Source organism: Rhamphochromis sp. 'chilingali' (assembly GCF_963969265.1).
Source record: "Rhamphochromis sp. 'chilingali' genome assembly, chromosome: 15".
Taxonomy (NCBI): domain Eukaryota; kingdom Metazoa; phylum Chordata; class Actinopteri; order Cichliformes; family Cichlidae; genus Rhamphochromis; species Rhamphochromis sp. 'chilingali'.
In genome coordinates this window covers 12,245,334-12,315,074 of record NC_137942.1, presented here as the reverse complement: position 1 = coordinate 12,315,074, position 69,741 = coordinate 12,245,334, and the positions used below count along the sequence as shown (strand labels likewise).

The window sequence follows — 69,741 nt, the reverse complement described above, 5'->3', positions numbered from 1 at the left end:
TCATTTCCCTGGATATGAAGGATGGGTCAAGTGCATCCTTCGTGGCCCAGCCTACCCCCTACGGCCCAGCCAATTCCAGTTTCCAAAAATGGCGGCAGCTACTTAGTTTTAATACTCTTACTCTTTCATGCTCACGAAATAAACTTTTAAGGTATTTTCAGGCGAGAACGTAGCTGTGTAAACTTCAAATATCTGCTTGATTTACCAAGAGATCACGCATTTGTAAAAGTGCGCCGACATTTCTGGAGACGTTTGTTACGCACCAGCTAGATAGCTGACTGGGAGGACAAGGCTCACTAAAGCCGGCGAGAAAACCGGACTCCCGGCACATCGTTTTTAGACCTCCCATGTTCTTTCGGTACTCAGGTTAAACATGATATATAAGTCACTTAGATAACTTAAAAATGTTATTGTTTGGCTTTTTTCAGTGTTTTCTGGCCTTCTCGGTCTTCGAAGGACCCAGCCCATGTAGACCGCGACGGCTGTGTCCTCCGAAGGTTGCGGCCCAGGAATTGGGACATACCTGTAGTGTATCAAAGATGATGATCATCTGTGCGCCCGTCGGAGCTCTCTGCACTACATCTCCCACGAGCCTTCGGAGCAATCCAAGATGGTGCCTGAGGGAGCCCAAGCGGAGCTCTGTGAGCAGGGGAAGGTCTTAAATCAGGAGGAGCCCATGCAGTTGGGCCACTCTCGCCTGTCGTCTGGTCTCCGTGTTTGGTTTGTGGCAAGAGAGGCACATTGTGTTGCAATGTGTCCGGCACAATCAAACAAAATTTCATTTACTTGGCTCTCGTCAAACATTTCAATTTAATTACCGAGCCATTGCCACTCTCACTCCAGATTTCCACTCTGTCAATAAAGCACCTGCCAGACATCACCCGCATTACAGAACCAGTCGCCCTCACTTTATCTAGAAACCATTCAGAAACCATCAGATTTTTTTTTGTATTTCAAGCTCCTCAAACACCGTTTGTTTTAGGTCACCCCTGGTTGCAACAATATAACCCTCATATTAATTGGAAGAAGACGTGCACATCTGGGTGGGGGGAGTGCCAAGTGGACTGTCTTAAATCTGCCACTCCCCCTGCTTCAGCATTCAAATTGCCACCAGTCTCAGAACCCCCAGATCTTTCTCTGGTGCCATCGGTCTATCATGACATGGCCAAAGTGTTTCGTGAAGACTGAGTGCGGGCATTATGCCCCCACAGGATGTATGATTGGGCAATCGAACTGCTCCTGGGGCTTACGGGCCTACGAGTCGTTAATTCGTATCACTTGTTTAGAATCCGCGTGGTTGACAAATGGAAGACAACCTTTAACACACATCTCGGTCACTTTGAGTACCTTGTGATGCCGTTCGGGCTAACGTCTTCCAGACGTTGGTTAATGATGTACTCTGGGACTTTTTCAACCGTTTCATCTTCGTGTATTTAGACATTATTCTAATCTTCTCTAAGACTGAAACTGAACACATAACCATGTAAGACAGGTCTTCCAGCAGCTGCTTTAGAACAGACTTTTTGTTAAAGGAGAAAAATGTGAATTTCATGTGCAAAATGTTATTTTTGGGCTACATAATCGAACTCAACTAAATGAACTCAAGCCAGACCCAGCTAAGGTTAGAGTGGTTGTGGAATGGCCAGAACCCACAGATTGCCTTATGCTCCTACAGTTCCTCGTCTTCACTAACTTTTATTGCAGATTCATCAGGAACTTCAGTAAAATCGCCTTACCTTTGACCCATTTGACCTCCCCCAAGATCCCTTTTCAGTGGGACCCAGCAGCTCAAAAGGCCTTCACTAAGTTAAAGGAGCATTTCACTACCGCACACATCCTGACATAAGCCGACTTGCACCTCCAGTTTATCGTGGAGGTGGATGCCTGGGATTCTGGAGTCGGCGCCACCCTCTCCCAGCAACGAGATGGTAAGCTATGGCCCTGTGCCTTTTTCTCTCGCCATCTCTCTCCTACAGTGCCCAACTATGATGTGGGAGACTGGAAGTTCTTTGCAATCAAACTGGCCTTGGAGGAGTGGAGGCACTGGTTGGAGGGCATGGCTCAGCCATTTATCGTTTAGACAGACCATAAGAACCTGGCTTACTTACATGGAGCAAAATGACTCAACGCACTGCAAGCCAGATGGGCTCTTTCCTTCATCCGCTTTAACTTCTCAATTACATACATGCCAGGGTCCCGGAATGTGAAGCTGGACGCTCTGTCCCGGCAGTTTTCGACGCACAAGGAGAAACAGGATCCTGAGCCCATCCTTCCTGCAACTTGCACTATTGGAGCAATCACATGGGAGATCGAGTTGGCCGTTCGGGAGATTAAGAGCCGAACCGGATCCCGGAGGAGGGCTCGCAGGGCAATCTTTGTTCCGTCCACCGTCCACTCCCGGGTGCCACACTGGGCTCATACCGCCTGCTTCACATGCCATTTAGAAGTAAACAGAATGATTACCTTCATCCAGCGCTATTTCTGGTGACTCACCTTGTCACCAGATGCTCAGGAATATGTCTCCACCTGCTCTACATGTGCCCGAGACAAATTGGGGAATCAACCACCGACTGGCTTGCTACAACCACCAGCTCAGCCGTGGTTTAATATCATGTGGACTTCGCCATCGGCCTACCCCCGTCAGCAGGTAACAACACAATAATGACTGTTGCTGATCAGTTTTCTAAATCTGCTCACTTTGTAGCACTTCCTAAAGTCACATCGGTCCTGGAGACAGCCCAGCAGCTCACTAACCACGTGTTCGCCCTCCATGGCATCCCGGAGGATATAGTATGGGATCATGGACCTCAATTAACCTCTCAGGTATGAAAGGAACTCTGCTCACCTCTAGAAGAAAAGGTTAGTCTCTCTTCTGGTTACCACAGAGCAACGGACAAACGGAGCACGCCAGTCAGGAGCTGAAGACCGTGCTTCGCTGCATCGTCGCCTCCAACCAAACCATCTGGAGCGAGCAATTGCCCGGGGTGGAGTATACCCACAACAGCTTGAAGTCTTCGGCTACAGGGCGTACTCCCTAGGGTATCAGCCCCCCCGTTCTTGGCCGTGGAAGGTGAGTACTTTGTTCCTTTGGTCCAGTTTCACCTCTGCATGTGTCGCCAGCTTTGGAGGGCCACTCAGGTGGCACTGTTACGCACCAAAGAATGCAACAAACATGCCGACTGGCATAAAACTCCCGCTCCAGAATACACCATCGGTCAGAAGGTACAGTTGTCCACACACTACGTACCTCTTCATACTGAATCTAAGAAACTCAAATCAACATTCATCAGGTTGTTTGAAATCGCAGCACTGGTTAACCCAGTTTCTGTTCACCTTAATCTCTCTCATAATATGAAAATACACAACGTCTTTCATGTGTTCCAAATAAAGTCATGTCTCTCTAGTCCATTGTGCTGAAGAGAAGGGTGTGAGTGGATTACCTTGCTTCCCCCCCCCCCCCCCCCCCAGAGCCCCAGACCAGTTCCCAAGTCACTGTAGGAATAGATCTATATAGCACTGTGATTTCCTCACAGCTTGTGTTTTTATAAGATGTGACTCAACTTTACTACAATTATATGACCCACTGAAGCAGCCAAGATTATGATTTGTATTACAGGCTTTTGACATGAATAGATTATTCTTTATTAAATCCTATTAAGTTGGTATAAATTTGTCCTGCATTGGATTTTATTGTGGATTTGTTTGGTTCTGCATAAACACATTCCCTACTGTATATGTAATTTTTTAAGCTTAAGCTCCATTTGTTACTCTTCTGTTTCTTTTGCACTTGTCCTTATGCTGGTGCACCAATGGTTTGGTTGGAGATGCACAGGCTTAGTGTTTTAATTTGAAAGATGCAGAGAAAGCAGGAAGAATGTGCAGGACACAGTGCAGAACCACAAGAATCCGGTTGTTCAGTGATGACGCGACGAATCCTACTTCCGGTTCTAAAGTAGTCTGCGTTTAATATGGCTTTTGTGTTGTTAACATGTTTAATGTTATGTATTTTCTTCTATTTGATCTCAAAAAGCTCCTAAAACAGTCAGTGATCCCTGTTGACCTCCCTCGGCTTTTATTACCACTAATCATTTATTTAAGCTCAGTTTTTAAAACCTTAGGATGTAACTACAGCCCAGCCCATGCAGCAGTATATGAATGACTAACCTCGTATTGTGGATGGATTATCTCAGTTGTTCTCCTGGCTGAAGTTTGGACCTTTTACAGCATCCTGCCATGCGATTACATTTGTTCCTGACCACCGAGAACACTCACGTTAACTTTTATCGAGTGGAAAAAAAGTTAGCTTGTTTATATTATGCTAACATAGCTGTGTCGCTAGCGGTCACGTAGCACATCATTATATACCAGCTAGCCCAACTTCAGTAACCCTACAAACGTCACTGCTGTTTAGTTTTCTGTCTTCATTTATGCTGGAAGTGATAGCAGAGCTGTACGTTTTAATTTGTTTCCAAAACCCTGCAGTCAGGACATGCTATATTGTATTTAGATAGAAGCTAGCGAGCTAACTTCCTGCTAACTTCTAACTCCGTTAAATGTCATAAATTCCGTTTTCATGGATGCCTGGATGTTAAACTCAATTGTTACACCTGGTAGAGCAGAACGCTGATCATTTTATTAAAGATGAAAGACAGTTTTTCAACTCTCAGTAATGCCATAGTGATCGTTTGATATATGGACATATATGGTATATGGATATATGGACGGCTAGTGACGTCAGACTTAACGACCGGATACAAATACAGGCCATTTACCATAAGCGTCAGGTTCTACTTGTGGGAACCTGCTGTGCTTGTCAAACAGGTACAATGATCCTCTGCTGCCCCCCTAGACAAAAAAGAAGTAATGCAAATAAATCCCACCCCCTTTTTTCTCTCTCTGTCTCCCTCACTTCTGGATCATTGTGGGTTTTCCTTCTTGTCTTCACATGGAAACAGAACATTGGGTTCTACTTAGCAGAGCCTCAAAATTAACCGCTCTGTGAAACAATCGATCCCAGTACGTCCTGATTCATAACTCTCACACACACAGGCTTTATGCACCTGCCACAGCTTCTTTTCAACTTCACTTGTAACTGATGAGCACTCCATTGGGAATCTAAACTAGCTGTTTTCTTCAGCTACATGAGTGAGACACTGATGCACTAAAACCCAGCAAACACAATTTAGATCTGCTCTCGACTGCTGATGTTTTCCTGCACTTGTGTTCAGTGATTGAGGACAGCATTCATCGCTCCCAGTGAACAGAGAGCATCATCAGACTGGTCCCGTGATGCTCCCTGTCAAAGAAAATTGACACTGGCAAGCTTATCTATAACCTCTGGCACAGTTCAGAGATTTCTTGCTTGTGTAAAAATATCAGCACAATACAGAAACTCTTCGTCACAACAGTCTCTCTACTGAAGAGTCAGCCCCTCATGATGTCAGACAGAACCTCCCCTGGTTGGCGTCAAATACACGACACTTCAGAGAACTTATAAATGAACACCTGTAACACGCTCAGCGTCACACTTACTGCTCAGCTTAGAGAAATCATTCAAACAGGTGAGTAGAACATTGAGATGCTTTAAAATGATTTTGTACTTGGGTTTTATTTCAAGAAGTTTGTTTCTAATCAAACTGTTTCACTCAGTATGTGTCCTTGATAAGAGCACAGATGCCAAACCATATATTAAAGTAACAGATTAATAATTCAGATTTGAGGGATTAGAGGTTAACTCTGTTCCAAGAAATTATCAAAGTGACAAATGGAAAGAGGTCTGTTTATTTTTTCCTCGCTTGACATTGCGCACATCTTCATCTTCATCTTCGTTATGCATGGAGTGACTTTATTTAATAAAAAATGGTAGCATCTCTGCGTGCTTTAGCTGTAAAAGGTGTTTTCTATTTAAAAACAAACATATGAACATATCTACAGTGACAAGAATGCTGCAAAGAACAAATCTGAAATTAAATTTAAAAAAACATGTGATTTTTGGTGGGTAATTACAATATGAGTTTTCATAAAACATGACAGAAGTGTTCCAAATTTCAAAATCAAATATTTAATAGCCTTTGCTTTCATGCATTATTGGATGCAGTGCAATACAATAATCAGCAAAAATCACCTCATCAGAATTTTAAAAATGCAAATCAACATCAGTACAGTGCTGTGATCCACACCTGATTAAACCCTCAGAAATGTGTTCTTTGTAAATTCTGTAATATAGACTTCATTTTCCAGTGATTGCCCAAAGAAATATACAATTGATTAGATGTGACATTTCCAGGGACGAGCATCTTTGCCAAAGATTACTCCTCCCGTGATTAGTCCCACCGGAGTGTTTGTGGCCTGCAGCAGAAGCACCTCAGAAACATCGCCCACTAAGGAACAGAGCTCAAGAAAGATCTGTATTATAGCAGAACAGTTCCCTTGATGGCAAGAAACAGTCACAGCCTCTGGCTTTAATAGTTCATTACTGGAGGTAGCTCAGGTGTACTCCATTTAAAAACTCTTGCACTTTCACATTGTTCAAATCAAGCTGACTACGAGCTGCTGCAAACATTCCCGAAGCCCAGAACAAAACCTGATATTTATCAATAAAAGCTGCAGAAGAAAAATCAAAAATCTTCTTTTAGGACCCAAAGACGGAGAACCTAAGCTTGTGGCTTATGAATGTTTTTATTCCATCAGTCCACCTTTGATAAAATTCATTTTCCAAGTTATCATCCTTCTTTTTTGAAATTAGCTTAAAGATGAGCTAAATGTCAGAAATGGGCTTTTAAAAGCTCCCAGAAATGACCAAATTCCCACTGACATTACTTACATTAATCTTGAACAGAATATGACCTTTTCCATTTTAATTTGGCAATCACTGCCCTTTTTATCCTTCTGTGAAAGGGTGGTGCTTTTAGAATGACTCTCTTAAGTGAGTTACATGTTCCTAGGGGGAGTCACGTTTCCCAGAGGAGAGTCCGCACAGACACAATAACATGATAACAGCCTGAGGAGAGGCTCTGACGGTGTTTGTGACATGTTTTTACTGTCTCTGGAGCTACTTTATCTCTACTTGTAAGATAAATCTCAGCAGGGATTCTAATTAACAGACAGGCTGTGGCTTCACTAATTTAAAAGAAATTGAAACACTTTAATTGCATGGCTTCAGTGGTATCAGCTGCTGTTTTCTACGACTGGTCAGAAGTAGCTCAATAATCCTTCTCGCTCCTCTCCCATCAGACTGCTGATTCTTGTGGTAGCACAAACATGGACACAAATGATTCATCACTCAGCTCAACATCCATCCTGACCCAGCTGCCTCTCAATACCACAGCATTCATAAACAGCACGGCAACATCCTTCAGTGTGTTTGATGGGTGCGAAAACCTGATAGAGGCCATTCTCTTTGACCTGGCCATGCAGTGCATCAATGTAATTGTGGGTATCCCGGCCAACTTACTCGTCATTGCTATTCTCATCCACAATCGCAAAGAGCCCTCCACTTCAGACATATTCTTGGGCTGCTTGGCCTTCATGGATGCCTACTTTGGTGCAATGACCCCCCTGAGCTTTCTTAATCTCTACCTCTGGCAGCTCAAAGAGGTGTGGTCTGCCCTTAAGTTCTCCTTTGGCGTGAAAGACACCAGCGGTCCGTTGTTCCTCTCCTGCATCTGCTTGGATCGCTTTGTAGCTGTACTCTTTCCAATCGCTTTTGGGCAACTTAAACACTTCAAGTACAGGTTAGGCCTCTCAGTGCTGGTGCTCTGCCTCACCTTTGCCTACTCAGCAGCCAAGATGGTGGGAGGACTCCCCAACTTTGAAAAGCTGTTCACCGGTGAGGTAGTGGCAACATTTACTTGGATGATGGTGTGTAACGCAAGCATCCTGTGGGCACTGAAGAAGTCCACCGGTGCAGGGAAAGATGCAATGCACCCCATGAAAAAGAAGGCCTTCAAGATGGTGCTCTCTATCCTGTGTATCATCGTGTTCAACTACCTGCCACTTGTTGCTCTGTTTCCATTTGAGGACTACTACTCCCCTCATGTGTTTCGCTGCTACGTGCAGCCCGCGGGTTTTGCCTTTCTGAACATCAGCAGCACAATCCAGCCCCTTGTCTACTTGTCTCGTCTAGAGAAGGTGCCTTTCCTCTCTGACGCCTGCATTAAAAAGATTACTTCCTGTTTCAACCCAGAGAAGAACCAGAATCCACAGGAGCAAAACCCACCTGCTTAGATTCACAAAATATAAAAATATAACACACATATTAAAATCTATGAAAAATAATTGTCTGCAACTGTGAGAGTCAAATCCTGAGTGTAAAGTCCTGCTTTGTTTGTTTGTTTTTTCACAGTTTACGTTTTACTTGAATGCATTTTTTTCATAATTAGTGAAAGAAATCTGTATCAAAGATTGAATCAATAATTAATCAACAAGTAGACAATGTTAAAATTATAAGCATTTTAATTTCATGTTTTCATAATGTGATGAATTTCTACGAGGAACATGTGAACTATTTGATTGTGTTTTGGCGCCACCGTGAGGACAAAGTACATCAATAAACTTTATCCTTCCAGTGAATGTGTGGACCAGTGACTGTGGTGAGGTTGTGAGGACATTTAGGCTCAGAATCCCAATCAGCATCATACTGATAGCAAAAGGAGCATCTATCTGTTTCATGTGTGATGTCTTTCTCAAGGTGCATGGTGCAGGACGGGGTGTATACATTCCCCACATACCTCTCCAACATAATAATGAATGAATAAGTCAAACAGTGAGTTTTTAACAAGGGTTAGTGTTTGCCACACACCAAAAACTCAGCTGCACCACTACAGGGAAAAAACACTACATATGATTTTATGAGTCTTTGCCTACCTGCCCCTGAGCCCTTCACTGGTGAGCTATCAAAGTGTGCTGGGTTTTAATGCAAATTTTGTTGAATTTTTGTCAACAAAGGAGTTTGTTTGAAGATGATGGCGCAAAACTTGCAGTTTTTGTTCACTTGTTGTGCGACTGCACACTGCAGTGGGCTCAGGTGGTTCTCCGAGCCGACCCCGAAATAACCTATCCTGCTTTTCTGTTAAAGTTTAAGAGTGTGTTTGACAAGGGGTCGAGCGCCAAAGCGGCGGCTCATTGCCTGCTGAACTTGAAGCAGGGGCGGCAGACCATTGCCAACTACTCCATTGACTTCCAGATCCAGGCCAAAGAAACTCACTGGGGAGAGAATGTGCTGCGAGGTACCTTGTTAAATAATCTTTGTGTTGAATTTAAGGACGATTTGACAATGCGGGTATTGCCCACCTCTTTGGGTGCATTGTTAACATTAGGTAAGTCCCAATTCCTAGGCCGCAGCCACCGAAGGCCGATTACATCACAGCCAGGCAACGACGGCTGGCCCAATTTAAAGGCTGCACCAAATGTGGCTAAAAAATGTCCCTGGTTTTGAAGGATGGGTCAATTGCATCCTTCCTGGCCCAGCCTACCCCCGAATTCATAGCACCGCCCAGCCAATTCCAGGTACGGTCATCCTCACTTTATTAGTTATGTTGCACTAGACATAGGCTGCCGGGGGATTCCCATGATGCATTGAGTTTTTCCTTTCCAGTCACCTTTCTCACTCACTATGTATTAACAGACCTCTCTGCATTGAATCATATCTGTTATTAACCTCTGTCTCTCTTCCACAGCATGTCTTTTATCCTGTCTTCCTTCTCTCACCCCAACCGGTCGCAGCAGATGGCCGCCCCTCCCTGAGCCTGGTTCTGCCGGAGGTTTCTTCCTGTTAAAAGGGAGTTTTTCCTTCCCACTGTTGCCAAAGTGCTTGCTCATAGGGGGTCATATGATTGTTGGGTTTTTCTCTGTATCTATGAAGCGCCTTGAGGCAACTTATGTTGTGATTTGGCGCTATATAAATAAAATTGAATTGAATTGAATCCGGAAACCATTCAGAAAACATCAGTTTTATTTGTATTTCAAGCTCCTCAAACACCGTTTGTTTTAGGTCACCACTGGTTGCAACAACATAACCCTCATATTAATTGGAAGAAGACGTGCACGTCTGGGTGGGGGGAGTGCCACATGAACTGTCTTAAATCTGCCACTCCCCCCGCTTCCGCATTCAAATTGCCACCAGTCTCCCAACCCCTAGATCTTTCTCTATTGCCATCGGTCTATCGCGACCTGGCCAAAGTGTTTCGTAAAGATCGAGTTCGGGCATTATGCACCCCACAGGCTGAATGACTGCGCAATGGAACTGCTCCTGCACCCATCCTGGCACAACCCGACTTGCACCTCCAGTTTATCGTGGAGGTGGATGCCTGGGATTCTGGAGTCGGCGCCACCCTCTCCCAGCAACGAGATGGTAAGCTATGGCCCTGTGCCTTTTTCTCTCGCCATCTCTCTCCTACAGTGCCCAACTATGATGTGGGAGACTGGAAGTTCTTTGCAATCAAACTGGCCTTGGAGGAGTGGAGGCACTGGTTGGAGGGCATGGCTCAGCCATTTATCGTTTAGACAGACCATAAGAACCTGGCTTACTTACATGGAGCAAAATGACTCAACGCACTGCAAGCCAGATGGGCTCTTTCCTTCATCCGCTTTAACTTCTCAATTACATACATGCCAGGGTCCCGGAATGTGAAGCTGGACGCTCTGTCCCGGCAGTTTTCGACGCACAAGGAGAAACAGGATCCTGAGCCCATCCTTCCTGCAACTTGCACTATTGGAGCAATCACATGGGAGATCGAGTTGGCCGTTCGGGAGATTAAGAGCCGAACCGGATCCCGGAGGAGGGCTCGCAGGGCAATCTTTGTTCCGTCCACCGTCCACTCCCGGGCGCCACACTGGGCTCATACCGCCTGCTTCACATGCCATTTAGAAGTAAACAGAATGATTACCTTCATCCAGCGCTATTTCTGGTGACTCACCTTGTCACCAGATGCTCAGGAATATGTCTCCACCTGCTCCACATGTGCCCGAGACAAATTGGGGAATCAACCACCGACTGGCTTGCTACAACCACCAGCTCAGCCGTGGTTTAATATCACGTGGACTTCGCCATCGGCCTACCCCCGTCAGCAGGTAACAGCACAATAATGACTGTTGCTGATCAGTTTTCTAAATCTGCTCACTTTGTAGGACTTCCTAAAGTCACATCGGTCCTGGAGACAGCCCAGCAGCTCACTAACCACGTGTTCGCCCTCCATGGCATCCCGGAGGATATAGTATGGGATCATGGACCTCAATTAACCTCTCAGGTATGGAAGGAACTCTGCTCACCTCTAGAAGAAAAGGTTAGTCTCTCTTCTGGTTACCACAGAGCAACGGACAAACGGAGCACGCCAGTCAGGAGCTGAAGACTATGCTTCACTGCATCGTCGCCTCCAACCAAACCATCAGGAGCGAGCAATTGCCCGGGGTGGAGTATACCCACAACAGCTTGAAGTCTTCGGCTACAGGGCGTACTCCCTAGGGTATCAGCCCCCCCGTTCTTGGCCGTGGAAGGTGAGTACTTTGTTCCTTTGGTCCAGTTTCACCTCTGCATGTGTCGCCAGCTTTGGAGGGCCACTCAGGTGGCACTGTTACGCACCAAAGAATGCAACAAACATGCCGACTGGCATAAAACTCCCGCTCCAGAATACACCATCGGTCAGAAGGTACAGTTGTCCACACACTACGTACCTCTTCATACTGAATCTAAGAAACTCAAATCAACATTCATCAGGTTGTTTGAAATCGCAGCGCTGGTTAACCCAGTTTCTGTTTGCCTTAATCTCTCTCATAATATGAAAATACACAACGTCTTTCATGTGTCCCAAATAAAGTCATGCCTCTCCAATCCATTGTGCTGAAAAGAAGGGTATGAGTGGATTACCTTGCTTTTCCCCCCCATAGCCCCAGACCAGTTCCCAAGTCACTGTAGGAATAGATCTATATTATATATTATATTATATTATATATATTTTTCCCTGACCAGAACTCTGTCTGCATGTGAATCCATCTGTTAGCCATGACAAGATGTCCCCACAAGGATATGAAAACACAACTCTGTGTGTGTGTGTGTGTGTGTGTGTGTGTGTGTGTGTGTGTGTGTGTGTGTGTGTGTGTGTGTGTGTGTGTGTGTGTGTGTGTGTGTGTGTGTGCAAGTAAGTGGGTGTATGTACTGGTGGGAATTTACCTGCATCTCTCTCATGCAGATGAGACTGGAGACAGCTGGATGTCTGTGGACAGTCTCTGCCTCCTCTGTACGCACACATGTTACATCACGGTTTAAATCCACAATAAGACAATAAAATGCTGATATCTCACATGCATAGCATCCAAAGCACATTTGCTATTTGATTTTAATTATGTTAATTATCACAGTGTGTTGCATGCTGTTGATGGTGCTGTGATTAGGTTTTCTGCACAATATCAGTAGCAACTTTTCTAATAATTTTGCTTTTGGCAGACATATGCTAAGGCCTGATTCTGACTAATACCAAAGACTGAAGCTCGCCATCATAGGATTGTGTTTACTTTGTAAATGTATAAATGTGAAACTGATGGTCACATCTGGAGGAAGAAAGATTTATGTAATAGATGAAGGTGGAAAGGATAGATTGTCAAACAGGTACAATGATCCTCTGCTGTCCCCCTAGTCAAAAAAGAAGTAATGCAAATAAATCCCACCCCTTTTTTTCTCTCTCTGTCTCCCTCACTTCTGGATCATTGTGGGTTTTCCTTCTTGTCTTCACATGGAAACAGAACACTGGGTTCTACTTTAACCGCTCTGTGAAACATTCGGTCCCAGTACGTCCTGATTCATAACTCTCACACACACAGGCTTTATGCACCTGCCACAGCTTCTTTTCACCTTCACTTGTAACTGATGAGCACTCCATTGGGAATCTAAACTAGCTGTTTTCTTCAGCTACATGAGTGAGACACTGATGCATTAAAACCCAGCAAACACAATTTAGATCTGCTCTCGACTGCTGATGTTTTCCTGCACTTGTGTTCAGTGATTGAGGACAGCATTCATCGCTCCCAGTGAACAGAGAGCATCATCAGACTGGTCCCGTGATGCTCCCTGTCAAAGAAATTGACACTGGCAAGCTTATCTATAACCTCTGGCACAGTTCAGAGATTTCTTGCTTGTGTAAAAATATCAGCACAATACAGAAACTCTTCATCACAACAGTCTCTCTACTGAAGAGTCAGCCCCTCATGATGTCAGACAGAACCTCCCCTGGTTGGCGTCAAATACACGACACTTCAGAGAACTTATAAATGAACACCTGTAACACGCTCAGCGTCACACTTACTGCTCAGCTTAGAGAAATCATTCAAACAGGTGAGTAGAACATTGAGATGCTTTAAAATGCTTCAAAGGCCAATGTGATTTTGTACATGGGTTTTATTTCAAGAAGTTTGTTTCTAATCAAACTGCTTCACTCAGTATTTGTCCTTGATAAGAGCACAGATGCCAAACCATATATTAAAGTAACAGATCAATAATTCAGATTTGAGGGATGAGGGGTTAACTCTGTTTTGCAAGAAATTATCAAAGTGAGAAATAGACAGAGGTCCGTTTACTTTCTCTTCGTTTGACATTGCGCACATCTTCATCTTCATCTTCATTATACATGGAGTGACTTTATTCAATAACAAACGGTAGCATTTCTGCGTGTTTTAGCTGTAAAGCAAAAAACATATGAAATTATCTACAGTGACTAGAATTCTGCAAAGGACAAATCTGAAATTTTTTTAAGAAAAAATAATTTTTGGTGGGTAATTACAATATGAGTTTTCATAAAACATGATAGAAGTAATCGAAATTTCAAAATCAAATATTTAATAGCCTTTGCTTTCATGCATTATTGGATGCAGTGCAATACAATAATCAGCAAAAATCACCTCATCAGAATTTTAAAAATGCAAATCAACATCAGTACAGTGCTGTGATCCACACCTGATTAAACCCTCAGAAATGTGTTCTTTGTAAATTCTGTAATATAGACTTCATTTTCCAGTGATTGCCCAAAGAAAAATACAATTGATTAGATGTGACATTTCCAGGGATGAGCATCTTTGCCAAAGATTACTCCTCCCGTGATTAGTCCCACCGGAGTGTTTGCAGCAGAAGCACGTCAGAAACATTGCCCACTAAGGAACAGAGCTCAAGAAAGGTCTGTATTATAGCAGAACAGTTCCCTTGATGGCAAGAAACAGTCACAGCCTCTGGCTTATTATAGTCCATTACTTGAGGTAGCTCAGGTGTACTCCATTTGAAACAAAACATTCACATTGTTCAAATCAAGCTGACTACGAGCTGCTGCAAACATTCCCGAAGCCCAGAACAAAACCTGATATTCATCAAAAAAAACTGCAGAAGAAACATCAAAAATCTTCTTGTAGGACCCAAAGACGGAGAACCTAAGCTTGTGGCTTATGAATGTTTTTATTCCATCAGTCCACCTTTGATAAAATTCATTTTCCAAGTTATCATCCTTCTTTTTTGAAATTAGCTTAAAGATGAGCTAAATGTCAGAAATGGGCTTTTAAAAGCTCCCAGAAATGACCAAATTCCCACTGACATTACTTACAATAATCTTGAACAGAATATGACCTTTTCCATTTTAATTTGGCAATCACTGCCCTTTTTATCCTTCTGTGAAAGGGTGGTGCTTTTAGAATGACTCTCTTAAGTGAGTTACATGTTCCTAGGGGGAGTCACGTTTCCCAGAGGAGAGTCCGCACAGACACAATAACATGATAACAGATAAGGAGAAGCCCTGACGGTGTTTATGACATGTTTTTACTGTCTCTGGAGCTACTTTATCTCTACTTGTAAGATGAATCTCAGCAGATCAGAAGCAGGGATTCTAATTAACAGACAGGCTGTGGCTTCACAGATGTAAAAGAAACCAAAACACTTTAATAATTGCATGGCTTCAGTGGTATCAGCTGCTGTTTTCTACGACTGGTCAGAAGTAGCTCAATAATCCTTCTCGCTCCTCTCCCATCAGACTGCTGATTCTTGTGGTAGCACAAACATGGACACAAATGATTCATCACTCAGCTCAACATCCATCCTGACCCAGCTGCCTCTCAATACCACAGCATTCATAAACAGCACGGCAACATCCTTCAGTGCAGTTGATGGGTGCGAAAACCTGATAGAGGCCATTCTCTTTGACCTGGCCATGCAGTGCATCAATGTAATTGTGGGTATCCCGGCCAACTTACTCGTCATTGCTATTCTCATCCACAATCGCAAAGAGCCCTCCACTTCAGACATATTCTTGGGCTGCTTGGCCTTCATGGATGCCTACTTTGGTGCAATGACGACTGTGAGCTTTCTTAATGTCTACCTCTGGCAGCTCAAAGAGGTGTGGTCAGCCATTAAGTTCTCCTTTGGCGTGAAAGACACCAGCGGTCCGTTGTTCCTCTCCTGCATCTGCTTGGATCGCTTTGTAGCTGTACTCTTTCCAATCGCTTTTGGGCAACTTAAACACTTCAAGTACAGGTTAGGCCTCTCAGTGCTGGTGCTCTGCCTCACCTTTGCCTACTCAGCAGCCAAGATGGTGGGAGGACTCCCCAACTTTGAAAAGTTGTTCACCGGTGAGGTACTGGCAACATTTACTTGGATGGTGGTGTGTAACGCAAGCATCCTGTGGGCACTGAAGAAGTCCACCGGTGCAGGGAAAGATGCAATGCACCCCATGAAAAAGAAGGCCTTCAAGATGGTGCTCTCTATCCTGTGTATCATCGTGTTCAACTACCTGCCACTTGTTGCTCTGTTTCCATTTGAGGACTACTACTCACCTGATGTGTTTCGCTGCTACGTGCAGCCCGCGGGTTTTGCCTTTCTGAACATCAGCAGCACAATCCAGCCCCTTGTCTACTTGTCTCGTCTAGAGAAGGTGCCTTTCCTCTCTGACGCCTGCATTAAAAAGATTACTTCCTGTTTCAACCCAGAGAAGAACCAGAATCCACAGGAGCAAAACCCACCTGCTTAGATTCACAAAATATAAAAATATAACACACATATTAAAATTTATGAAAAATAATTGTCTGCAACTGTGAGAGTCAAATCCTGAGTGTAAAGTCCTGCTTTGTTTGTTTGTTTTTTCACAGTTTACGTTTTACTTGAATGCATTTTTTTCATAATCAGTGAAAGAAATCTGTATCAAAGATTGAATCAATAATTAATCAACAAGTAGACAATGTTAAAATTATAAGCATTTTAATTTCATGTTTTCATAATGTGATGAATTTCTACGAGGAACATGTGAACTATTTGATTGTGTTTTGGCGCCACCGTGAGGACAAAATACATCAATAAACTTTATCCTTCCAGTGAATGTGTGGACCAGTGACTGTGGTGAGGTTGTGAGGACATTTAGGCTCAGAATCCCAATCAGCATCATACTGATAGCAAAAGGAGCATCTATCTGTTTCATGTGTGATGTCTTTCTCAAGGTGCATGGTGCAGGACGGGGTGTATACATTCCCCACATACCTCTCCAACATAATAATGAATGAATAAGTCAAACAGTGAGTTTTTAACAAGGGTTAGTGTTTGCCACACACCAAAAACTCAGCTGCACCACTACAGGGAAAAAACACTACATATGATTTTATTCAATGTAGTTAAATGTGTTTTATACAGATCTATATTTGCTTTCCTACTGAGTGAACATTCATGCCATGCTCAAATGTATAAAGCAGACATGGCATACAAACCAATTGAAAAAGCCATCTTAACAACTAAATCTGTCTTCCAACACCTCTATAACCTATAATTAAGACCTGCTATATCATCCTCTTTAAATCCCAACATAAAGCGTGATTGTAAAGTTTACAGTTCATCATTTTAAAAGGGTTTTTATAACAAGGAGCTAATGGGGTCTCTGGAAAGTTATTATTCCACACTACTTACCCCTGTAAAGTTATTAGTTACTCTCATACTTGTGGTTTTGAACTAAATCAATTAACCAAAATATATTATGTTTGTACATTAGATAAAGATAGGGTAGAAATTTCCATCTTTGTCCTAAGCTAACCAGCTTCTAGCTTTTGTTGCACATACAGTCAATGAACATTTTGTTAGGTACACCTGTTCAGCTGCTTGCTAAAGTAAATATATAATCAGCCAATCAAATGGCAGCAGTTCAATACATTTGGGTAGGTAGGCATGGTTAAGACATCCTACTGAAGTTCAACTTGAGCATCAGAATTAGAAAGGATTTAAGTGACTTTGAACGTGGGATTGCTGTTGGTGCCAGATGGGATATTGTGAGTATTTTAGAAACTGCTGATCTAATGGGAATTTTCCACACAACCATCTCTGGAGTTTAAAGAGAATGGTCCAAAAGAAAAGGGATTATATTGCATCAGTAAGCCTTTCCTCTCAGTTCAAAGCAGCAACTCAAAGAATCACACATTAGATGGGCTACAGCAGCAGAAGACTGCATTAGGTCCTGTCAGCTAAAAACAGGAAACTGAGGCTAAAGTTCATACAGGCTGAACAAAACTGGACAATAGAAAATTGGAAAAATGATCCCTGGTCTGATGAGTTTTGACTTTTAATGCAACATCCACATGGTTGGATCTGAATTTAATATAAGATGAAAGCATGGGTCCATCCTGCATTGTCTCAACGGTTCAGTGGGGAATATTCTTGGCACACTTTATACTGTTAAAATGCCACAGCCCACTTGAGTATTGTTGCTGACCATGTCCATCCCTTTATGGTAAATGGACTGGTTCTCATATAATGCACTTCTACTCTACTGGAGCGCTCAAAGGGCTTTATGACCAAAGTGTACCCATCTGCTGATGGCCAATTCCAACAGGATATTACAGCATATTACAAAGTTCAAATACTCTTAAATTGGGTTTTATGACAGTGAGGTCACTGTATTCAGATTAGCTCCACAGTCACCAGATCTCAATCCAACAGAGCACCTTTTGGATGAGGTTGGAACAGGAGATTTGAATCACGGATGACAAACCTGCAACAACTGTGACTCTATTGTGTCACCATAGACCAAAATCTCTGAGAAATATTTCCAGCACTTTGTCGAATCTGTGTCACAAAGAATTAGGGCAGTTCTGAAGTCCAAAGGAGGTCCGACATTGTACTAGCAAGGTGTACCTGATATAGTGTCCAGTGAGTATACATCAAGCCTGAAGAAGGAGCAATATTCCCATTACAGTAAAATGACTGCTTCAGTGGTAACATTACAGCAGGTCACTCCTCCCCACTTTGATAGTTTGACATTCATTTCATCCCGGGATTACATTTTCTCGCTTGATAAAGAATAAATGAGTCGTCCACTTATTGCCGCAACATTGTGACAAGTACCCTCTCTGGCAGTATTCGCAATGGATGACTGCTCTGTGTATAAAAATATGGAAATAAAGGTTCAGTGAAGGAGTGTGTAAATGCATATAAGAGTGTGTTGTCAGTGGCGTCAAAAAATGACACCGTTCCCTTGTTGTAATCGAGCTGAACTTTGACCTGCTTAGGTGTTCTAGAAACTGTCAGCAGGCTGGGTGGGGAGGTCATTGCTCTCAGGTCTCCATCCCGGAAACATAAAGTCCAGAAGCCATTCTTGGGCCGGGCAGAGATCTCTGTGTTTCTCGGTACAGACATGGAGGCAACACCCAGGAGCCAGTCATGATTACTTCCTGTTTCCACAACCCAGTGGTGACTTCCTGAGCCTAGTGCGGTCATGCCTACCACTTCAGCGCTCATATGGAAGCGCTCTGGGTTGTCAGGACATACACTGGGCTGCTTTGAGTAGTGCAGGGAAGTGAGATCGTCAGACAGGATGAGGCAAGGGTGTGCTGTGTTTGGATCTAAGGTTATGGGAGCTAAAAGACAGGAAATGTGCCAAAAACAATGATCTATTAATATTTTGTTGTGCAATTCTTAGGTAAAAGCGAATAATAATATTTAGGTATACTTACTATAATCAACATGGTCCAGGGTTTTTTCCCAGACTCTGTACTTGAGGTTGTAGAGGTGTTTAGTCACATCAATCAGCAGCCCAGACATGTTCTCTGAACCAAGCACTATGCTTTTACATCTGTGATAACAACAGATGTCTTACACTGAGGATATGTGACACTGAAATTATTCTTCATCTCAGTAAACATGAAACAATAACTTGGGGGTAAAATGCAACTGACATATATCAAATCAAAGGTTTATTTATTCAAGTATTAATGATTAAGATAAATGTGCTTAGCAAAAACTGAATGTATACCAATCAAGTCTGAACAGATCCCATTAAACTTAACATTTTACACTCTACTCATGTAAAAAAAAGAAAAAGAAAAAAATGACACAGACCATTAATAGGTAATTACATATTTTGCACACATTTTTGTTTGCCTTTTAATAAACCTACCGGTCTTGTGTGTCTTTAAAATTCTGGGGGAGAGAAAAAAAAACATGTTAAGGCAGAGGCTTTTTGCAAACAATAAGGAGATAAGCTTCAAATTGGACAACACAAACCTTCAACAAAACCATATCGTCTTCTTTCAGCTGTTCCTGTATGATGGCGATGGTCTCCGTAAGACACGTCACCTCAGCTGAAAGCTCTTTCATTTTCTCCTTCATCCCTGCTATCTTTTCTTCTTCCTCTTTTTTCACAGCAGCTAATCTAGCCGACTCTTCGTGGTAGAGGACTTGATGCAGCTGCTCAAAATGGTTCTTGATCATTTTCTGTGTCTCCAGCGCCTGACTCTGTGGGGGGGGGATTATCACAAGCTCTTTTATTAGGTCAGGCATATTTTCCTGACAAATATGAAACATCTGTCAGCTCATCACAGGTTACCTTGATGCACATTAGTGTGTTATTGGACGGCATGTTAATTCTTTTGAGGTTGTCCAGCTTTTCTTGCAGGCTCTTGAGGGATAAAGCAAGTTCGTCCTGGAAGTAAAGCAGGCCTCAGTCAACAGACACCAAATTTAATGTGTAAAGTACTTTAGGTACTGCAGATCTGAGTTAATCCCTGAAAGGGTGCATTACATTCAGGCCTGACTTGTGGAGCAGCATTCTACCATAAGGTGTTACCTTAAAAGCAAACTGCAGAATTTGTTAAGATAACCAATAGCTATGTTTGTCTCCCTCACCTTGCAGTCCAGCAGTGCCTCATCTATAGGCGAGCAGTCGTGGGTCTTGTGCAGTTTGGACGACTGACACACCATGCAGATGGGCTGTTTGTCATTCAGGCAGAAGAGTTTCAGCTTCTCTCCATGAAGATTGCAGTTCACCTTGTCTTCCCCTTCCACTGAGCTCAGCCTCCTGACCTGAAGAACAGCCTCGCAAACATTTTTTAGCGCCAAGTTGCATGGAGGGTTGCACTTTGAAGCTTTTTTCCTACAAACTGGACACTCTCGTATCCCTGTGTCCCAGCAATGTTTTAGACAGCCCCTGCAAAAGCTGTGACTGCATGACAACAGAACAGGGTCTGTGAAAATGTCACAGCACACTGGGCACGTAAGATCCTCCTCTGGGAGTGACATGGCCAAGAGCTCGTCACGTATATAGAATAAATCCACAACTCCAACCAACAAGTCCTCGAGTTTAAGTCCTTAATGACTCCACGGTAAACAGCAACAACATAGTAGTATTATCACACCTAATTAAACTTGTCCCCAGAAAGCCTTAAAGCGTATGGACAGCTTAACTATTGTTCTTGACATGAAGTTCCAAATGCTGTTTTTCCTGTGCATGTCTACTGTGGGAGTAACATGAATCATGCAGCAGCTGGAAAAAAAGAAAGAGCCTGCATGCAGCATAGCTGGAAAGCAGGAAATAAAGCCCCATTGGCTAGTTGTTGAAGAATGGTGGAGGGTAGCTGGTAACTCAGAGCAGGTCTGGAATGTAATCATTCAGGATGTGACTGTTTTAGCGTTGACAGCCCATCCCACCAGCAAACCTTTGTTTTTACCTGGCCTTAATCTGCATACTTAAAAACTCACCATTCAATTACAGACTGGGAAGTTTAAAAAAAAATCAAACTGTAAAAAAAGGGGAAAAAACAACATCCAAACTCATACATCGGTGAACTGAGTGGCTCCTCATTCCCCATGTTTCCATTCATAGTAAGGCTTAGCTCTTGTAGCTGTTGAGTTTCGACACAAACAAGCTAAACCTGCCGTCAGCAACGACAGCAGGCCACATTTTAAGACTTGTGAAAATTAACGTGCTGGGTACAAAATGATAAAAGAGACACCTTTTACGATCTTCAAAAAGAAAAAAGAAAAAGGTGCGCAGCTCAAGATGGGCAGAATATAAAATAGGTGGCAGCCAAAAATAGATTAAATGCAGACAGCATTTCATCTGAAATCGTACTTTTAGTACGATTTAAGTCTGAGGAGAAGGCAGCAATTATTCTGTAAGAAGCTTTAGATGTATCCAATGTATAACAAAATGAAAGGATCTTTATATATAAACAGGTAGCCATGATATCCTGTGCAAAATGTAACTGCAACTTTAAAAAACTGGCTTTCTTTTTTTCAATAATGCCTGCACTGTGTTGGTGCATTTTCATAAGGCCACAGGCTTACATATTTACTAATATTAAAACGTCAGACATGTAAGGCCTCAGACTGATGTGAATGTTTCTGCTTTTCCTCTTTACTTCTTGTGTGCAAACCATGAATTGTGTTCCAGAAACATATTCAGCCACACGAGATGAAGATAAAAATAAGCACGGCAAAAGCCATCCTGGGTCAGACAGAAATGGGTCAAGCACTGATATTATGGAGGGAATCATGATGTGGCTTTTTTTTACCTTTTTTTTTGGGAAGGGGGGGGGATAACATCAAGTTAATGCGTTCAAAAGTACCAAATAGTCTCTACATATCACTTTAAGGCAGCTGGATGACTGGTGTTGTTTCATGTGAATATTTTTTTTTTGGGGTGTGGGGTCACTGAGTCCGTGAGAATAACGAGACGACCTATTGACACCTGATGCAGCTTCCTCGCATCCTATCCGCCATTTCCACCGCTTTTGGTTCCTCCCTCTCTCCTCCAGTCTTTGGTTGCCATGGCGATGACGTCAAGTTGCACCACCGTTTCAGCCCAGTAGACGGTCTTAGAGGCGGTGCAACAAAATCCCGGACGATCGACTGCAGGAGCCATCATCCTGTGAATCTCCTCTGCTCAGATTCCCGTCTCCTACTCGACCGTCCTCTTACCCACCTGTCCAAAATGCGCGAAATTGTGCACTTGCAGGCCGGCCAGTGCGGAAACCAGATTGGAGCCAAGGTATTTCTTTCTGATTTCTTTTGCTCTATTTCGGTTTTTTTCAATCCGGTGAGCCGTGTGCCGGCTGTCATGCAGGCACTCAGAGGAGCTCCCCTAATCCATCTTCCAGAAATTCTCTAGAACAAACTCTGTGCGGCGTATTTTCTTCTTAAAGCTCATTACATTCCAGAGAGAGGGAGAATCAATCCACAGACGATTTGCTCATTGGCATTCCGTGCAGGGTTTCACACCGAGGACAAGACTGATTCATGCACTGGTATATGCAGGAGAAATTAAGAAATTAAGATTTATGCGACTTTATGCTTTAATAATTCCATGCATAACTCGCATTTAATATCGCCACATTTTTGTCGAATTTCCCATGCGAGTATATCAGCGATTGACTGGAATAGTAATGAAACCTTATTGTAGATGTAGGAGCAGCCGCCCCTCCCCCTCCATATTTATGACCTATTTTTGCCTGATTCTTTTCCAGCCACTTGCTTCTGAAAAAAAATGTCTAAATTTAAACTGAATCAAACTGCAGTATTATCATTTTAACACTGGCATGGATTATATCTTTAGTATAATTAATCTTGTTGGCTATATGGCACCAAAGACGTTTTTACTTTTCAGATTATTGCCATCTGCCAGATCAGACTAATAGACTGCTCTTTTGACTCTACATGCACCAGAAATACACACTAAGCTTTCTAGAAATGTAATTAAAAGTATATCAGCAAATACGTAACTGGAATGAACTTGCATCCCACCTTCCTCTCCTACCACGCTTGTTTTGTTTCAGTTCTGGGAGGTGATTAGCGATGAGCACGGCATTGATCCCACCGGTACCTACCATGGAGACAGCGACCTGCAGCTAGACAGGATCAGCGTCTACTACAATGAGGCCACAGGTTGGTTGCAGATTCACCTCTGCTGCCGTACAGACTGATTCGCATACATATCTCTGTTTTACATCACATCCAGCGTGCCTCTTAAAATTACAAGGAATTATATTGTTCATTCACTTTTGACTGGTTTAGGTGGAAAATACGTTCCACGAGCCATCCTGGTGGATCTGGAGCCTGGAACGATGGATTCGGTGAGGTCTGGTCCCTTTGGACAGATCTTCAGACCAGACAACTTTGTCTTTGGTAAGCTGGGTGAATTTTGTTAATCGAGCATACTATGCTATGTCTTTCCTGTGCATCTTACATTATAAATTGGAATATTTTTGACTACAGGCCAGAGTGGAGCTGGAAATAACTGGGCCAAGGGCCACTACACTGAGGGAGCAGAGCTGGTGGACTCTGTTCTGGATGTAGTGAGGAAAGAGGCTGAGAGCTGCGATTGCCTCCAGGGCTTCCAGCTCACTCACTCTCTGGGCGGAGGCACTGGCTCCGGCATGGGCACCCTGCTGATTAGCAAGATTCGCGAGGAGTACCCCGATCGCATCATGAACACCTTTAGCGTGGTGCCTTCCCCCAAAGTGTCTGACACCGTGGTGGAGCCTTACAACGCCACCCTCTCTGTCCACCAGCTGGTAGAGAACACAGATGAAACCTACTGTATTGACAATGAAGCCCTCTATGACATCTGCTTCCGCACGCTCAAACTCACCACTCCAACCTACGGAGATCTCAACCATTTGGTGTCCGCCACCATGAGCGGGGTGACCACCTGTCTGCGTTTCCCTGGCCAGCTCAACGCCGATCTCCGCAAACTAGCCGTCAACATGGTGCCCTTCCCCCGTCTGCACTTCTTCATGCCAGGGTTCGCCCCGCTCACCAGCAGGGGCAGCCAGCAGTATCGCTCACTGTCTGTGCCTGAGCTCACTCAGCAGATGTTCGATGCCAAGAACATGATGGCTGCCTGCGACCCACGCCACGGCCGCTACCTGACCGTGGCCGCAGTCTTTAGAGGTCGCATGTCCATGAAGGAGGTGGATGAGCAGATGCTGAATGTGCAGAACAAGAACAGCAGCTACTTTGTCGAATGGATCCCGAACAATGTGAAGACCGCCGTCTGTGACATCCCACCCCGTGGCCTCAAAATGGCCGCCACTTTCATTGGCAACAGCACCGCCATCCAGGAGCTGTTCAAGCGCATCTCCGAGCAGTTCACCGCCATGTTCCGTCGTAAGGCCTTCCTCCACTGGTACACGGGCGAAGGTATGGATGAGATGGAGTTCACCGAAGCCGAGAGCAACATGAACGACTTGGTGTCCGAGTATCAGCAGTACCAGGATGCCACCGCTGAGGAAGGAGAGTTCGAGGAAGAGGGAGAGGAGGAAGTTGCATAAAACCTCCGCGCAACTGGCTCCCTGAGCTCCTTTCACCTCGCCCATTACCCCCCCTTTTCACTCCCCCCCCCCCCCCATCATGAATTGAATGGTTCGCCACACTTGAACAGATCACTGTTGCTCTAGTGTTAGACATTGGTGTTAACTGGTGCTAGTGAAGTTTTTGGTTCAAATATTTTTGTATGTCGTGAATGCACTGAACTACTGACATCCTCACATCTGTCCTGTCATTGCCTTGCCGAAGTCAAAAGCAAGTGATTTTAACTGTGAAGCCTTGAAACTGGCGAAAGAATAAAATCTAATTTAAATGCCAAATTAATGCCTCTTTGGGGGTTTTTGTTTGTTTTCTTTTACTGATTAATTTGACGTGCGATCCAAGATTTCTCTTCACCTTACAGCATTAAAACTCCTAGTTAGCAAGTCTATTCTACAACATATAGCTACAAGGACTTGTGCTACACAATGTTTACTAATACACTGCCGGATGTATACTTCTTTAAGAGAATTATCCTAAATATACATAATGGTTTGGTGAATCTCTCAAGCTTCTCCAGATTTAATGTTCTTCACTTCATAGATTTTCAATGAGATTCAAGTGTAGGACAGTCAGTAACATTCACTTTGGTGATCAGGAGTGTTGGAAGATATATCTTGCATCCAGACTCTGTTTATTTCTGACTGCTTGAGGTTTTCTTTCATAATCTTCCCATATCATTTTTTCTTCATGAGTCCTTCCACCTTGACAAGATTCTCAGTCCTAGACACATCGAAGCATCCACACAGCATAATACTCCCACCACCGTGTTTCATTGTTGGGATGCTGTTTCTTTGGTCTCTAAATTCTACCTTTCTTTCTCCAAATGTAAGCAGTGGCTCTGTGGCCAAAAGGGTTTAATCTCATCTGACCAAAGGATGTGCTTCCAGTATGCATAATCTTTCTCCAGGTTGTCCTTACTGTAGCATACTTCAGTCTGGCTTGAAGGTGTCTCTTTTACACAAATGGAGTTTTTCTTGGTCTACAACATCTGAGTCCATTCCTGTGCAAGGTTCTAATGATCATCTTCTTTCAGACTGCAATTTCTGACTCAACTAAGTCATTCAGTTGTTCTGGGGTCTTTCGACACGTGTCTCACTAGCTTTTTTTCCAGTCTTTGAAATCTAACCAACTTGATCTGCCTGTATGTGAGGAACCTTCTTTCCTCGCAGTGATAATGCTGACGTCACATGACTGCGTGTTTCCGTGAGTCATTTACATGCAGAAGCCACTGAAAACCAGGATACGCATTTGTGTGGGGAATAAGACATAAAGACCTGCTCATTTAAAAAAAATTATGAAAAAAGTGACCCTGTGAATTTTCCTTGCATCATACAGTTAACAACTTTTTTACTACAGGCTAACGAGTCGAGCATTTCAGTGCTTTTCTCATGTACACCGAGAGCCTGAACTTTACACTCTGTGGTTACTGAAAATGCTTATCTGCATAGCTATTTTATCATCAGCCTCTGTACACTAATACATACAATAGCTGTGGACTTGTTTGCATTTTTTCCATCGCTGCTCAACCTTTTCAGGCATGTGCTATTTCCTTATTGTTATTTTTAGCCTTTTGCGTAACAGGACAGTGGACAGAAGAAGGAAAGACCTACAACATATAGATCGCCTGCTCTACCTACCCAGCTAAACCAGCACCCTATATCCTATTTTTACTGGGATTTTATACATAAACACCGCTGCTGATCCACCTGGGGAGGACTCGTGAGACTTTAAATGCTTTGTAAAGTTTAATTACACAAATATTAAACAAATATTCAGTTATTTGACAAATGCATAAATAAACACGTGGTGACATTGTAAAACATCTCTACTTGATTACAGTCAATTATGTGCTATACATATGATCTGGTGAATTATTGATGGCCTGTCTTTAAATTAGTGTTGTTATTCAAAGAGATGTCAAGTGTAAACAGTTGCTTCTGATTTCTAGTTATAACCTGACTTCTTTTTTTAGCTCAGAGCAGCTTTGTAAAAAACTAGTTTTCACGAGGATAAGATCTTTTGATTAAACTCATAAATAGAAACTCTTTCCTTTTCAAATGCGATTGACTAAAAACGCAAAAAGTTTGAGGTTAAAGGTCAGCAGATTTTGCATTGAAATTTTAGACAGAATCAAATCCAGCAAGTAATTAGGACTTAAGGCAGCTGGCAAAAAGAAGTGTCGCTAAACTAAAATCATTAGTGGCGATAAAATACTGTAGCTTTTTGTTTTTTTAACTTGTGCAGAATAAACATTTAGACCTCTTTGAAATGTTCAGTTGTTCTTAAAAGTCAGAGAAAAATCCCTTTGGGCGCTTCTCTTCGGCTTACCAAGCAAGAACAATTCAGTGCTTGTTGAAATGGAGCGGCAAGAAAATGCATCATGTTGTACGGTTTCAAAGATCTCTCTTTGTCCTCTCTTAAACCTGGAGACAGTTTTCTCTCAGTGGTCAAGCCCCAATCTGAGAGCCTCGTCACACAGGAAGGCTGCCGTGCAAGTGTTTGCAGCCTGTGTCCTTACAAGGTGTTCCACAAAACCTCAAATGAGTCTTTCCTCCTTTGGTAATTTTAGTGCATCCGGTGCGGCAATGCTGCGTGCACCAGACTGCTCCTCAGCGCTGGGTCTGTACGTCCCTTCGGTCTGCCTCTTCTTTTTGACCACGCAGAACAACCAGACGAGAAAAGCCGAGACTATAGCCAGCACTCCCAAGGTGACTGTAGGGGCCACAATGGCTGCGATGTTGGGTCCCTGCAAACAGGATAATATAACACTTAAAGTCTAATTACATACCAAAGTTATTTACTGTTCTTGAAAATATTTGTCACTTACTGTAGTGTTATTAGATTGGGTGTCACTTGCACTTAAGGTCATATTCCCTGTGAAAGGAGCAGAAACATAATGAATGTTATATCAGTGGAACAGTATTTGTTCCCTTTCCAAAAAATGTTTTAACATATTTATTATGCTTCAAATCCTCAAACAATTTTCAATATTAGACACAAATAACCCAAGTAAATACAAAATGCAGTTTTTAAATTGTGATTTTATTGATTATAAAAGTTATCCAAACCTATCTAGCCCTGTGTACAGTAATGGCCCCCAAAACCTAATAACTGGCTGTGCCAGCCTTGGCAGCAATAACTGCAATCAAGTGTTTGCAGTAACTGGCACTGAGTCTTTCACATTGCCGTGGAGGAATTTTGGCTCACTCTTCTTTGCATTTTTTTTTTTTTGATTCAGCCACATTGTAGGGTTTCTCAGCAGGAACATCACTGTTCAAGGTCACGCTGAAGCATCTTAATCAGATTTAAGGCTGGACTTTGGCTAGGCTGCTCCAAAACCTTTATTTTGTTTTTGTTTTCTGGTTTTATTGAGTCATACAGATGTGAACCTGCTGCTGTGTTTTGGATCATTGTCCTGCTACATAATCCAAGTTGAGCTTCAAACAAACTGACGGTCGGATAGACTCCTTTGAGGTTTTTCCAGTAAAGAGTAAAATCAATGGATCCATCAATTAGATGCTGTTGAGGTCCTGAAGCAGCAAAGCAGGCCCAGACCATCACACTACCCTCACCATGTTTGACCGTTGGTGATTTTTCCCCTCAGCCCACAGAATATTTTTTCCAAAAGTCTTGGGGATCAACAAAATGTTTTATTGACAAATGTGAGACTTTGTGTTCTTTTCGGTCAGCAGTGGATTATCATCTTGGAACTCTCCCATGGATCCCATTTTTGTCTTTCTTATTGTTGAATCATGAACTCTGACCTTAACAGAGGCAAGAGAGGCCTGCAGTTCTTTAGATGTTGTTCTGGGTTAATCTGCGAGCTCGCGGGTCAATTGTCAATGTGGTCTTAGAGTAATTTTTGTAGGCCAACCACTCCTCTTCCAAGTTTTCACCATTTTTGAGTAATGGCTCTAAACTCAGTCCCCCCCCACCCACAAGAAAAAAAGTGCTTAATCACAGTTAATTCATGAGTTAAAAATATTTCTTAACATAGAGCCATGTAGGTTTGTACAGCTTTTTTCTCTTAATAAATGAAATCATCATTTAAAAACTCCATTTTGTATGTAAACTGATGTATATAATTAAAATGTGTTTAAATATTATGGGGCTCTCTGTATTTAGATAAGATCTTTTATTTTAATTGGCAAATGCATTTAAACTTTCAGAGTAACCACTTACAAGCACGTGTGAATGTGCACTCATAACATTTAAAGTAATGAGTCTGTTTCCTGGCAACTGGGGGAGACTTTTGAAAGTTCCAGTCTTTGCAAAGAAGTATAATACCGTACTTTTTTTTTTTTTTTTTTAAAGCTACTCATGTAACTCTCAGTGAGAATGAAGAATAATTTTCACATGTAACCAAAGTGTTTGACACATTCATATGCAGATGAATGCAGGAATGTGAAAGGATCTTGAAAAGCTGGCTTCTTAGTAAAGTGCAAAACTGTTTTTGAACCACGACAGAGACATGAGTGTCAAAAATAATGTCTAAAAGAGGAAAAGTGTATCGCTTCTACATGTTATCATGATTGTATCTACCCTTATACATACATGCGTAATGAAAAGCACATAAGAGGAAGTACCACAGTAAAGCAGAAGTTCATTTCAACCTCGTCCACTTTCTAAGCACCTGACACTTGTAAGCATTCCAGTATCGCTACCAGCCATTTCATCTGTGAGCAGCCATGTGATTACTCAGTTACATCATAAAGCCCCACTGGAGCTTCTTGACCAGAGCGAATAGGGAGGAGGAGAAGCTCAGGAATGCACGGTATACCGCAGTCACAATTAGCTGAGTCAAACAGCACACTATGAAATGTGAGAAAAAAACCCAACTCAAATCTATTTGTTTCTTTGTGTTTCTTTGTGTGTGTGTGTTCATCATTCAAAAAATCGTGTTAATGAGAAAGTTTTGTTTTGGAAACTTAAGCCCTCCCCATAGTTTCTGAGTCAATCATTTGCTTGGGTAAATAGTAAACTTGCCAAGGACAAAGGTACGACTTGATAACAAAGGTTACAGACGGGGGCAGCCATGTTCACAACTTAAAGTAGGATTCAAACTGACAAATGCAACAGTTTCTCACAGCAGTGGGACAGGGGTCTGTGTCTTACTGTGTAGCATCACCTTCATTTACCAGTTAAAATGTCTGGGAACTGAGGAGAACAATTGCTGCAGTTTTGAAATCACATTTCCTCTCATTCTTGTTTGATAGGAGATTTCAGTTGCTCAACAGTCCCCCACCCCAATGTAACTATACCCATCAGATATACTGTGTTTTGTACTGCACTTATAGTACAAAACACCTCTCCTTTTTAGCTGTAATGACTCTGCGAGATGTTCAGTATCGTGTGAAAATCTAGTTCAAATGATTTTTAAATCATGACATTAGTTTACACGGCACCGCAACATCTTTAAAATTGCTTTTTTGTATATTACTCCCACTCAATGGGGAGCTTGTTCCTATAAATTCTTATCTTAGTCTTATGTTATTAGGCAGTGCTGACATGTTTCACAGTTTCTTAGCAAAGCTTCCTAAGTTTTTTTATGTGTCATCACAGGATGCAATAGGTTTTTTATGTGTGCGTGTGCACAGGTGTGGTCAAAAGGCTGGCTTATTTGTATGGGAGTGCTGAGGAAGGCTTCCAACTCACCCCACACAGGATTACTGCTCAGCACCAGCAGTAAAACACTCCCAACCACAGCTCCAGGTATGGTCAGCACATCCAGGCACGCTGCCATCTCTACCCGTGACCAGCAGGGCCAAATGGGGGCAGACTGGTACAGTCGGGGCATCAGCTTGGGTCCATTTCATTCACAGACAGCCGCCGTGAGGATTTACTGCCTCCATTTGAACAGCTAAAGACACACAACTATCAGCAGTGCAAACGCAAATATCCTCTCCAGTTCACTCAGACACTGATAGACTGTTTTAATCTCAAGCTGAGTCAGGCAGAGAAAACCACAACTACTGAGTCACATTCAGCCTGATGTTGAATCACCTCTAAACCTGCGCAATAATATTTTTACTGGCCTAACAGAAGAACACAGCTCTAACACCTCCTAAAAAACATCATTACACTATCAAATGACAATATGCTGTAACGTGATTCTTTTCAAAGACTTACACACACCCTTCATCCGACTGCTTCCAGATGGTCGAGGCAAAACGAGGAACATCGAACAGGTTGATTCTTTACGCGTCAACTGCTTCCGCCTCACCTTGTCAAAAATGAAACCGCAACACATATGAGTCGGGTGAAAAGTACAGGTAACATCCTCAGCCGACTTCTATCAGAACAAGCCTACCTGAAGTACCCGAGACTACATCCTCGGCTGTCCTATGAGTTGGTCTTTCATCTAAAGCTCTTTTTTTCCCCTCGTCTACTCCTCACTTCGCCATTGGTCACGTGGTTGAGTTTCGTGTTACAATACCTGAGCACAGTTATCTACCTGCAGCGGGGCGAACAGAACCTCCTTTGTGCGTACAAAGTAGAATAAAATGCGCACTTTGCTAAAGCAGAGCAGCGCCGATCTATCCTGTTTCCATCAGGAAAAAAAAAAATCAGACCTTAAAGCTTTTAATCACCTTTATGCAATAATATTTATATTCAGAAATTCCTTCCAAAGTTCATTCAGTTTCTAAAAAATTAACGATAATGATAATAATAACAAGATGCCAGGTTTGCCTTATTTGCTCCAATCTGCACAACTTTAGCCGTAGTTTTTACTCCCTGTGAAGCTCTTACCTACAGCAGCAACCTGCTGATGGCGTTGCATGAAACAGCGCCTCCGTCAGGTTTTACGGTTCCCGTCAGGAGAAAGGATATCGACATTCCTGAGATATTTTAAGGATGAATTTGGAGGCCAGCTGGTCCAGTGGGCTCTAATCCTCTCCTAATCTCTCCTTTCAGACTAAGAGGGGCACAGAAAATGTAGTCTGCTTCGGGCCTAATCTGTGCTAGTCAGAGTTTCGTGTGGACACTGTAAGAGCACTGAAGCGTTTTCTGAAAAGCACAGACCTGCTGTGGAAAATTACTCTTATAGTACAGCAGTGACTCACATTGAGGAGGTGCCCCTTGCTATTTTGTATGTAGCCTAATATCTGCAACAGTGTTTCAGTAATATAACGTTCAGTAACCACAGTTTGACATGTGATTCAGAGTGTTTTATCTATTAAAGAAAGGACAGATAAGGCATGAGAAAGTTAACTACTGGCATAACCCTGTCTTTTCATGCACATACACTCACTGGGCACTTTATTAGGTACACTTTGCTAGTACAGGATTGGGCCTTCTTAATTCTTTGTGGCACTGAGTCACAAACCCACCTCATCCCAGTGGTCTATTGAGATATTGAGACGGCATTCCTGTACAGTGAACTCATTATCATGTTCCAGCAACCAGTTTGAGATGATCTGCACTTGGGAACATGGCATGTTTTCCTGCTGGCATGTTACGTCCCCACGAAGGAATTCTTCGAGTTGCGAGTGTGGTGGCCGGTAACAAATGGGTCCAGAACAGAATGAAAAGGAAAGCAGACAGAGGTGTTTAGCATATAATATGGTTTTATTGCAAATAATCTTAACACAAAGAGTCAGCAACGTCGCTGTATCAATAAGGCCAAAAAGAAAAGAAGAGATCAAAAACAACAAAGGAAACAACTAAAAAAAAAAAAAAAACTCCACAACACAAAGAGGCACTTCCCACTTCTCACTCAACTGAACTCCTCACCACGGTGAGACATTTCCAAGGCCTATATGCCCATCTACTCACTCAACTTAAAACCACGGGTAGGACAAACACGCATTGGGACTTTTCCAACATCTAAAAAGACAATGTAGAGCCATAGGGAAAAACCACTTGCATCACACAGTTCTTCCCCAGCCTATATAATCTATATAATAAAGAGGTGATTGCTGACTGGGTCCAGGTGCCAAACGGGGTAATGAACAGCAGGTGCGTCGTGGCAAGAGGGCGGAGTGAAAAAGAGACAGAAGGGTGGGAGGAACAAAAGAGGAGGAGGCGGAGAGAGAAGACCACACCCACACAAGGGAAATTTCAAGAAGAGGCCCTGCTAGGGCCGTAACAAGGGTCATAAAGGGATGGACATGGTCAGTAATAAAACTGAGGTAGGCTGTGGTAGTTAAACGATGCTGCAGTTGGCACAAAGGGGCCTAAACTGTGCCAAGAAAATATCAGAATCAGAATCAGAAAGGGTTTTATTGCCAAATGTTGAGCAGGTTTACAACATTAGGAAATTGCTGCGGTGCTTCAGTGCAAACATACTGTCATAAATTGCGCTTAAATAGACATGAAAAAATAAAAGTAAGAAGAAGAATTAAAAGTGCTACGTAGAAAGATATATGCATGAGTGCAGGTGGTGATCAGTGCCAAACATGGAATGATGCAGTGAACACAGCGTAGGGTCATGTGTTAGGGGTGGGAACAGTCGTACGTTTATTGTTCATGTGTCCAACAGCAGAGGGGAAGAAACTGTTCTTATGGCGAGAGGTTCTGGTGCGAATGGACCGGAGCCTCCTGCCAGAGGGGAGCAGGTCAAACAGACTGTATCCAGGGTGAGAAGGGTCAGCTGAGATCCGAGCTGCACTCCGCAGTGTCCTGGAGGTGTACAGGTCCTGCAAAGATGGGAGTCTGCAGCCAATCACCTTCTCAGCAGAGCGCACAACACGCTGCAGTCTCTGTTTGTCCCTGATAGTGGCTCCAGCGTACCACACGGTGATGGAGGAGGTGAGGATGGACTCGATGATTGCAGTGTAGAATTGCATCATCGTCCGTGTTGGCAGGTTGAATTTCTTCAGCTGCCTCAGGAAGTACATCCTCTGCTGGGCTTTCTTGATGATGGAGGTGATGGTGGGCTCCCACTTCAGGTCCTGGGTGATGGTGGTACCCAGGAAGCGGAATGAGTCCACAGAGGTGATGGGGGTGTCAGTCAGGATGATGGGGGGGAATGGAGCTGTGTGCTTCCTGAAGTCCACAATAATCTCCACTGTCTTCTGGGCATTCAGCACCAGGTTGTTGTGGCTGCACCAGGACACCAGACGTTCAACAACCCCACAACCATGACATCCTGAACTGCTAATATGGTTCTTTCATGTTTTTCACATCACATTGTGACCCATCTGAATGTCTCACCAGAAATCAAGACTCATCGAATCCAATTTAGGTGAGCCTGAGTGAATCACAGTCTCAGCAAGTAACAGGTGGCTATTTGAGTGACTGTTCCCATCAGCTAGAAACAGACTGGCTGTTCTCCTCTGACCTCTGGTAACAACTAGGCATTTTATCCCTGAGACTCAGCTTGAGATTAAAGAAGTCTCTCATCATTCAATACTTTCTGTTTTGGAGACCATTCTCTGTAAACTCTAGAGGTGGTTGGGCAGAAAAATCCCAGCATATCAACAGTTTTTGAAACTCTCAGAAGCTGGCAGCAAGGCTTGCCATGTTCAAAGTCAAATGCACTGAGCTAACTGACTGATTAGATTATTTGCGTTAACAATTTGGTTGGACATTAGGCTGATTGCAGATCAGATATGGCGGTAGAAGAAACATTAAGAACAAATAGCTCTTCTGGTGTCTTGTTTTCTACTTATTTAGTAGTGACCACTAAAGGGTGCAACAAGCACCTTTTTGTGTGTGTGTGTTTGTTGTCAAATAAATGAGCATTACGTGTAAAACAGTATCTTTTTTATTGGAGTCACTGTTATATATTTCACTGTTAGTTTTATCAGGAAGTTTATTTTACTAAAGAAAGCTTCTGTAAGCAAGTTCATTAGCCTAATAGTTTATGTAAGCTGATATAAATACCTACAGTGACAGCCCAGTAATTAATAACATACATAATAAAACTGCAAGAGAGAAGCAATTCAATGATGATTTTAAAAGGTACACTGTTTTTAGAGCAACGTATTTGATTTAACATCTGTCTAAATGTTGCACTTGGCCATGTTTTCTGGGCTGGAATCAGTGTTGGTGAAACTGCTGCGAAGACATGAAACTGCCATGTACTGGAAGTTAATACGCTATAGCAGAATGTAAAAATGTCAAGGAGATTTATATATTTATCTGACTTGTTATCAGCGCTCAGTTCAAAAACCTGCATGTCTGATAGTGTGGAGGTTCATTCATGCCACTGGAATTGGAAGCTTACACATGCAGAAAGGTATACAGAGGTTTTAGAGCAACATATACTCCCATGCAGGCAATGTCTTTATTATTTCAATCTATATTAATGTGTACCCTTATGTCTATATATATCGCTACCATATTTCAAGAAGATAAATCTTGAAATATTAAAATAAAACCCTAGTTTTGAAAAAGTCAGGACGTTGTGTAAAATGTAAAGAAAAAAAAGCATGCAATGATGTGTATTTTATTCACAGCAGAACATAAAACATATCACGTGCAATGTACCATTTTAAGAAAAATGTTAACTTATTTTGACTTTAATGGCAACAACACCTCTCACACAAGTTGGAAAGGGGACAACAAAAAAGTTATGTTAACTGTCAACAGGTCAGGAACATGTCTGGGTATAAAAAGTTTCACGGAAGTAAAGATGGGCAGATGGTTTAACCATCTGCAAAAAATCAAAAAACAATAATTGAACAATGTCAGAATAATGTTCCTCAATGTCAAATCCTAAAGGCTTGGAATCTCTCACCACCTACGGTACATAACATCATCAGAAGAGTCTGAGAATCTAGAGAAATCTCTGAAAAAAACAGAAAAACTCTAATGTTTGTGCCCTCGGGTGTCACTATATTAAAATGTTTCTATCAGGCATGTTGCTATCATGGAAGTCACTGAATGGCCTCAGGAACACTTCAACATGGTATGGCCATGACCACAGTTTACCATCCAGAAATGAAGGTTAAAGCTCTATCATGGAAAAAAGATGCCACATGTGAACAAGATCCAGAAATATTTCTCTGGGTCAAAGGTCATGGAAATGGACAGACGCAAAACAAAACAAAACAAAAACAATCCAAACACAAAAACCCAAATTGAACTACAAAGAGTACAAAGAAGACTCAGGACTGCTGAACATTCGCCTCCCCAAATTCTAGCAGCTGGTCTTCTCAGTTTCCAGATGTTTATGGACTGTTGTTAAAATAAGGGGTTTGCTGCATGTGGGTAAACATGGCCCTGTACCACTTCTTTTGAGAAATATTGCTGCTATCAAACTCAAAATGAGCCAATATCTTTCTTAAAATGCTACATTTTCTCAATTTAAGTATTTGCAATTGCATTCTGTTTTTATCCTTTTCAGTATTGGGGTTGCAAGCTGGAAAAAAAGTTGCATGCCAGCAAAAATGTCAGTGAATTTTGTTTTATTAAAAAAATTTAATATTTTGTATGGGCCAAGTGGGAGGATTAGAGTATTGCTTTGTGGCATTCTAAAATTCTGCATGCAACAGCTTATTTAAAATGTGTGAATATATAGTATATAGTTCTGATTTCTGACTACACCTCACATATTCAAGTTTTACGAGTTCAGATTCAAAGCTTAAAAATTAGAGCTAGATTTCATGTTTTTCACCAGTGAACTGAAGACCCTGCTTCTCTGTAGCTATAAACCTGTCCTTAAAAGAATCTACCTGGGGATAGAGATTGCAATGAATGCCATGTCTTTTTGTAAACAAATTTAGATTTTCTCTGCATTCAAAGGGGTTTCAAATGTAACACTTTAATCACTATGCTGGTACCTGGTATAGGTGCAGATGAAACCCTGCAAAATGTACTTAATCTGTTAGTTTAATGGCACGAACTCACTACTCCTCAATCCTGGGTGTGACTCCATAAAGTTTAGATACTTTAGATAATTTCATCACCTCCCTGCCCAAGCATTTATGATGAACTGCAGTCATTAACAGCACCAATAAAATGCCTCAGGCACTGAGTTGGTACATCAGAGCTTGAGGCCACGTTACAGAAATACTTCCAGCCTGATTTACTTTGTTTGTGGTTGAAATAATTACAACAATAATCAATCTGTAGCTTGTTTATTGTGGGTTCGGGCTTTGGTAGTTGTGCAACTAGGGGTCAGTAGAGGCACTTTTCCTTCCTTTTGATCGAGGCCACACTTTTCCTCTGTTTCCATCATACGCGTGTACAGCTTGCCGTAGACGCGCTGAAACCTGGGTAATACAGTCAAAGCGGCGGGAGAGCGGCAATTTATTCCCAGATTTATGAGCAATTGAATGATAGAAATATTGTTTTGGTGAGTAGTGTGAGCCTAGTCCTATAAGTAAGGCCTGCGTTTCGTGAAAGCACAGGTGTGTGATCCATAATAATTGTGGTAACCGCTTGTGTTGCGAGAGTGTTGCTTTTTAAGGTTCCCCGGGAAACTGCCCCTTCTTACCGCTCCAGAAAATATGGCGAAGGTACAGGTGTTGAATGTGGCTGTCCTAGACAACCCGAGTCCTTTCGGAAACCCCTTTCAGTTTGAAATAACCTTTGAGTGTATGGAGGACCTTGCTGAAGGTTGGTACCATTGCATAACAGCTGTCATTATCGCTTGTGTGAAGCTACAACATAAGTCTGCTAACAGCTACACAGTATTAGCTGTAGTAGCTAACTACTTTTTGTTGAAGTGTAAAGGGTAACGTTGCTTAAAGATAACATTAAAGTTGCATAACAGCATGGCTTAAAGCTATAACAAGGAGAGTGGACGCTTCTCGCACGTCCTGTGGTACTTATGAATATGGTAAAGCAATCTTATTGTTTCCATTAAGGGATAAAAAACAAGTTCAGTGCTAATTAGCCAACGTTTTAATGTTTGTGCGTAAAAATGTAAACAAAATATAGCTCTATTCAAGGATGGAAATCTAAAATTTTGTTTTGTTTTTTTTGCATTTCTTTGTGTAACTTTATGTGGACAGATTCTTTGTACGAGCACACAACCAAACTGAATTTATAAAGCTTTTGAAATATTAAAAACCATTGTGCACATTAACCTACATGTTTACATCTGTTCATCAGCTGATCAGTTCTTTGCTTAACAGGCTCATTTTTTAACAAAAAAATAATGTTTTTGTCACATCATATTTTTCTAATGAAGCACTCTATTGTAATATTTCCTGTTTATAGACCTGGAGTGGAAGATCATCTATGTCGGCTCAGCAGAGAGTGAAGAGTACGACCAAATCCTCGACTCGGTGCTGGTTGGCCCAGTACCTGCTGGGAGACACATGTTTGTGTTTCAGGTATAATTAATTGACACTCAGAAAAAGTAGTCACTATTTGTGACTAATCTGACCAAATCACAACAGCAGTGGAGCTCCACATATATTAATAGCTTTTTGTTGTTGTTTGTTTGCTTGCTTGTTTATCAGGCGGATGCCCCAAACACTGGATTGATTCCTGAAAGCGATGCAGTTGGTGTTACAGTAGTGCTCATTACCTGCACGTACCGCAGCCAAGAGTTCATTCGCATTGGTTACTATGTGAACAACGAATACACAGACCCAGAGCTGCGTGAAAATCCTCCAATCAAGCCAGACTACACACAGGTTAGGATCATGACTGATTTCTGAGATGCAATGCTACCACGACTGTCTATTTTGAATGTTATTGGTGTAAATTACACGGTAAAGGCCTATTTCCACTGAACATTTATAATTGCAGTCAAATTAAAAACCACCACAGGTCATTTGGCTATTTGAAGTAGACCTAAGTACCCTGAGAATCTAAAATTAGTCCCTTTTGGAAATAAATCTGAATTTCACTGGCCTGTTAGGTTGACAGTTGAAAATTTTGATGAGAAATGCATCACTCATTGTGACGCATGCACTGGAGGCAGACCATCGCTCAGTTATATTGAAGTCTTTTGGTACCACTCAGAGATTACAACATTTTTTGTTGTAATTGAAAGAAGAAATAAACAAAAATGACTAGTTCTTCAGATGTTATTAAATGAAAATTTACTATTAATTATTGAATTTCCAAAAATGGAAACTATTTCATAATTATTGCAGAGGTAATGTGCCAATGTTTACAAGAAGCATACTACGGCAGTACTGATTTCATTTTGCGTTTTCACCTGCTCTTGTGTCAATCACAGATGTTTATTTTATACACAGAAAATGTTTAACATCTACATAGATATTTTGGATAATGCTCAAGTCAGTGGAGAGTGACTTTTTACACAAACTGGACTTTCATTACTTCAAATAGGTAGGCTTTGGTATACTTTGTAAAGGCTGGCCTCATTTAACCTTTATTTTCTAAACCTGAATTGCATTTTGAATAAGATTTTGCTGATTCTTTGTTACGATTATTTCCTCCATTTCCTGAAATATTTACTGTGCTGCAAAAACGATCCTAAAGGAGATTTTTTTTTCCACACCCATTTTTAATAGTGTTTTGTTCATTACAAAATACTGCTACAGACATATCTTTGCTACCATAAAGCTCAATATGAATATGTCCACAGCAGTTGTTTCCAAAACAAGTGTGGCGTTTCTTTGCATAAGTCAACTACTGACTTGTATGACAAGTTTGCAGGTAAGGTTTCTTTTGATGAGTCTTCCATGTAGGACCAGTCTGGACTACATTTCCAGCTCATTTGCGCTCATTTAATGGTTATCTTTTCCCTTCCTGCCCAAGAGATGTCTAGTTTTTGGAGATCCTTACAGGACTAACTACTAGAGATGGACCGATCCGATATTACGTATCGGTATCGGTCCGATACTGACCTAAATGACTGGATCGGATATCGGAGAAAAATAAAAAATGTAATCCGATCCATTAAATATCACGAAAGCACCTCACAAAACTTGCAACACGCCGTAACTCACCTCAGAACGTTAGCACGTCGGAGCAGTATGCATCACGTGATAGAGCGGCTGTGGCATGCGGGACCTGTGGTCTGGATAGCATTTGGAGTAGAGCTGGGCGATATAACATTTTTTCATGTCACGATATGTTTTTTTCATTTCAGGCGATATCACGATATAAGCCAAATAACTATATTTGTAAGATTTAAATGTGCCGTTGCTCACAAGTAAAATGTGAAATAATCAGCAGCTTGTTTTTATTTAAATATTTATTTCCCATAATAAGTTCATCCATTAAGCGGACGCGAATGGATGGATGAAGTTCAACAGGGTAGATGTACTTAAGGAACATGAGACTTTTTCAGATAAATAAAGGCAAATATTGCAAACTACACAAAAGACAGCCGCTAAAGCGTTTAAGTTTCAAAATAGAACAAATGAAACAGACTAAATTGTCAATTCCACTTAGAAACAAAGTATTAATTCTAAAAATAAATCTTAGTTTGTTTTACAGAAGAACAGACAAAACTGACTAACTTTTGTCAATATCAAATAAACTGAGAACTAAAAGGAAATTCTCAATCTCTCCTTGTTGTATAGCTGAGCTTTTCAAACAGTTTTAACAGTTACTTTAGTCTGACAAAAGCCGAATGACGAATTAGCACTTCCAGTCAGAGACTGAGGCTACGTCCACACGTACACGGGTATTTTTGAAAACGGAGATTTTCCGTTTTCGTTTTAAAAAATAATCCCGTCCACACATAAAGGCAGAAATGAAGGAAAACGCTGCTATGAACATGCCAAAGCAGCAGGTGGCGCTAGATTCCTAACCGTGCCTAAATGTTGGCCAATCAGAAGTCTAGAAGCCTCGGTGGGAAAAAGTAAACAAAGCTGGGGCATAGAAGCAGAACCGAGTCGTATGTGTGGAGGGACAGTAACTGTGTGTATATGTAAGCATTTAAACACTGCAGAGAGTAGAATTAACAGTAACAGTATTGTAGAAATTCATTTCACCGAAACAATAACGTGGCGCACAGTGTGACGCATGCACCAGTTTATTGTATTTCCAGACTTGCTTTCGGCACAATTTACAGTGCACGCTACTCTGTTTTTTGTCAGACTTGAAATAGCCGAAATACCTTCACACTACGAAACTTCTATGGCTCTTCCGTTCGACAATCTCTCCGGCATTGGAACCATCATCTGTTTTCTCTTCGGTAACCTTCGGTCACGCTCGGTTGATTTTTCTAGTCGGCACACTCATTTCCTCCATTACCCGGGCGGTACGATGGCTGGCTGCTTCCCAAACAAATACACATGTGCGGCTTGGCACTTGTGCTGTACATAACAAGTCACGCGACGTGACGCTGCGGCTGTGATTGATTCGGCTCTGCGCTACTTAATTTGGATTGGCTGACCTTTTTCTTTTTTTTTTTCTTTTTTTTTTGTGTCCCGTTTGGATCTTTAGCCATCAGAATTGTTGTCTTAAGGCCAAGAAAGATGCCAGGCGGATTTATTTTACCAAGTGGATCATCATGGCCTTGCCATATTGGTCCATTTGATTGACCTTTATTATAATTATGAATTTATTTTATTTTCAGTTGCTACAAACGGGACAGACATGATTGGGGGATAGGACAGGGAGAAAGAATGAAAGAAAGAGAGGGAGAGAAAGAAAACCAAAGGGGAGAAAAGACTGTGAGAAGGGGGGGAAGAAAGAAAGGGGAAGAAAGAAAAAAACAAAAAAACACCTGGGTCACCTGAGAAAGCAAACAACAAAGAGCAACATAATAAAAAACACGGCACCATCACAATAAACTAGCTAGCAGTGGATATCAGTACATACTAAATAATAAACGATATTGTGCAGCACGCAAGATAGACAGCGCACAATGTGCTTTGAGGCAGCAGCCAAGAAAGCTGTAGTCCGCGTCTGTGAATACCCGTGTGTACACCTGTGTGCATACCTGTGTGGATCAGCATGCTTGTATTCCAAAGGTTTCTCCATGTAACGATCTGCTAGGGAGTGTGGGGAGCCACAGCCCCGTCCTCCAGGGTATGAAGCAGGTATGGAGGAGATCAAAACTCCAGACATCCAGAGGCCCCCAGAACACAAGAGACCAAGGAAGACCAACAGAGGGGCAGCCGCGCCACTGTCCCAGTAAGAGCTGAGGAGAGTCCCAGATGAGGGCTCACTCAGCAGCCGCGGAGCAGAAGCCAGGGGGAGTTGCAGTGACGCGCCCGTGAGCTCCGCCGGCAGCCAGCTGTGCCTGAGTGACCGAGCCCCAGGCCGAGAGGCCGGGGGCACCCCACCTCCGAAGTGGCCCGAGCGAGCCCCAGGCTTCAGGCCCCGATAAGCGGCCGCCAAGGAGTGAGCCGGTGTGTACCCGGACGCCCATCCCCAGACACAAAGAACCACCAATGCACCGACACCTGAGGGAGTCCGCCACTGGCAGGGGAAGTGGTGGGTGGAGATAGGCCTCCAAACCTTGGAGGGCCTGAGATGTCCCCAGAGAGGTGGCGTCTGATACCCAACCTGACATATAGACACAGACATACAGGCACACACAGATACAAACATCCATTCCCACCCTCATGCTCTCATATGCACTTACTCCACACTCAACCAACGTGGAGACAGACATAAAGAGACGCTGTACACACGATCACACTCCCCAAGCGTACTCTACGAACCGGGTCTAGGTACCCTTGCCCCTGGAGGGGGGAACTGCACCCAGACCCAGGTGGTGTTATCCTTTTCCCTGCGGTGGGGAGAGGCAGACCGCCCCGACTCCGCAGCAGCAGGGAGGCCCCACACTCCAGACCGCAGTTGGACGGCCAACTCCTCCTAGCCCCCCCGCTCCAGCAGGCCGCAGAGAACGGGGGTGAGAGAAGACTCCAAACCTCCCTCCACCCGCTCATTGTAGTGTTGATGCATGTGTGTTCTAAGGTGCAATTAAAACCCAGGAGGGCATGGAGCTACCTGCCAAGGAGCAGCAGGTAAGCGCATAGTCCCTCCTGCTAGCCCTCAATGTCTACGTGTATTCAAAATTGAGAGGTGGGCAACGACGCCAGGGGTGAGGTGTACACCCTGATGGTAAATTGGACTCCGTGTATCGTGCCCACCCCCAAGATCCTATATGTATGTGTAATGAGAGTGTGAGTAATGTGAATGTCTAAGTTGTGGGATAAAATTGAGGCAGAGGCAGCTAGAAGGGGACAGAGGGGGGGGGGTAGCCTCCTCTGCACCCTGGTGACATACCCCTACTCAAAGGCCCTGCATGTGTGGGTGGTTGTGGTGGAGCGGCGAGGTCTATCGCGATAGTTTAATTTCTCTATCGAGTAAAAGTTATATCGCGATACATATCGTTATCGTTCTATCGCCCAGCTCTAATTTGGAGCTTCGCTAGCAACCTGGCATTTCATCTCCGACAAAGTTATCCCCGAGAGAAGTAAAGCAAGTGTGTAAGTCCATCTCTGAATGTTTGTAAAGCATTCCCATGTTAAGCTTAACGAGCGACTGCCTCTCGCTCTCCGGCTGCTACTTCAATCGTGAAACTGCTAATGATCAGCTGATCGGCTTTTCTGTCGCGAGTCCGTCTTTGTTTTTGGCCCACTTTGCACCAGAAAGAGGAAACCAGCGGCTGAACAACAGCAGCACGTTTAAGCTTGATAAGCTGTTGTTAGAATTTATTTAATATTACTTTCTACACCAGGATCTTTTTCTACGTAGCTGACGCTGGTAACTGTGCAGGGGCGGATCTAGCAAAGTTTAGCCAGGGGGGCCGATAGGGCATTAACTGGGAAAAGGGGGCACAAAGACATACTTTTCTTTCTTATTCTCATTTAAAATGTCTAGCTTTTAATAAATAACTATCTGACACACAAAGTTTTAATTTGATGTAAAATGAATAGAAGTCAATTACTGTATATAGTAACTATTAAGTCTAATATATATACCCTAGTAAGCTATAGTACTTTTTCCTTTGGGAAGGTACCATCTGTGCAGTCTGCAATTTTGTTGAAGAAAGATGTTGAATCTATTTAATATTTCTTGAAAAATAATTGATTTCTGTGCATTTTTTTTCACACTGCATCAAATTAAGGTTGATTACGTCGATTAAGCATCATGAGGTGGAGTGTGAGGGGTGGTTCCCTATTTTTTATTTATTTATTTTTGTTGTTGCTGGGAGTTGGAACCCTATTAGTTAGGTTGCTTAATATTTACGCTAAGTACTCTTTAAAATACCAGAATAGGGAGGATGGTGTAGGTCTAAGTTTATTAGATTGATCAGTATTGCTGAACTATGAAATATTTTTTTTGTATACAGGTATAACAGAATAGCTTTAGTGTAGTTGTTGTTTTAAACTTGAGTATGAACTTGCAGACTTGCAAAATGCAGCAAGATATTTTAAAAAACAGTTTTGTTGATTAAAAAACACTATATCGGATTCATATCGGTATCGGCAGATATCCAAATCTATGATATCGGTATCGGACATAAAAAAGTGGTATCGTGCCATCTCTACTAACTACACTTCCTGTGAAGCAAGTGACAGTGTTTTAACATTTTAAAAGAACACTATCTACTTTGAGTGACTCGAAATTGAACCATCTCATTTGCCAAAGAAGACTTGTTGTTGTTCTACATTAGCTTAGTGCAAGAGTTACATTGTATTTGCAGATAACTTCAATGGGATTTTATTGTAAAAATCAACCCTACTTTTTTTTATGCAGAAATTAATCAAATATCTAATTGAAAATGAAATATATGATACGCTTTGCAACTATTACCATACATATGGAGCAGCATGGTGCACTACTGGAGCCCTGAAGTTGAAGCCTTTAATTCAGCAAAGCTTGCACTTTGGAACAAAAAGCGTTGTGAAAGTTCGATTATGACATTCCTTCAGTGGCTTATTCTGTGCCACTGTGAGATTTGTGGTCATAGCAAAGGGTTTTGATTGAAGGTGTCAAATTTTTAAGGTGGCTGACATCTGTGATTAAAACCTTTCACTTACAAATGCAAAAAAAATATCTAAACAGCTTACTCCGATTAGAGTTGCAAAGTTCTTGTTTCCTGTGTGAGTTTATGTGATTAGCTATTGTGAAGAAAGAAAAAAAATACCACACTGTGCCTTTGTACTACTGGGTTCACTCTTTCCTGCCCTGAGTCTAGAGAGCACATGGAGTCAGATGCATTTACACCAGCAGCGTGCCTGTTTTGATGTTGGAGCTAACAGAAAATCAATTAGTAGTCAGGGTAAATGGTAAAGACTTTCAAATGCTGCCAGATACAGTTGTTTGTTTTTTTTGGTTTTTTTTAATGTTCATGTACACTTCTAATATCACACTTGGTCTTAAATGTTACACTAGCGTACACTAGTATAATGAACATTAATTAATGTCATATTAATGTTATTTACACTGACATGCAGAAATAACACAAATACACGATGAAGATGAAATAAAACTGCCTTAAATTGTGGTCCAAATGATTCTATTAAAGATGCTGTGTTAGGTATTCCTAAAGAACTTGTGCAAAGAATTTATTTTTATGTTTTTCCTTTTTCAGCTGCAGAGAAATATTCTAGCTTCAAACCCACGTGTCACCAGATTCCATATAAACTGGGAAGGCTGCACAGAGCGAATGGAAGACTGTGAAAATGTGGATCCTTCTTCAAACTCCATGCTCCCGCCATCCTGTCTCCCTGGCAAGGCCCCACCTTTGGGTGTACTCCCAGATAACTCTATGGACTGCTTATAAAGATGGCCCCTGCCCTAAAAAGGTGACGATTCACAGCCCGAAACCTTACTTTTGAACAATGCCTATGGACATTCAAGTGGGGAATAAAGGATGTGTACACATCCCTGCCTTATAGCTGCCCTTTATTTTCCCGAGACTTCTCAAACATGAGTTCTCACCCTGGGTTTCAAACAAGCACTTGTTCCAAGGAAGATTATGAGTGTCTGACTGGAATGAGTGTTATTTATAGTTGGATAGTTCTTTCCAGTGTTGAAAGCAATATTGCAGGAAACCTCAAATATGAAGCGATAAAACGGAACTGAAACGTAACAAAGCTGTTGAATGATCCACCTTACTTCCTTTCTTGGTGCACAATGGACTTGTACCTGTTTATGAAGATTTCAGCACTGAAGCAATAGGCAATTAAATTGCAGTTTGATAATCTGCCATTGTATTTGTGTTCACAGTGCACTTACACTTACTTTTCCCATTTGACTGTGGAGTTTTGTATGGCTTATATCGCTTCATGGTTTTTTTCCTCCTTTTATTTTGTAATTTTGTGTTCCAAATAAAAGAACGGTGAATTTGTTATATCTGTATGAGTGGGTTTCTAATAATTACTTGGATTCGATCTCCACTTGTTAGATATAGGTAACAAGTGCTAGGTTTATAAGTATATTCCACACTTTTATCATATTGCAAGCGCAGTATCACAAATACAAGTGTGAGTATCCCCTCATATTTTCACATTTTACTAAAAATAGTATGTATTAACGTCACAACCAATCACAGATTGCTATGGTAAAGGGGGTGGCTAGGCCACAGAAACGAAAAACATTGCACTGCAAATATGAGGATTATTGCAAAAGCATCTGATTTGCTTTCGCTACAATAATCTCTCAGATAAATAAAGAAAAGCTGTTAATTTGCAGTCAAAATCGAAAGACGCGGTAACTGTTATTGGCATTTTAGCTACTGGCAAGTCCGGGAGGCGGGACGAAGTCGCTTGACAGTCGAATCGCATGAATGCAATGATTCAATGTGTAGATGCTGATCCAATGAGCGCTCGAATAGCTACGCCTCGCACGTAATTGTCTGTGCGCGGGGCCACTCAGAGGCAGGCGAAGGCGGGCCTGGGTGGATGGATGACTGGAGTTTCCCTTGCGGTCTGAAGATTAATGGAAGGGGTCTGTTGATCTGAGGAATCGACTATCAGGTGGTCGGTCCCAGGAAACCATTGCACTTGACGGCTTCTTTGGAAACGAATGAGGAGAAATCAAGTGGGATAAGCGCCATTGTTAAAAAAACCCCGACTATACTGGACATTTTTTTTAAAAGGTCTCAAGTGAGAAGGCCTGCATACACTGAGAGAGTACCTGGTTAGTTAAGGCCAGACTGCGAGGAACGCTCAGAAGCTAACTTTAGCTTGCTAGTTAGACAGACGGAAGTGGCTTTCGACGATCTGTGCCCGGACTTGAGGTTTTTTTTTTTTTTTTTTTGGTACAAAACCAAGCCGTCTGTGGAAATAAATAACAACTAATTGACAAGTTGATTTGTCCGTGCTTGCTGGAGAAATCGACGAGCTAACGCTACCAAGCTGACATCCGCTGGCTATCTCTGCGAGCTAACGCGCTAGGCTGAGCTAACTTAAAGCGGCTAACGCTTGGGGCAGTCTTCTGAGTTTCCCTGAAGTCACAACGGAAGAGTACTGCTTTGATCTACATTTACATTTAGTCAATAATGATAGCTGTCAGCTAGTAGCTAGCTGTCAGCTTCATTGAGTCCAGTGACTTGCGTTAACGGTGTAACAATACTCAGTGACTCGCAAAGGAAAACTGATTCCGAGCCAAGGGACTCCACCATCAGCCTGCCATCATGGGCAACACGCCCACAGCAAAGAAGGGCAATGAGATGGAGAGCGGTGAGTTGTACCCTTTACCTCTAAGTTGAAGCAGCTAGCCCGATCATGCCGTCTGCCCCTTAGATCGTTTTGCTATAGTCATTTCCTGTTTCCCATAATGACAGGTACATATGGAGTATACAACCTAGCATCTGTACTGTGCATCCATAATGAGACCACATTAAAATGCTGCAACGGATTTTCTCTAATATGAAGAAGTGTTTGTCAACCTAGACCCACGAAGGACACCCACCCGTGGTCATTCACCTCATACACTGTCATACACTTTCAGCCAAAGTTGTTTTACTGTGAGGCCACGGTCAACTCATCGGAACAGCAGGGGATGTTATTCATTTTCTCTGCTCATCCTGTGGGAAAGCTCGTGACTGCGAGCCCGAGGTTATATTCAGAGTTACCAGTGAGGATGACAACAATTGGCCTCATACAACAGTCATAGGTTTCCTTGCGGTTTGTGTTTTTTAGGTGTTCACATCAGGTCATGAAAGCCGACGATAACACCGCAAACACAAAGCCCACTGTGCAGCTGCTTTCTTGTGCACTTCTTAGAATCGCTTCAGAAAAATAAAACTTTCTTCTCTGTTTTTGAAGCCAGAGGAGAGATGCACATACTACTTTGGATGTTTACATTAACCTCCTAGGACCTGTCGTTCACATATGTGGACATAATATTTTTGGTTATTTAGACCAAAATACTCAATTTTGCTCTACATGGGCCTGATATCCACTTACAAGTACATTATACTGCTACTGTTGTATCAAATTTTTAAATGAATATCCTCATATATGGCTCTTATTTTTCTTAAAAACAAAAATAAGGTTAAAAAAATGCCCAAATATCAAAGAGAAATTAAAAATGCATGTCGTGGAAGAGTTCGGGTCTTAGGAGGTTATGTTTACATTAGGATGTTTACATTAAGTGATGAGTGAGATCTTAATGCAGTGACTCTCATAGAGCAAAAATAACTGTTATCAGTGGAGGGAGGAAAATAATGCCACCAGGACAGGGTCATATGATGCATGAGGGCAATTTGTCTGCAGGCACAAAGTTGGGAGTTGAGGAGTCTCTTGAACAACATGTGATGAGCGGCATTTAGAACAAGGGCACTTGTATGCGTCACGGAGTCTGTGTAATGTGGAGAAAGAGGTGATCTTGGACCATCTTATTTGTTTGTTTTTGTCTAGTATATATTTGTTGTTGTTGTTGTTGTTGTTGTTTTTATAAAAAAGTTCTTCAACAAAAGTAGAATTAAAAACCCCCAAAGAAATGTTAATCATATACAATAATAAGTATTTTTAAAAACGACTTAATTTCTTATGAAAATAACTCAGTCAAAACATTTGAAGTTCCTTTTTAATAGTCTGGATCACAGGGTTGCAGAAAAGTTTTGAGAGGACACTGTTTTATGTTTCCATAACACCATAAATGACGCTCAAGTGTGCAAAGTCTGAACGGGTACCTGTTAAATGAATGTCAGCTCCTTGCTGCTGGTAGAGAGTAAGTGTGAAGAATGGCCTCTAGGCTCTCTACTGTACTGTTACCCATGTAACAAGGCCAAGGCTTTCAAGAGCCCTGGCTCAAAGATTTTTAATTTTTTTTCCTCAGGGTTGTAGACGTAAAGGAAACTGACGGATTAGTAGGTTAAAAACATTGACAGAGGAGGCAGTGCTGCCGGAAGGTCTTTTCATACTTTGTCATACTTCACATCTTTATCAGTCTGATCTACAGAGACAGGTGCAGGCAAGGGGTTGAAAGGCCACACCCAGAAGCATCATTTTCCACAGAGCAGCTAGAGATTAAGGGCAACATGGCAGCCGCCTTTGTTTCCTACGTAAAATGGAAGGACAGTGTTGAGAGCTGGTCCAGGTGTTTAACACGTGTCGCGCCCGAACTTTCCAGGCTGGGCAGGCAAGTGAGACACTGAACTGCTGTGCAGAGCTGACCCACAGGAAGAAGCAGGGCGGACAGACAAGTGAACAGCAGTAGGAAGTGAAGGAGCAAGGAAGTTCCAGCCCAGGCTCTGCACAGTTGGTCATCGCCTCTTCTGCTCTATAGACTAAACAGCCATACAAGGATAGCTTAAAGTTTGGGCCTTTAAGACGACGTTAGTTGAGCATTTTTGTGGAATTCCTCCTTGGTAAAATATCGGGACGTACAGCAGTTTTTAAAAGTCTACACGGGACATCAGCTGGCTTCCCTCCAGCATTGTGTGATGTCTGTAATTCACAAGCTGGCAGGAAGGCTGTTTCATCGAGCTGGACCCTGTCTAGGGGACATAGGCAGTGGAGAAGGCAGACATGACCGACCACAGGAGGAGCTAGAGGCTTGCAACTGGAGTGAGTTTTTATTCTGGAGCTGGGCAGTAGCGTGGGTTAGGGGTGGAGCTGTAGCTCATGCTATGTCCCTTTAGCTTAGTCCTTCACAGGCAGAGGGGAAACGTCTGACAGATAACCAAGCTGTGTTTTCTCGATAATGTTGCACTAAATTAATCTCTTGAACTGGGCGATTGAGTGTCTAACGTTCATGTATAAAAATACATCCGCAGAGCAGAGCACCCTGATATTTGTGTCTGCTCAGTTACCACTTGTTTTTTTTATAGTTACAGTGAAAAGGGGGGCAGTTCTCTGTGCACTGTGCTGCACAGCAAAACACTCAGGCTAAAACTACACAACATAAACTTTTTTTTTTTTTATTCTTTGACTTTCTTATGCTTTTGTCACTGTCCTCCTGACTCTAGTTTAAGACATTTTTCTGTACCTTCACACTTAAAGTGCTCTCATTGGGCTTTGCAAAACGTTCGCTTTGCGTTAGTGTGGTTTAAAGGTTGTTGTTGTTTTTTGTGCATGAACAAAAAAAAACTCAGCCAAGTCTACTTATAAGGCAGTTACACACATCCACACATGTGCAATAACACTAAGTGCAATAATCTTTTCTGGCATCGTTGTATTTTTACTCAGTTGTATATAGCATTCGTATTCTATTTTTATCTTATTGTATATTTTTATTCTATTTTATTCTACTGTATATAGTATATTATTTTATTCTATTCTGTACAGCTGTGTACTGTATTTATTCTTATTTTATTCTAATTTTTGCGTCATAACTTTTGCACTGTCCACTTCCTGCTGTGACAAAACAAATTTCCCACGTGTGGGACTAATAAAGCTTATCTTATCTTATTCCCTCTCACTAGGAAAAACATGCTGCTTCTGAACTGGCAAAAAGCCTTATTGGCCAGTTCAGTCTTTTTTTTTTTTCTTCTTTTTTGTAACTTAATAACATCACCCTGCAACATATTTACATAACGGCTTTGTGAAAGTTACTTTACATGACATCCAGAGTGTCATAAGTGCATCAGCTTTGGAAGTTTTTTTTCTTTTAAACCTATGTTGCCTAGATGGGTTTTAAGTGATTTCATGCCCATTTTTAAAGCACAATCACTTTCAGCATCCATCTAAAAAACAAAACAAAAAACCCCCCCAAATATTCTTGATCTTAAATCTTATCCCAAGTGATTGTGTTCAAATTGTGTACACTTTGCTGTATAAAATCAAATGGATTTTGATTTGTACTATCGCTATTTTATTGAGTACTTTACTCAACACAGATCGCCAAGAGTAAAATCATAATTGTTGCATTGTCTAAGAAACTGATTTATGATTTAACTTTATGCTTTGTAATTCACTTACGATGGCAGTGTCCCGATAACAATAGGAAAAAACTCTCTTAACGTCAGCCATGCAAAATGCTATCTTTGATGTGTCCACAAGCCAGGGCTGTGTCAAAATGATAATACTGAGAACAAATCAGAAATTATGAAAATCTTTAACACAGATTGGAGACTTATGAATAAGGACCGGGTTTAATTGTTGTTTTCTTTGTACCTTTTATGCTACAGAGCAACCTAAACTAAGCTGGCATCCCCAGATAATACACGTGCGGAGAACTTAAAAGTGTCTTAGGGCGTGTCCTCGACACTCAAGGCCAATGCCAACGCCCTATTTCGCAGTTTTAAAAATGTTCATCCTGTCTCTTTTCCTCTTGCCCATGTTTTACGTCTTTGCCAAGTGTCATGATTCGTGCTTGCAAGCAAACGTAGCTCGGTGTTATCTCATTTTTGCTGGACCTGCTCACTAGTGAGAGGAGACTGGATTTTTAGTGGAGGGGGGAGGGGAAGGCGTTAAAGGAACACGAGCAGAATTAGAGGCAGGGTGAAAAGTTGAGTAGCGAGTAGTTTACTAGTCTCGTGAACAGGAGAAAAAAGCAGACTAGTCAACCATGGACGCATGAAAACGCAAGATAAATCGAGCACAGTCAAACGGTTGAGGTTAAACGTCGGTTAAACCTTTGCATATGTATTTCAAATCAACATTCGACAATCAAATCACGTTGTAAATGTTGCTGAAATGTGTGACACATTGTGTCATTGAGACACACACACGCACACACAGTCAGATTAGTTAGCAGTCCTTGCACTACCAGCCTTTTTTCCTTGCTGGCGTCAGCCGATACACGACCATTAAGATCCAACATCAAAGTGTGCACTGCACTGGTTCAGCAGCTGTCATCTGCTTACTTAACATCTCGCTTGTTTAAAACTTCCCATCACAGAGAGGGAGAGAGAAAGGGGCCACAGCCGTCTGTCTGAGCTGCAGACCATGTTAGGGGTGGGTGGCATGATGGGAGCATCTTTTAACCATTAATGCTTTTCATTAATCAGATGATGTTTGACTGAGTAGTATTTCTGGTGGCGACTTGCAAGGGCTGCAACATTTAAACATGCAGATGACTGGTCATGCATAGTCCTTTTGAAGAGAGGTATTGCTGCAACTTATAGTATAAGGGTCAAAAACTGCATGTATTTTTAAAGTATGTGAGCATTTTGTTGTAAGAAAAAAAATTGCTAATGGGTGATCAGTGGGTCCTGTAAATATGAGCAAAACCTTGGTCAGTTAAGCAGTTATGACACAGGATGTTTGTGTGCTTGTGTGTGTTTTGACTATGACAATATAATGAGGTAGCACTCAATACAAGTACAACTCCGTCTATAAATATCTGTGGGGTTCATGACCTGCCCCTGCTCTGCATGCAGCTGATTTGTGTAATGCTTAAAGTTGTTTGGGGGGTTTTGTGTGTGTCGTAAGCCTGCACTGCTTATCAGTTGACCTCAGTGTTGAAAGCCAATCAGACATCTCAGGCAAGCTTAGAGCACTAAACTGATAACACGGCAAACTGACACTCGCTGCTAAATAACCCTGAGATCCAGCAGCATGCATGCATCACAAAATCTCCTATACCTGTTCTCAAAATGTGGGGTATTTTCACTTGCTTAATTTTGTCTGCCATGGATGATTGAAATATGCAGCAGTTCTCAAGCTGAAATTACACAATGAAGCTGATGGTTATAGACATTTTACCTGCATGTGACATTCATTGGAGTGCAAAGGTACTTGAAAATACCTGGGTGGCATAACTATATAGACTCAATGGCCAGTTTATTGGGCATACTTGTTAAAGTGCTTTTTGAGGCAAATATGTAATCAACCGATCAGATGGTAATTAATTAATACATTTATTAGGCGTTTAAACATGGCCATTACCACCTCCTGCAAATTCATTAACAGAGCCTTAGACTGAGGTCAGGAGGATCTGCTAGAGCTGAAAGGTGATTTTAAGTGACTTTCACATTGGCGAGGTGGTTGATGTTGGTGTATTTCAGAAATTGCTGATATACTGGGATTTCCTTCACAGGCATCTTTGGAGTTTACAGACAGTGGTATGAAAAATTGAGAAAATATTGAGTGAGTGGCAGTTCTCTGCGTGAAAATGCCTTACTGAGAGGCTAGAGGTCAGAGGAGACCAGCATTTTGAGCTGATGGGAAGATGACACTTACTCAAATAGCCAATTTGTTGCAACCAATGTAAGCAGAAGAGCTTCTCTAAACACGCTTAACCTTGAAGCAGAAGACCACAGTCAGGTGACAGTTCAGAACGCAAAGGACTCCAGTCCTTTTAGTCCTTTACACTAACTACTTCCTATAAGGACTGTAAAAATATATGAAACGCGTATATAAATAACATCACATGTTAAACAAAGAATTTCCTCTTGTACTGACTTTATTAGTCTTAAATTCTTCCTTTTATGCTTTTAATGCTACTCTCTTTTGCTTTTTTGTTTTGTTTTTAACAAAGTAAGCAGCTACATGAGCTAGCTTTAAAACCAACTCCTCTCTGACTGACTTTTCCAGATTTTGTGGCACACATTCTGTAACCAGGAAAAAGAAAGTACTTATTAGCCTCGGGTAACGCATTGCTTTTGCCTCACCTAGTTTCCTGTCTATATGTGTGTAGGAGCTGCCTGAGCTCCACCCATGGTTAATCTCAGAGCACGGAAGCAACATGACAAAATGTGAAGTAGTCTCCTTTTGCAAAACCTCTAAACGGCGGGCACATCTCCTCTCCTCTCTGGGAGTATCGCTGCTGTATTTTCCTCAACTTTCATCTGTCTTTACTGTCCTCACTGCTGATAACAGATTGCTATGCTTCCTGGCTAGGTTGGCTTCTATTAGTTTTTGCGTCTCATGATTAGAACCGTCAGAGTTAGGGGTGTACCTTTACTGCAGCTTCCCTCTCAGTACACTTCAGGGTGCTCCTTGTGTCCGTTAATGTTTTTTGTTTTGTTTTGTTTTGTCTCTCTGATATTGCAGTATTTGGCAAAAATGTATATCATGCATGAAAATAAGATTGATCCCACACTTCATGACTGGCTGTCAGCTCGCTTGCTCCTGAATTGGTCAGTAAATTAACACATCTGCTCTGTTTAAGATGGTAAAACACTCCACATTCATGACTTTGTCAGTATTTGTCCCCTCCCTGTTTTCATTTCATGGCTAAAAGCCGAGTTCTCACCTTTTACAAGCATTTGATCTCATTTCCATTTTACATACAGCTCTGTTTGCTCATTTACTGCTTTCTTATTCACCACAAAGGCTTGTATGCTATCTGAACAAGGCCTGGTGTAGACTCACACCTGATTTTGACGCGCGTTGCGGTTTAATGTCGGTCAACTCGCCCTAATATAACCCCTCTATTCCTGCGTCAGAGTGGGGCAGTGAGGCCCAGGGGAGAGATGTGGGATTGATTTTTGGAGGATCAATTCAACCCTGGCACTAAACAACAGACTCTGGTGCTTTTGGGGGGGGTGTGTGTGTGTGTGTGTGTGTGTGTGTGTGTGTGTGTGTGTGTGTGTGTCCCGGGCAGGGGTGGGGGAGGGGGGTTCACTGTGGTTTGTGCCTTCCTGTTTTGCTAGCGTCTCCTGAGAGTGCCACTTTTTATGTTTCTGAAACACCCAGATCATCTCTGAAAGTTTTTCATCAGTGACATCTGATTGGTTGTGCTAATTGGGGAAAGTTTTAGCTGCTGCTAGATGTGTCTAGTTCATCTCAAGGGTACTTGCTTAGGCCTAGTTTTCCATAGGACTTCATCTCTGGGTTGGATAAATATACCAGCTAGTGTTTTATGCCCCCTCCCCCTGATGATTATGCCCCTGTTTAGATCAATATTGTGTGTGTGTGTGTGTGTGTGTGTGTGTGTGTGTGTGTGTGTGTGTGTGTGTGAGAGAGAGAGACATGAGAGGGAACAGCAGTGAGTACTTTGTGTACAGAATAAATATTGAAACCAAGCAAGGGACCAATTGATCTGCTCGAGTCTAACGGGAGCAGCACTGTTCTCCATACTATGAGTGCACACTGGAGGTGGATGCTACTTTTTGAACTTGGTCTCCAGCAGAGTGAAAGTCACAGGAAAGACTGAAGACTGCCGGCAGGGACTTTTGGCTGGGTTTTTGTGGATGTGTGGGCCTGCTGACTTGACCAGAGTGCTGTCAGAGGGGGAGGATAGGTCATGAGTCAGTGGCTGTGAGGAAGAGGCCAAGAAGTAGTATAGGGGAGACTTTGCAGGGCTAATGTGTGACAGGAAGAGCTCCAGAAGGCATGCAGGGAAGAGGGAGTCATCCTCACGCTCAAGTGAATCGGGGTCGCGCTCGGCAGATGCTGCAGCACCAGAGGTACCCATAGTCCTCCCAGATGGTAAGAAATTTGGAGCTACAGGAGAGTAAGAACATGGATTTAAAAAAATTATTTATTTATTTATTTATTTATTTATTTATTTAGATCAGCTGTATCTCCATTGGTACTCCTTGATACCAGTCCTGTTGCTGTGTCCATATAGCTGCCAGCAACTTCTTTCCATGTCTTTCCTTTGCGCAGTTCCAAGTTATTCCAGTAATGGCTTTTTCTGCTTGGAAGTGGAAGTTGTGCAACTTTCACAGGAAATGTTTTCTCCCTGGTGACCATTCTGCTTCCATTGCTCTCTGAGAGCCACAGTGCTCCTGACATGTTTATAGGAACTTTAGTCTTTGCCATTGTTGCTCCCATCCAATTGTTGGAGCTGCTGGTCTTTTGAGAATTTGCAGGAAATGATGTTTGCTAGATGAGAATTAAGCTTTTCTCTTGGTGTGTGTTTGTGTTTGTGTGTGTGAGAGAGAGAGAGAGATGCACAAATGCTTGCACGAGACATTTATGAGTAGGTAGCTGTTTGTTTTTCATAATTAATTTTCAGTTTTCTGATTCAGACATCACTCCAAAAGGACATTAGCCGTATCACAAAGCTGATGAATAAACGACCGAGCACTTTCATTATTGACAGTTGACTGGCTTAATTTAAACTGTGCCCCAGGCTGTTGTGTTCTATTGATCGCCAAAGCAGACAGAAATTCCACATGATCATTTAAGCCTTAACATTTTTTTTTAAGAGATTTGTACATTTTTGTAGTTTTAGTATTGATTTTAAGGTAACGGCTATCAATTAGCTTTCGCTTGAATTCAATTCTTTTAAAAAGATGTCAAAATTGTTAAGCTTATAATCTGATCGTTAAAAGTCGTTGAGTCGTTCTCCACACTTCATTTATGTTTTTGTAATAACAGCAACACAGAAAAGTGGACTCAATTTTACTAAAGCAGTTGTCGGCCTACAACTGTCACCATTCTGTTTCCAGTACTAACAGTATAAATAGCACACTTCAGCTCAGCAGCTGTGCACGGTGCAATGACACTAAGGAAGAATGAGGAAGGGTTGGTTATCTACATGTTCCCACAGAGCACTGAGATTAACCCCATAAAGATAAGGGGGGAAAAGAACTTCTTCATATGACTGTGTGTGTAAAGTTGTTACAGTCTGTCCACAGGATTACAATGCCACTCAAACGTATACCACTTAGGAATGTCTTTTTCTTCTTCTTTTTTTTTTTTTTAATTAAAGAAAAAAGTCATCTCCATCCATTTAAGCTGAGTGCAAGTGTTATGACTGTCATTAGTTGGTTGGAGTCCTAAAATAGCCAAAAAATAAACATGCTTCTACCAAAACTTGTTAGTGTTCTTGTTCTGATAAAGGCAGCCTGTTAAATGCAGGATAAAGAAACCTTGAAGATTTCATATGAATGTGTGTACTACTCCCTGAGAACAGGACAAAATGACTTTCTTAACGGATAAATGCCAGGACTCGGTGTGCAGCTGATTGTTTCTCTAGATGTACTTACCTTTCTCAGTTAAGTCCTAAACTAAAGCCCCTTTTCCATTAGTACCTACTCGGATTGACTCTCCACGATTCGACCCGGATCGACTGGTTTTCCATTACAATCCCACGACGTAACTAACATGCGACACGAACACTACAATAAAGGTGGGCGAATATAACAAGAATATACCTGTGGCTTGTCATCAGACTCGGGGATCACTGGGTTGTTTTTTTTTTTTGTTTTGTTTTTTTGTAGCCATTTCCCTCGTTGGCGGGTTTCAAAAATGGCGTTTTTGACTTTCGTAAACAAGATGCTCTCATGGGTGACACTAACGAGCTGCCAGTCAGCGGCATGAAATCTGACGTCACAGTTTAGTACCTCCTCGGATTGCTTGGAACCCCACCTGAGAAGTCACTAAAAAAGTACCCGGTACCAGGTACTATGACCTAATGGAAAACCCTGAAAACTGTTGATCTGAGTGGCTTATTTCCTTCATTAAATACTACTATAAGACTGCACTGGGGTTTGGACGACAGGTCCTCATACAAAAGCGTGTACTAAGTGTCTTGGAAATGAAGTCCCACACGGAATAGCTTTAATTTATTACACAAAGAAATTTATTTCAATGTCGTTTTGACAAACTCAAACGCAGAGGCGGATTTCGGCTTTGCTGACTACATCCTGACTGATTTATCAGTGTTCGGTATTAGCAATTTATTCGTTTCTGCATTTCTAATGGCAGATAAATGAACATTCGAAAAATATTAAAAGCAATTGAGAAAGGCCTTTTACCATTTTACATGAATTGATGTGGCATAGTTTCTGTCAGAGAGCAGCTGTTTGGTTGCCAGCACATATTTGGAACACCACAAACAACAATGAGGCGATTGGGACAGAATGTAAACTGCTAGATACATAACTACACATAACAAGTGTCAAAGAAAAAGTATTGGTCAATATAATCCATATACCGGATTTTTAAATCACTAAATATTGATAGCAATATCAGTCTTAGTCCTGCATTGCTTGGGTTCAAGCGCTGACGTGATCTGCGCAACCTTTAACATGATAAACTTGTTTTATATAACAAAGACTCTTTGAAACATGACTCCCGATGGTAGTGTGCCAGAAAATGAGTCTCTTTACGCCTGTGTTGCCATTAGTCTTCCATGAATCATCATTTTCAAGATTTCTCATCAGCTTCAGGTTTTATGAGATTTTTTCACCAAGGACATTCAAAGTGACCCCAGACTTTTGAGCAGTATTTTCAAATTGAATTTGTAAATATATGCAGATTTATATCGTTTTACTTATTCCATTATTCTCCAGTGTGCAGTCAAAGACGTTTGAGGCTTCAAAAGATGAGTTTGTTTAGTCTAAGCCTGAAGTGATACCTCAAAGTTGTTCTTTGATGGCAGAAATGTTGATTTAATGAAACTAACCTGGAATTCTTTGAAATTGATCACTTAGTTGTAAGAACAAAAAAAGAACAGACTAGAATGAATAGAAGTTCGTTTAGACTCCAGTTTATTTAAAGCTTTACTATTTCAATTTGGCTTTGTTGTTCATTTGTGTCTTGCTATTAAGTATTGCTGTGTTGTATTATTTTCTCTATTCTGTGAATAAGGTCATCTATAGCATTTTTTTTTTTTTTTTAATTTACAAATTTGACAACTTTAACTATGTGCTACGTATTCGCTTGTTCTCTTTCATTGTTGCTTGCTGGCAGCAGCTGATAAATCCAGACATCCAGTCATCACAAGCATGTTATGTTGCTCTCCAGTGCTTCAATATCCTTATAAAAGTCTTATTAAATTCAGTTAGGTTTGGGTGAAAACTCTCTGAATGGGAATTTTGTTTCTCTTTGCAGTGAAGGAGTTTCTTGCCAAAGCCAAAGAAGATTTTCTGAAAAAATGGGAGAATCCAGCACAGGTGAGATGAGACATAATTTAGTTTCTCCTCATTACTGTGTCACTCTGTTATTTGTAGCATGCTTTAGTTTTAGTTGTGTTGAGGCACTGTATTGTTAGTATATTTCACAATGAATCGTGACTTGATTAATGTTTCTTACGCTCATTTACTCAGATAGCCAGTGTCATGGAAATAGGCCTGCCCCTAAACTAATGAAAGCCCATTCATTTCTTAAGGGCAGTTCGCCCTCTGCTGGGCATGTGTGTAATAATACAGTTGACAGCCACTTTCAGTCGCAGAATATATAACCCTGCTGGATTTATCAGGCTGTTAAGGAGACGGCATTCTGTCATCCAGACGTGGATCGCTTATGCAGATGTTCCTCGGGGCTACTTTCAGACACGAAAACGGTGTCTGAGAGTGCTACAGGCCATGTGCAGTTTTTCCCCTTAAGACTAGTTGCAGGACTCGATGTGGAACCTACTCTTGTGAACTGCGACCACGCTTTTGAATGTCCATTTTTGCCATTGTTAAGAAGAAGCATGATCTCTGTGTCGCGCAGGGTGCTACAGCGAACGACCCACCCCTGACTCAGAGAGAGAAAGAGAGAGGGACCAGCATAGATAGATCATAGACAATTTTCTCAAACTTAATATAATTAGAAGAGATTTGGTGAAATTAAGTTTTAAATGTGAACATGTAATTGCTTTTAAAGGCATTCTGTAGCGCACCGAGCTGCTTAGACAGAGGTACGCGAGTGCAACTGCACGTGTTTGCCCCTTAATGTAACTGCATGCATTCAGACTTGTGTTGAATGAGATGTGCTCAGATTACTGTAGCACCTTTTATGGAAAATTAACAAGGTCACTTAATCAGCAGCGAAGCCACGACATGTTTAGATGCTGTCAGAGAAGTTCACCATGAGTGTGCCTCAAACAAAAGACGATATGTCCGATTCATAGTAAAATATCTTGTTACTGATATGGGATGGCCTTTTAGTTCAGGTTTAGCAAAGAACTATGTGGGGCTTGTAAGGACAAACAGATTGTGATCGTTCTCTAACTGGCATGGTCTTCTGTCTCCCAGCAAACTGCGGCGTTGGATCACTTCGAGCGTTTGAAGACTTTAGGCACGGGCTCGTTTGGTCGAGTCATGTTGGTGAAACACAAAGAGTCTGGTCAGCATTACGCCATGAAAATACTTGACAAACAGAAGGTACGGTATTTTTGATGAAGCTAATTCAAGAGTATATTGGAGAGTAAATAAATATGACTCAATTGGGTGCTCTGGCTTGTATCATATCATCCCTTGTACAAAAACATTTATACCAAGATTGTATGAACCATTTGTTCTCATATGTTCTTACAAATACTGGCTTTGGAATTTCCAGAAGGTCACGTTGAAGTTTAGACGTTTTCCAGTGTCAAAAGACACTTTCTAGCTTTACATGTCAAAGTTTCGGGAAATTCACACCATAACTACATCATAACTGCAAAACCCCCTGAAACCCTGTGGGTAGCCTGACAAGCACGTCGTAGAAATGGAACTACGCGATGGGTCGACACTGCTCACAGCTATTCTGATTGGCCTTTTCCATACTGTGCATTTTTGGTTACTTTTCCACAGCGTTATTTGAATTTATCGAAATCTGTCCTGAGATGTAATCATTGTTTTGGGGGGGGGGGGGTTGTTTATTTGTTTTTCTTTTTGACAGCCTTCTTACCTTTCTATGTCCTGATCCCTCACAGGTAGTGAAGCTGAAGCAGATAGAGCACACACTGAATGAGAAGCGTATCCTCCAAGCCGTCAGCTTTCCATTTCTGGTGCGACTGGAGCACTCTTTTAAGGTACGCATTTGTGTCCTTCCACTTCTGTTGTTTATCTGTAGTAATTTGGCCGGCTTGTTTATGCGTGCATGCTTTACGTGTCAGTAAGTCTTTCCTCATCTCACTACAGGACAACAGCAATCTGTATATGATAATGGAGTACGTGCCTGGGGGTGAAATGTTCTCACACTTAAGGAGGATTGGTAGATTCAGGTGAGTTGTGTTAACTCTGATGAAAGGCCTCCATGTGCTGTTCCCAGACTTTAAGTATTGAGCCTCGTATGTTGTTTTTGCAGTGAACCGCACGCCCGCTTCTACGCAGCGCAGATTGTACTGACCTTCGAATACCTTCACTCGCTGGATCTCATCTACCGAGATCTGAAGCCAGAGAACCTGCTCATTGACCAGCAAGGTTACATACAGGTATGGGTTACATGTTTGTATTCAGTCATCATCAACAACATTTGCTGCTTAGCGTCTCTAAAAGTGCTCTCCCCGTATGCGACTAGCGGCTAAGGGCTGTTTATTCTGTTTCTTAGGTAACAGATTTTGGGTTTGCAAAAAGGGTGAAAGGCCGAACTTGGACGCTTTGCGGGACTCCCGAGTACCTGGCGCCAGAAATCATCCTCAGTAAAGTAAGTGTTAAGCAGATTAACAGGGGAAATTTAGGAAGCAATTGCTTCATCAGCTTTTAGACTGTGAAACGGCTTTCTTTTTGCTGTTTCCTGTGAAAATTGTAGTGTGAAGTGTTTGTTAGCGGACATGTTTGATGCCCTTTGTTTCTCATGTATTCTTCAGGGTTACAACAAAGCTGTGGACTGGTGGGCTTTGGGAGTACTGATATACGAGATGGCTGCTGGTTACCCACCCTTCTTTGCAGACCAGCCTATTCAGATTTACGAAAAGATTGTATCAGGAAAGGTGAGTTTGGCTACCTGGAAAAATTTGTGTAGGCATTAGAACTGTGCACTTATCCCCAACTAAGGACTCATTTTTACCACCTATTACTGCTTCAAATACACACTGTTACATTTGAACCTTTAGCCTTTATGATTTGAAAAGTGTATAAAATAACGCATTTAGCTTTTCAATTATTATTTCTGAGAAATACTGTCTATGAATCAAGAGAAAAAGTTAATGTCGACTCTATGAGCCGCCGCAAAACTCATAAAATCAAATGCAGACAGGACAGCGCAGAGCACGAGCTGCAGTAGAAAGAAGTCGTGCGTGAAGTGATTCCTCTGTAAAACTGTTTAATATAATGTGTAGTTTATAGCTCCCAAATGTCATCTCTGACTTTCACGTATGGTCTCAACAGTGGTGAGAAAAGCAAAAGAACAACTAGCTGGAAGCAACTCCTTAGACACAAATGTCTCATGCAGCAGAAGGTTCAAAGGAGAGTGGAAACAAATGGACACAACCACTCACAACCAGAGAACCATCAAATTTAATTAAGCCGTGTCTCTGTGCTCTTTATGTCTACACAGGAGTCTTTTAGGCACTGTATTGAGTCGTAGGTACATTAACACCGTAGGTGCATGTTTTAAGCACAGGAGAGTGGGGTGCTTTTCATTATGCTAGACACATCTTCTTATTTCCCTTACTGGTATTACTTTCTATCACATTTGCTTCTCATAGCAAGAGAGAGAGAAAAAGAAGGATACATCAGGTTTTCCTTGCATTTTTGCTCTTCCAGTAGGCTCCTCATTTCTTCAAGGTGCATTTATGATTCTTAGATCTTCCATGATAGCAGGGAGGGGGGGAGGAGAGAGGATGCAAGAATGCTTGTTAGCAAAATGAGAAGAATCAATATATGTATATACTTTGGGCCATACTAAAATGCAAGCTCTTATGCGTGGAGGATTGATTAAAATATAAATGTATCTGCTTTGAGAAATGCACATGACATGGAAAATTGAAAACGGCCACTAGAGCGCCTTCTCTGTAGACATGTTGGTGGGTGTGATTTTCCACCTGAAGGTCTAGAGTCTCGCAGTGTATTTAAGTGATTATACGAGGAAGGAATGAATAGTTTATTCCAAACCAAATATAAAAACAATTTCAACCTTGCATGAGAATATAGAGCCATGAATGGTTATTACACTTCAGTTAAACTTTAACTGAATTAGCTTAATTTTCTAAAGTTGAACTCTTACGTCAGAAAAGTCACAATAAGACATTTTCCCCCAAAATGATCAGCCTCGTGCCTGAGAACACACTCCGAACAAGACTCTGATTGCTTTCTGTGGTTTGCAGGTTCGCTTTCCTTCCCACTTCAGCTCAGACCTGAAAGATCTGTTGAGAAATTTGCTGCAAGTGGACCTGACCAAGCGCTTTGGCAACCTCAGGAATGGAGTCAATGATATCAAGGGCCACAAGTGGTTTGCCACCACCGACTGGATTGCCATCTACCAGAGGAAGGTAAGAGGTTAGCTTTCATGCAATAGGAATGTGAACATAAATATAAACATAGTCTGGGGTCTGAAAAAAGGAGTCGGGGTAAAAGTCCCTCAGACCAGCTGTTTTTCTAATGACCAATAGGTGGCGATTGTATTTAAATCTGTGGGCAAATGACAGATGATTGAGAATTTATGGTCTCAATCACTAGTTTCATGTCTTATAGAACATGGCAATCACATGGTTGATCATTTTGTACATTATTATGACTTTTACAGTAATATTAAAAAAAAGCAGGGGCTGCTTTAGAGCGATGCTACCTCTTGACATGGCAACGTAAAAAAAATACTCCAAACAATGGTTGTCACTATGGTAGCTACACCCATCTTTTATATACAGTTAATGTTTATAAGTGTTTCTTCGTATTTACAATTGAAGGAATGGAGAAAATTCCTTATTACATTCTTTCCTTAAAAACGAAACTGCTTTTAATGAGATTTCGGTCAGCTTAGGTGTGTTTTGTGACTGCGGATAATTTCCCTGTGTTCTGCCTGTGTACAGAGGGTATTTCAGTGGAGGTTAATGGGGAAAAATATGCAAAGGTTTTAGTACTTTCCCCTTTCCTTCATGCAAAAAGTGGATTCTGCAGAAAACAAAAGCACTGCGCCTAATTTGAAAACCCATGTTCAGCCTTTGTCAGTATAATATGAATACAAATACAAGTTTGAGCTCCTGAGTTGTAGCTTTTAATTCCTAATTCACAGTTAAAGTTGTCAAAGGATTTTACAAAGTTTGAATAGCTCTGCATAAAACGTATGTTAAGGGCAGCTGCCTTTATAGGTAGACCTGACACCACAGACAGGTGAACCTGTCCCCCCCCCACCACCTCACCTCTATTTGTTTTTCAGTTTGATTAAAGCTAATGTGGATTCCCTGCAAAAAGACAAATAACTGATTAATGTTAATTGAATGAATAATTGTGCTGAATAACCAGAATTATGGCATTTTTTTTGCCTTAATCAAGCAGCCTAAGTTCAAATATGGGCATCTGGGAAAGTACATGATTACACTGATGGTCCTGCAGGGTGTTCACAGATTGATTATCAGACAAACATCACAAATATCAATGTAGGAGTGTTTCATCGAATAATGCATTTGAAGTTACACTTTAACCGCTTTGTCTGTGCGTCTGTCTCCCATCTGCGTTCCAGGTGGAAGCTCCCTTTATTCCTAAGTGCAAAGGCCCTGGTGATACAAGCAACTTTGATGACTACGACGAAGAAGAAATCAGAGTCTCCTTCACAGAGAAGTGTGCAAAGGAGTTTGCTGAGTTCTAGATACCAACCACGGTGGTGATATTATGAGAGAGAGGCAGGGATTTAGAAAGTTAAAGGGGGTCTGAGGACAGAAAGCACTAAAGTGGACTGATAACTTGCTTATATGTGATGAGGAAAACGATGTAAAATCCACCTCCCAAATGGAAAGACGGAGGCAAAGTGATAAAAGATCCAACAGAACCAGCAGTGTTGCCTTTTTGATTGTTTCTCAACTGTTACCTTTACACTTTATTTATCCCTCTTGTGTTTTGTGCCAGGGGCTTGACAAGAACAGGCATAGGTTGTGGCTGTTCAGCTAGATTTGTTTCTTTCTGATGGTGTAAATGACATGTTTTCAGTCTCTGCAGGTTGAGGCATTGATTTTTCTGTTAAGGTACTGAATCTGCTAAAGCTCCTTTTTTTTTTTTTTTTTCCTTCCCTCCTCCCCCTGAGCGGGCCCTCTCTTCAAGCTTCTCTAAGAGTGATCGTTGTATCTTGTCTCCTCCCCACCCCCGGTCTCCTCTCCACCTCTCCATCCCGAATCTGTCCAAGCAATACCAAGTCCAACAGCAGTGCCTATCATAATGCCAACTGGTTGGAAAACTGTGTCAAAAGCGTTGGTGCAGAGCTTTGGCTACGGTGGCGGTGGCCCTCGTTCCCGTTTTGGTTGAAAGCTTGAAAAACTCTCTGCACCTGCCTTTGTCTGCTCAATGTGGCATGATTATTGGGTAGTTGATGCACTCTGCTGCTTGCCGCTGAAGCAGCGGCGACCTCTTTGATCAGAGTGAAAATGATTTATCACAGTAAACTTCACTGCGGTCCTGCTCGTTTAGGGACCCGCGGGAAGTAAACATGAGGTCTGCATTTAAGTCTGTCTTTCTCTTAGCTGAATTTATTAGAGCATTTTAAAAGGAAAAAAAATCCTATCAGTGATCATTTTGTCCTTTTTATGTCGATCTCTGTGCTTGTGTGTTATTTAGTGCTCACGGGTGGGTTTAAAAAGCTGTGATTTAGCAGCAGCTAACATTGTGGTCACACTCCTGACTATTGTTTATTTAAGTCATAGTACATTTATACATGTATATTGATATATATAAATATAAGATAGAGAACATGAAATATCCATCTTTTTTCAACATATGTCTATGTCTCATAGCTGTGAAACTGACTTTAAGATTTTATAAATAAACAGATATTATATAAATTCTGCCAAATTTGCAAACTGAGAAAAATGCAGTTTCCTGTATGTGACTGATGGTGGTGGATTTTAATACGCAAAACAGTAGCAAAAGGTTTCAACAACATGTGCATGTTATTTTTGTACAATATCACTTTTAAAGAAAGACGGCAGAGCTTTGTGCTTTGCTCGTGCCGAGGTACCTGAGATCACGAATAATGTTTAACATTAAAAAGGACAGTCAGTGCTCTATTGGAAGATGGATTGGGAACAAGACCCAGTTAAATGCGTCAAAGTTCTTCTGGGTTTGAGTCATTATTCAGTTGTAGGGCAGCAGATTGCAGATAATTGTCACCGGGGTTGTGCTTCTCCTCTTCCCTGACCTTTTTGCCCCACCCCTCCCCTTTTTGTAATTCTCCCTACATGCAACACCTTCATAGATTTACAGTCCAACCAATTTTCTTTTTCTTTTTTGAACTGTTGGGTTTGGGAGTGTTTTGTTTCTTTTATTTTTCCAGCTTTCTCTGTAACAAATTAAAACCAAGGAAGCAAACCTAAAGCTTTTTTTTTTTTTTTTTTTTTTTTTTTTTTTTTTTTGGCCAAGTTTCTTTACATGGATGCAAGACAATCGCAGACCAAATCTTATTGCTGGTTTGTTGAGTGAACACAATGTTTTGGTTCATTGAAGGACTTAACGCTGTCGCCCACCTGCCATCCATACATAGGCCTTAGGTGCTAGACCTTGTCCATCTCACTGAAAAGTTTCTGTGAACTGTTTGATGTGCATCGAGCTCTTTGTCATACAGTCGTGTAACGTGACATGTTTAGAATGTTTTTGGGGGGTTTTGGCTCCAGTTGATTTCAGTTGGCTTGAGTGATCATTTTTGGCAGTGTCTTAATACAATTGAGATCAATCGCAGGATGATTTTTTTTTTTCTTTCTTTTTTTCCCCTTTTTTTGAGAATGTCTTGAAATGGAGAAGTTTCAGTGCTGTTTGGAAACCTGATGTGTGTGGGGTTTTTCTTCTTTTTTTTTTTAATACATTTAGTTGGCAGGTTTGGTTTTTCTTGCACGTGGTAAAGCAGCCCAATGAGAAGACTTCCCTCTGGGCCTTAGACATGTTTGAAAAAGCACTGTTTCCACAGCTAACGGTCTGGTTGCTGGTTAACCTTTTTTCGGGGGAATTGTTTGAGCATCACACTAAACAGTAAAGTTGCTCACTAACCAAGCTGTCCAGCCTTTTGAACACAGTGAAGCACAGGCCACACAGTTCATTTGTGCTAAATATTTGAGTCCTTTAATACACACTGTAATGTTTTGAAGAGGGCACATGTAATGCCTTTCTACCCAGCGATGACTAAACCGTCGACAGGTAGAAGGCAACGCCACTTGATCCACTTCAGACACCGAAGCATCACACTTTGTTTTTTCTTTACAATACAAGACGTATTGTCACTTTTCTATCAGCTATCAACTGCTCTGTGCTACTTAAGGTTTTTTTTCTCCCGTCTGCCTTCTCTTTTCATCAAGTTTCCACACACACTTCTTTCAAACATAACACTTTTTACATCTGAGATGTTTTGCGTTCATATTTTCTAATTGTATTTTCAGAAAAAGAGAGGAAAAAAAAAAGCAAAAACAACATTAATCTTTCTCCTCATGACCTGGGTACAGTGATTGTGTAGTCTATTGTACCTTTTGGGAAACAATACTGTATATCCTTGCCTTCGACAGTCTTAACTATCTTACCCTCTTCTGGAGAACTTGACAGATACCCTTAGAACACAATGAGTATGTTAAAAATATATATACATAAAGTAATATTTTGCAAAATGTATCATTCCAATAAAGTTTTACTTGTTAAGACTAATATGTCTGGGTTATATGTAAACTTTCTCTTTACTTCGCAGAAAGCAGTTGTAGGGTAACAGCTGGATAAGACAAATAAACATGCCGGTAGGTGATGGCAGATGCTGTATTTCCACCGTCCTGTCTGTTATTGTGAATCGTTTAAGAGGATAGCAGGCGCAATTGAATAATGCAGTGTTGTGTTCATCCTGTCACAGTATGGTGTCAGTTACCAACCAGCTCCCAGCACCCCTTTTCCAAATGTAACCCCAACCATAGTGCACTCTTTTATTTTTTTTCTTCCCCCTCTTTCTTTCTTTCCTCCTCCTCACTTGCATCTATCTGCATAAGTCATACAGTTGTATGCAAAAGGGTTTGGCACCCTGCGGCGAATTGCATATTTTTGTTGATTTTTGAACTGAAGACCAATAAATACGACTCCTGCAGCAAACGCGCATCAAAAATGAATTCTCCACATGTTAATGCACTCCTGCCACTTTGATTTATTTAATGAAATAAAAAGTACTTGTGGGCATGTGCTGTTAAAAGCTTCAGCTTGGGTTTCATGTGTGGATCGCTGTCGTCTTGCAGAAGTCAGCCACTTTTTCAGTTGCACTTCCTTGGCTCGATCGCATGACATTTGCATCCTGAATTTGCTGATAGGCAGTGAAATTTTTTTCTTCCCTTTTATCCATGCAATGTTTCCTGTGACACCACCCCAAAGCACAATATCCCCAGCCCCAAGGTGTTCTTTTCATCAGTGCAATTCCTTCCCTCTCTCTTTCTCTGAATATATATGTATAGATATCTATAGATCTATATATGTATCTCCAGTAAATATGACCAAAGAGCTGAGCTTTTTGTTCTCCATACAAGTCTGGCCTATCCAGATGTTGCTCTGCATGCTTCAGATGCTGAGTTTTTATAATAGGACCTCAGATAACGTTTCTGTTTTTAATGGCTTGCATATTGGCCACAATAATCCACCATGGAACTTTTTCAAGAAGCTCAAGCTGAAGCTTTTCCCACTGACTGAGGGAGGGGAGAAAAAAATTGTGAGTTGTTTTCTTAAAGATTAAAGCAATCTGCGAAGGAGTAAGGGATTCAGAATTTCCAAATCAAAAGCCTCAAATCACAAATGAAAAACTATTGGAATGACTCGCTGTGTAAAATAAAGTGGGCAATTTGGCCAGTGGTCCGCATATGTTTGCACGTATTAAAGGCCTAGAAACCTGAGCCATCATTATGAATGCACTATTTCCATTAAAAAAAATACAAAGCCATGGAGTAAATCTGTTATTACATTACACATTACATTAAGAAAAATGTTAGTGCATATTTGTAAATATGGAGAACATGCAGATGAGTGACTAATTAAATGGAAAAACCTTAAACTTTGACCTTTTCATTGAGGGTATCTGGTGACTTTGTTAAGCTGTGGGTGACATAGTTTGAGCCTATGATGTCTTCTTAGGGGCTAATGGTCACTTTAAATCAATACAGATTTGTCCTAAGTGATCCCATGATGAAACGGGGGTGGTTTCTTTCAGGATGACAAGGACCCCACCCTATCTAAAATGCAGAAAGGGTCACTGAATGGGCTGAGAGACTCCTGACTTAGTTTAACGCCTACAGGAGATTAATAAACTAACAATGCTCTCCGCCACCAAATCAGGATATCTTTTCACGAAATGGTGCAGAAACATTAACAAGGTGCTTTGACGTTATGAGGCAGCAGCTGGTGACCCCAAAACCTTACCAAGATGTAAGTTTACATATATACTGTAAGCTATAATGTAAAAACTATAAATCACTGAAACAGCTTTTGTGGTGGTGCAGTACTGTGTAAAAGCCCTGTGCTACCCCTCATTTCTTTATATCTTGCTTCCAAAGAGCCAAACTTTAACAAATTGCAATGAAGTGCTCTTGAGCAAAAGTTCTCTTGGCTTTTTGGCTGCTTTTTCACTCTTTTTTTTTTTTTTTTTTAAAGAGTCTTCAAACTGACCTATGAATCATTCAAGCATTAAAAAATGCACATAACTCGAGGGATGAACCTGTGTTGTGGCTACACAGACAGCTTAGCAAAGAACCATTTTTTTAAATTGTCTTTAGGCACTTTGTTACTAACAGCTTGTTGCAATATTGCAAAAGCATGTTTTTTTTGTTACATTTATGAAAAATGCCAAAGATAACACAGTTTGAGCATAAGGTAGTATTTGTGCACCAAGAGGGTGATTCTTAAAGGGCAACTAGCTGAAAACTTGGCATATCTCAAAATTCTGAGCCGTGTGTCTTAAATTTGAGGCTAATAGAAGAAGTATCAGGCCTAAAAGACTATCTACAGCAGATGAACAATATCTGAAAAGTCATATCCTTAAGTAATAAGAAAAAAATCCATCAAAGACCTGACCTTAGAGACAGATCTGGCTCTTCAGTTGATCCATCTGCTGTTCACTGAAGCCTCAGGAGAAATGGTCTCAGTGGAAGGGTGGCTGTCAAGAAGCCATTCTTACGGAAGGGAAACGGGGAGAAAATCCTGAGGTATGCCAACTTACACAAAACTGGACTGAAAACCAGTGTCAAAAGCTCTTAAGGAGTGATGAATCCACTTAAGGTCAAGGGAGAAGTGCAACAGTGTGTGT

At 41.7% G+C, this 69,741-nt stretch overlaps 7 protein-coding genes across 11 annotated transcripts; 5 read left to right on the top strand and 2 right to left on the bottom strand.

Annotated features, from left to right (window-relative positions):
- Positions 1-7,260: 7,260 nt before the first annotated feature.
- On the top strand, positions 7,261-8,226 carry LOC308411374 (G-protein coupled receptor 183-like; the record flags this gene model as incomplete). The annotated part of the gene is made up of 1 exon (XM_080905255.1): positions 7,261-8,226. The coding sequence occupies one exon, from the start codon at positions 7,261-7,263 to the stop codon at positions 8,224-8,226; it is 966 nt and encodes a 321-aa protein (XP_080761381.1).
- A 5,709-nt stretch (positions 8,227-13,935) lies between these two features.
- LOC308411136 (G-protein coupled receptor 183-like) lies at positions 13,936-16,093 on the top strand. Its single transcript, XM_080904906.1, has one exon. It carries the CDS (start codon positions 15,027-15,029, stop codon positions 15,990-15,992), a length of 966 nt encoding a protein of 321 aa, XP_080761032.1. The 5' UTR covers positions 13,936-15,026; the 3' UTR covers positions 15,993-16,093.
- Positions 16,094-16,259: 166 nt separating this feature from the next.
- On the bottom strand, positions 16,260-20,764 carry LOC308411121 (zinc-binding protein A33). The gene is made up of 6 exons (XM_080904875.1): positions 20,123-20,764; positions 19,824-19,919; positions 19,502-19,732; positions 19,395-19,417; positions 18,952-19,070; positions 16,260-18,855 (listed from the first exon to the last, which is right to left on the bottom strand). Exons 1-6 carry the CDS (start codon positions 20,513-20,515, stop codon positions 18,317-18,319), a joined length of 1,401 nt encoding a protein of 466 aa, XP_080761001.1. The 5' UTR covers positions 20,516-20,764; the 3' UTR covers positions 16,260-18,316.
- Positions 20,765-22,097: 1,333 nt separating this feature from the next.
- On the top strand, positions 22,098-24,861 carry tubb4bl (tubulin, beta 4B class IVb-like). Its single transcript, XM_080904885.1, has 4 exons — positions 22,098-22,265; positions 23,050-23,158; positions 23,288-23,398; positions 23,489-24,861. The coding sequence occupies exons 1-4, from the start codon at positions 22,209-22,211 to the stop codon at positions 24,544-24,546; spliced, it is 1,335 nt and encodes a 444-aa protein (XP_080761011.1). The 5' UTR covers positions 22,098-22,208; the 3' UTR covers positions 24,547-24,861.
- A 1,456-nt stretch (positions 24,862-26,317) lies between these two features.
- On the bottom strand, positions 26,318-31,338 carry crb3a (crumbs homolog 3a). Of its 4 annotated transcripts, none has more exons than XM_080904912.1 (5): positions 30,894-31,338; positions 30,713-30,806; positions 30,239-30,443; positions 27,411-27,457; positions 26,318-27,329 (listed from the first exon to the last, which is right to left on the bottom strand). In XM_080904912.1, the coding sequence occupies exons 3-5, from the start codon at positions 30,378-30,380 to the stop codon at positions 27,120-27,122; spliced, it is 399 nt and encodes a 132-aa protein (XP_080761038.1). In that variant the 5' UTR covers positions 30,381-30,443; positions 30,713-30,806; positions 30,894-31,338; the 3' UTR covers positions 26,318-27,119. The 4 variants fall into 4 exon arrangements, with proteins under 4 accessions (XP_080761038.1, XP_080761039.1, XP_080761040.1 ...); XM_080904913.1 differs by having other exon boundaries at positions 30,719-30,806; XM_080904914.1 differs by lacking the exon at positions 30,894-31,338 and having other exon boundaries at positions 30,713-30,887.
- A 5,389-nt stretch (positions 31,339-36,727) lies between these two features.
- asf1ba (anti-silencing function 1Ba histone chaperone) lies at positions 36,728-45,716 on the top strand. The gene is made up of 4 exons (XM_080904910.1): positions 36,728-37,090; positions 37,697-37,812; positions 37,942-38,118; positions 44,961-45,716. The coding sequence occupies exons 1-4, from the start codon at positions 36,982-36,984 to the stop codon at positions 45,150-45,152; spliced, it is 594 nt and encodes a 197-aa protein (XP_080761036.1). The 5' UTR covers positions 36,728-36,981; the 3' UTR covers positions 45,153-45,716.
- A 543-nt stretch (positions 45,717-46,259) lies between these two features.
- prkacaa (protein kinase, cAMP-dependent, catalytic, alpha-a) lies at positions 46,260-67,117 on the top strand. Of its 2 annotated transcripts, none has more exons than XM_080904893.1 (10): positions 46,260-47,052; positions 58,495-58,556; positions 59,622-59,750; positions 60,284-60,382; positions 60,492-60,574; positions 60,658-60,784; positions 60,901-60,996; positions 61,160-61,282; positions 62,618-62,782; positions 63,970-67,117. In XM_080904893.1, the coding sequence occupies exons 1-10, from the start codon at positions 47,007-47,009 to the stop codon at positions 64,093-64,095; spliced, it is 1,056 nt and encodes a 351-aa protein (XP_080761019.1). In that variant the 5' UTR covers positions 46,260-47,006; the 3' UTR covers positions 64,096-67,117. The 2 variants fall into 2 exon arrangements, with proteins under 2 accessions (XP_080761019.1, XP_080761018.1); XM_080904892.1 differs by lacking the exon at positions 46,260-47,052 and adding an exon at positions 54,894-55,137.
- The last annotated feature ends 2,624 nt before the right edge of the window (positions 67,118-69,741 follow it).

Bases quoted from the DNA above. Each gene is read 5' to 3' on its own strand.
- asf1ba (XM_080904910.1), top strand. From the start codon at position 36,982: ATGGCGAAGGTACAGGTGTTGAATGTGGCTGTCCTAGACAACCCGAGT. The intron at 37,091-37,696 runs GTTGGTACCATT...TCCTGTTTATAG, and splicing joins TATGGAGGACCTTGCTGAAG to ACCTGGAGTGGAAGATCATC. The intron at 37,813-37,941 runs GTATAATTAATT...CTTGTTTATCAG, and splicing joins GACACATGTTTGTGTTTCAG to GCGGATGCCCCAAACACTGG.
- tubb4bl (XM_080904885.1), top strand. From the start codon at position 22,209: ATGCGCGAAATTGTGCACTTGCAGGCCGGCCAGTGCGGAAACCAGATT. The intron at 22,266-23,049 runs GTATTTCTTTCT...GTTTTGTTTCAG, and splicing joins GAAACCAGATTGGAGCCAAG to TTCTGGGAGGTGATTAGCGA. The intron at 23,159-23,287 runs GTTGGTTGCAGA...TGACTGGTTTAG, and splicing joins CTACTACAATGAGGCCACAG to GTGGAAAATACGTTCCACGA.
- LOC308411136 (XM_080904906.1), top strand. From the start codon at position 15,027: ATGGACACAAATGATTCATCACTCAGCTCAACATCCATCCTGACCCAG.
- LOC308411121 (XM_080904875.1), bottom strand. From the start codon at position 20,515: ATGTCACTCCCAGAGGAGGATCTTACGTGCCCAGTGTGCTGTGACATT. The intron at 19,733-19,823 runs GTAACCTGTGAT...CCCCCCCCACAG, and splicing joins ACACACTAATGTGCATCAAG to AGTCAGGCGCTGGAGACACA. The intron at 19,071-19,394 runs GTAGGTTTATTA...TTGTTATCACAG, and splicing joins TTTAAAGACACACAAGACCG to ATGTAAAAGCATAGTGCTTG.
- prkacaa (XM_080904892.1), top strand. From the start codon at position 55,014: ATGTGTGACAGGAAGAGCTCCAGAAGGCATGCAGGGAAGAGGGAGTCA. The intron at 60,383-60,491 runs GTACGCATTTGT...ATCTCACTACAG, and splicing joins GACTGGAGCACTCTTTTAAG to GACAACAGCAATCTGTATAT. The intron at 60,575-60,657 runs GTGAGTTGTGTT...TTGTTTTTGCAG, and splicing joins AGGAGGATTGGTAGATTCAG to TGAACCGCACGCCCGCTTCT.
- crb3a (XM_080904912.1), bottom strand. From the start codon at position 30,380: ATGCCCCGACTGTACCAGTCTGCCCCCATTTGGCCCTGCTGGTCACGG. The intron at 27,458-30,238 runs GTGAGTTGGAAG...CTCCTTTCACAG, and splicing joins GAGCAGTAATCCTGTGTGGG to GGAATATGACCTTAAGTGCA. The intron at 27,330-27,410 runs GTAAGTGACAAA...TCCTGTTTGCAG, and splicing joins CCCAATCTAATAACACTACA to GGACCCAACATCGCAGCCAT.